This window comes from Pleurodeles waltl, chromosome 1_2 (genome assembly GCF_031143425.1).
Source record: "Pleurodeles waltl isolate 20211129_DDA chromosome 1_2, aPleWal1.hap1.20221129, whole genome shotgun sequence".
NCBI classification, from domain to species: domain Eukaryota; kingdom Metazoa; phylum Chordata; class Amphibia; order Caudata; family Salamandridae; genus Pleurodeles; species Pleurodeles waltl.
Genome location: NC_090437.1, coordinates 815,014,622 through 815,086,710, shown reverse-complemented (window position 1 = coordinate 815,086,710; position 72,089 = coordinate 815,014,622).

The window sequence follows — 72,089 nt, the reverse complement described above, 5'->3', positions numbered from 1 at the left end:
AGCATCAAAATGTGTCCCTTAGGGGCATATTCATGAAAAAGTCTAGTGCCCCTTAGTGCCTCCCGAATGCCACCATGTGTGCGCTGTATTTAATATACTGTGCACCATGGCGATAGTTAGGGAACTAGCATCAGAATTTTTGATGCTAGTTCGGAGCTTACAGGATTAGCATAAAAAAAACGTCAATCAAACAGATTTCTTTGCGCACATTTTTTGGGCACTTTTAATGCCTGTTCAGAGCAGTCGTTAAAAGGAGATGGGCCACAATGACCTTTGCAGGATTAGCATCAAAATCTTTTATGCTAATCCTGCAAAGCTCCGGACTAGTGTAAAAAACTCTGAGGCTACTTCCCTAACTACCGCCATGGTGCACAATATGTTAAATACGGCACACACATGGTGGCATCAGGGGAGCGCTAAGGAGAACAAGAAAAGTGGTGCTGCACTGTGTGCAGTGACACTTTTCTTAAACATGCCGCTTAGAATGGATACTTCAGAAAACATTCTAAAGTGACATATTGATATTTACTTATACCTTTGCTACATGTAAACATTCTCCTTTTCAACATATTACATGTTTAAAGCTGCTTTTTGTTGACCTTAAAGCATGATTATGTAAACTATTTTTAGTTGGAAATATGTCCAAATATGGGTCATTATGTGAAATGCAGTCATGTTTCACTAGCTAAAATGTACGCCCTAAAGAGAACTCACTGATAATGAAAAAAATAGTTCAACAAAAATAAAAACAATGTTATAATTACATGTAAACAAACACAACCTTTCAGATTTGTGTAGGAAAGTAAAACTAAAGATGTTTAGCTGGAGCCAGGTTAAGGATAATGGACATGCAGAGGATGTAAAATTTTACAATGATTTTTCACACGGTTATAGTTCCCTGTGACTATGTACTGGCAACATTTCCAACATTACTAGAAAGGCTACAGCTACTAATATGCTAATATTAATGCTAAAACAAATTGAGCCACAAGGATCATTTACCCTTGTGACAATTCTATCCCACGTTTGCCCTTTCTTGGTATCCTATACGAGGAGACCAAACAAATGTGGCACTACTATAATAACTGTAAATTCTGTCTCTGAAAATCTAGGGTTCCTTCTTCCAGCCAGGGTGAGGAATAAAATACAAACGTTTGAGCAAATCATACACATTTTCTAGAAGCTAGGGACTGGACTCACTGTAGATCTTGATGCTTTAAAATATGAAAGACAAATGGATTACCAATGTAAGACATGTCTGTGACATAATTACTCCATCACATAACCCCTGCGGGAAACATCCTTTTTTACGACTTTTTTATTACGAAAGTCGTGGTTAACGAAAGCGTAACAATGCTTTTTTTAACCACGACTTCGTATTTTTGTGCCTTAAATACGTATGTTCTGAACAACTAACATACGTGTTTAAGGTACAAAGAAGGGAGTTGGCGAAGGTAAGTGGTGGGTTTAGGTTTTGGGGTGGGGTTGGGGGGGTGGGGCGTTTTTGGTTTTGGGGAGGGGGTGGGGGGTCAGGGGGTTTTAGGTTTTGGGGTGGGGCGTTTTTGGTTTTGGGGAGTGGGTGGGGGTCAGGGGGTTTTAGGTTTTAGGGTGGGGTTGGGGGGGTGGTGCGTTGTTGGTTTTGGGGAGTGGGTGGGGGGTCAGGGGGCTTTAGGTTTTGGGGTGGGGTTGGGGGGTGGGGTGAGGGATGTAGGGTGAATGGTGCCTATTGCTAATGATTTTATCAGGAATGCCTTTACAACGAAATATCGTTGTTAAGGCATTCGTGGTAAAATCATTAGTAGTAAGGACGAGGTCGGTGTTCCGACCTCGTTGTTAAGGTTAGTAGTTGTTTTTAATTCGGTGTTCCGTCATATAATCAACCCCTGCAACTCTGCCTATATGACAGACACATATAAAACTGGTAATTAATCTGCCATTGCCACACAGAGGATGCGTTCTCTAATGACAGACAATTTAATGCCAACAACGGAGGAGAGTTGAAAGGCGGACTGATAAGCCTCTGTCAACATTGACAGAAGTTCTCCTGTCAAATATATAAATCGGGAAGGAAAGCCTCGGCCAGCATGACGGACGGAATGAAACCCCTGTCACAGAGGGTGGACGGCCTGGACCCCAAGATATAAATCAGGCTCTAAATCTGGTAAAATGTTAACTCCTTTAAGGTCAAGAATGAGTCTGAACTAATTGGGAATATTATTAATGAACGTGATACTTCTCTGGTATATCAGAATTGATTGTGCCTCAGCATTAGAAAAATGTTATATAAACCTCTGTTAGATGATGTTAATCCACTGTTTTAAGTCTTTGATAATTTGATCTCTGACATCCTCAAACTAGGTTTACAAAATACTGACTAAGAAGACCTGGAAAGATGCATTTCTCTACAGAAAGTTTTTTAAGTGATTAATCTCTTAAAAGAGCTAAAGTACCTGGCCCTGTTTCAATTGAATTTATTTCTAATGTCTCTCATTTTTGTCCCTATATTATTAGCTTTATGTAATACATTCATTCATAGCTTGGTGGGAGTTTCTGAGACACACATGGTAATCCCAATACAAGAAAACAACCTAAGCTAGTACAAAAACTACCCATTTCAATAATTTATTGATTGCAAAATATATGAAGAAATATTAGCCATGCATCAAGAATTAGTCATGCAACATATTACAAAAATTGATCAATCTTGGTTTATTAAGGGCAGATACATGTCAGTCAATGAAAAATATTTTTCTAATACTATTTCACTTGCCTCCAAAACTAAGACTCCATGTAGCTCCTTTATCCTTTGATGAGAATAAAGCTTTTGACCTTACTAATTGACACCATATAATTAAAACTAGGGGAATGTAAAAATCACATAATTTACATTCACATAATTAGGTGAAATGAAACATATTTATGGGAAATGCATATGTCATTTTGCGTTATATTTTAGTACACAAAGGGCCAGATGTACAAAGCATTTTTCTAGTCGCAAACGCGCCTATTCTGTGAATCAGTCCGTGTGCGACTAGAAAATTGCTTTTTAGGATGTACAAAGCCCAAACTGCAATTTGGTAACTTGTTACTGAATTGCAATATGGGTTTTGCGATTCAGTATTAGGAAGGGGCGTGTCCAGGGCGTCCCTTCCTTATACCAAATCTAAATGGTATGCATGATTGTTTTGTGACCGTGAATGTGGTCTCAAAATAATCACAGGTAGTACCAATTTGAAATTGGTTCTAACTCATTCGTTAAGAATGCATGCGAAAAGTTTTTTTAGAGCAGGCAGTGGTCCCACGGACTATTGCCTACTCTCAAAAAATGAAACTGAAACGTCTTAAAAAATGGAACTGAAACATTTCATTTTTATTTTGCAACGCAGCCTGTTTTCCTTTAAAGAAAATGGACTGCATTTAAAAAAAAAAAGATTGCGTTTTAAAAAGCAATCACTGACATAGTGGTCTGCTGACACCAGCAGGCCTCCATCCCTGTGATTTTTGTGATTCCTAGTGGGTCGCAAATTGCAACCTACGTCATTAATATTAATGAGGCAGGTCTATTTGCGAACCACCAGGAACGGCAAAAGAAACTCAATGGACTTTCTTACATTTGAATTGCGATTCCCTAATTGCGATTCGCATGGAATTGCAATTAGGGAATCGCAATTCCAAATATTTGTAAATGTGGCCCAAAGTACCCTCACATCAGTTTTTGCCACAAGGATGCAATTAAAAAAGAGCACCATGAACAATAGCTGCTTGCGTAATGGTGTAAATTCTGGAATTTCAAGTTGCAAGTATAACCTGAAATTCCACAAGTCACAATAGCGTAAATTATATTTCGTCCAGCCCTAATCAAAACTATATAATGTTTGATTTTGTTCCTCATTTAATTTACTGTGCTTAATTGCTATATTACTTTCCCAATGTTAATGTTTTTGTAAATAATTGTTTTGCCTCCTATTTTTCATTAACTTGTGGAAGTAAACAGGGATTGTCCACTTTCTACCTTACAGTAAGCTCCATGCTTACAAGTGTTCTGGGAACTTTTGTAATGCAATTGCTCTATTGGTGGTTTAAAATGATTTTGAAGTTAAGATTTCAGCCTATGCTGATGATCTTTTACTGTACATGTCCAATCACCCTACCACATTGCAATATTTATTGGATTAAGTCCAACATTATTCACGAATCTCTGATTATAAATTGCATTTAAATAAAACAGACGTTTTCCTAAAAAATGCACTATGCATAAGACACATTTAAAAAAAATGAATTATATAACTTATAATAAAGCCTAATAGGTAACTGGTTTTCACCTAATCTCATTCAAATTATTTGTTGCAATATTTCTTTCTTTAAAGTCTTATTACAAGATCTTTTATTAGTTTCATCTCCTCTTTCACGTTCATAGATGGTTAAAATGATGAATGTTTCCCAATATTATGTTTTTCAAAATTTTAGTATTAAACACTGACAGTATATGCATCAAATCCCTTTGCAACATCAAAACACTTTGAATACCTTTATCAAAGCTTAAAAAGCATTATATTGAAAACAGTTGTGCCTTACAGGCCTAGAGTGCAGAAGAAATTGTGATGCAGAAGGGTAAACTAGTGTAGACTGTAATGAGTGAAAATGCATGCAGAAAACTCTAGTACCGCGCTGAGCTTGTGATGCTTGTTTTCGACATTCCATAGTCACAACTATCTGCCAAGGTGCTTTGTTTATGGTACCAAGCTGAGGCATGTGCATTATGGGAGACATACCATTGAGGTTGTACTGACCCAGAAATGGCTTGGGAGTAGTTTGAGAACAAGCCATGAACATTGATAACAACACTAGAAGATCTGCTCTCACCTACCGGCACCACTCCTGCTGCACTGGTTCCGGAGACAGAGAGAACGAGAGAGAGTGCTTCTGGTGTTCATTACTAAGTTAGGTAACAGGGGTCGATGGGCCAGATTCATCTGTTTTTCTTGTTCTTTGACTTACTGCATTGTGACTGGTTTAAAGATTGTTGCTTTCTTACACTACTATTGAACTATTATGGTAATAGCAATATACATGTAACCATCCTGCTATTGTATAACCTTTATTGCCACAACATATTCTTACGCTGGTACTTTATTAAAAGAAATTGCATTTGCTACCTGCGTGTTGCTCCTTACTGAGTGTCCTTATTGATTTGTACCTGACTGACATTGCTTGGGTTGGTTTCCAGCAGTCAATCCAATACATCATATAGACGGACTTTAAATGATACCTTAACTCCTTCATTCACAGGCAAGCATGGGCTTTATTATCAAACTATGAAAACAACCCTGCACACTACGGATTACGCTGAAATTCATATTCTACGCTGAGTACTCCTGTTTAAGAAGGTTATTCACAGGTCCAATTAGCATACTTTACATACATTACATATATTAGAATATACACATTTTATTGTCTGTAAGTTTCTATTTATCTAAATATTCTCTTAAGTATTTAAAAATTTGTAGTGCCCATTTTTGATGGAAGCATTGGAAAGGATTAATCAAATATGGGATCGACCTTCCCTAATAACCTTTGAGAAGTTACAACCCTCTAATAATTATCTAATACATTTTCTAAGAACTATGGGCCAAATGTGTCAAACGTTTTTGCAATTTGCGTTTTGGTATGTAACAAGGCCAGTTTGCGATTCGGTAACTTGTTACCGAATCGCAAATTGGATCTGCGACTACATACTGATTCGGTATTAGCAAGGGGCGTGTCAAGGGCGTCCCTTACTAATACCGAATCTCAGAGGTATGTATCATTGTTTTGTGACCGTGAATGCGGTCGCAAATCAATCGCAGTTACCACCTTCTTCAAGTAGGTGGTAACCCATTCGCAAAGGGGATGGGGTCCCTAAGTGACCCCTTCCCCTTTGTAAATGCATGTGAACACGTTTTTTAAGAGCAGGCAGTGGTCCCACGGACCACTGCCTACTCTTAGAAAATGAAGAGAAAACTTTTCATTTTTCATTTTTAAACGCATCATGTTTTCGTTTAAGGAAAACCCGCTGCATTAAAAAAAAAAAAAAAGACTGCTTTTTTGAAAAGCAGTCACAGACATGATGGTCTGCTGAGCCCAGCATGCCACCATCCCTGTGATTGTAGCCATTTGCAATATCTTGCAAGTTGCGACCTAACTCATGAATATTGATGCGGTAGGTCCATTTGTGAGCCCTTGTAAATCGCAGTATGAAACTCCTTGAGTTTCATACATTCCAATAGCGATTACTCAATTGCAATTCACAAAAAATTGCAATTGGGTAATCGTTATTGGATACAATGATACATCTGGCCCTATGCATCAATAATGTGAGGAATTGGGTTGTTGGTTCAGATGGGTGTTGTCCCTTTGCATCCAATAGCTACAATCCCTCACTAAATTTAAACTGTGCCTATCCTCTAATAGTTTGGCATAAAAGCAGGAAATCCTAACTTAGAAGGATTGTGTAAAATATTTATGCGACAAAGAAACACAACACAAGAAAATCCCAAACTAATGTAGACAAGTAGAGGAAATTTTTATAAATTATTTGACACCAAAATCACAAAACCCAAATAATAGAACTGGGCATACACAAGAGTTTAGGTAAAAATAGTGCTTGGAAGCATAAACAGTCAACTGTGATTACCTGGTTTTGCTGGACCAGAACAAAATCATAATTTCAGGCTAACAGTGATGAGAGCAGGCCAAAAACAAGGATCAGGGTAGGCCTACTGAGAAATGTGCCTGTTTCCTAGATGTGGGACATTGGTCCTTGCATCAGCAGGTTCAGAGGAGTGATGCAGGGCCTTGTGGTGAGATGCATCATCCAGCACCAGTTCTGACAATTGGCGATGTGGGGTCCCATGTAGAGTTGCATCATGCTGTGTCTGATGAGGAGCTGCAAGGGATGTTATGTGATTTCTGTGGCAGGTTGCATTGTACAGCATTGGGTCTGATGGGGACCACATCTGAGCACTTTTATTCTACTTCCAAATTGCTGAACTGAGGACGCACCACTTGGGGGATTAGGACTCACAGTTGGCAGAGTCCAGGTGCAGGAGTAAAGGGTGTTGCAGCTTGCTGTGTCTCTGGAGCTCAGAAGAGGAGGATAGCCAACCTACACTTTTTGTAGCCACTCTGGTGTTTCTCGGTTCAAGGTGCAGGCCCAGTACTTCTTCCTCAGGTAGCAGAAGGGTAGAGCAGTCCTTCTTGTAGGCAGGGCAGCATGACAGCAGAGCAGCAGAGCAACTAGGCAGTCCTTCCTGCAGCAGAGCAGAAGAGCAGCAGAGCAGTGCCACAATTCCAAATGTAATCTGAAGAGTGGGTCTGAGGGTCCCTTTTTGATTCCGGTTGTCACCTTTGAAGGGGGAAATGCTTCTGGCTCCCTGCCCTGGTCTTATTGTCTCTGGGGGCACAATAGGCTAGTATGAAGTCCTTTGTGTATGAGTTGGGCCTTTGAAGTGTGGATGTGGTAGGTGGCAGTTCTACCCTTCCCCCACCCCGTAAGAGGAAGGCCATCCTGCCAAAACCCTGAGCCTCTAATGTGATACTGTCTGGGAGGAATGTACAAAGATCAACTGCCAACTACACCTAGTCACATGACACAGAAAAGCCTGCAGGCACCAAAAGTAAGAACAAAAAAATGCCACCCTTCTAAAAGTGGCATTTTCAGAACTGTGACTTAAAATCAGAGTCTACTATTAAAGAATGGTTCAAATTACAATTCCTCGTACACAACACATGACTTACTTACTTGCTCCCAATCACAAGTTATCCCTTAATAAATGTAATAATGTAACACAATGTAATCCTATAGGAGAGGTAGGCCCCACACTAGTGAAATATCAATTTGAGAGTGTTTTAACTACCGGACATGTAAAACCCAAAAGTACATATCCAACCTTTCATTTACAATGTGCTCTGCCACATGGGCTGTTTAGGGGCTCTATTAGGGGTGGCTTATCTACAATAAAAAGGGTGTTATTGGCTTGGGAGTGGGATATTTTGTCAAGATGAATTGCCAGTTTAAAATTGCCATCATGCTGCAATGGCAGGGCTGGGCCTTTTTTAAGGGGCTATTTAAGTGGCAGACACAATAAGTGCTGCAGTGCCACTGCTAACATTTAATTTACCAGGCTTGGATATATGTGCTATCACATTACTCGTGCCTTATAGGTAAATTAAATATGCCAGTGAAAAGTAAACAAATGTTACCATTTTGAAGAGAGTGAACATAAGCAGCTTAGCATTGGTTAACAGAGTCCTATGGTCAACAAAAACGAAGTCAGAAAAAGAGAAGTCAAAGGAAAACCTTTGGAGGAAGACCACACCAAGGATGACAGATGTAACAATTAAATGCTTTCCTTTCAACTTATTTAGCTGGTTCCTCACATATATGTCTACATAATGATAATGTTAATCCTCTGACAGGTTTTCATAAATTGATCTGAAATGGTAGCTTCCCCAAGCTGCTCTTATTTACAAATCAATTCATAAGCCAAATGGTGTTAGATGTAAATCCCCATTTGAGCTTCGATGGGAATATGGCATTCAGTATTGGATGACAAAAATTGCCTCACGTTATTGAGAACATGTATGTCATTACTAAATTATGTTTTTTTTAACACATTATGCTTTACCCCAATTACTAAATTATGCTTTTTTTAACACATCACATTTGACCCCAGATCATATTTGAAAGTTTGATAAACATATATCTAATTCATGCTAGTTCTGTAAAAGGGAAGGTGAACTGCTTTATATGTTGTATAATTTTAGATGTTAATTCTTTTTGTAAATTATTATGATCTAAATGTCGCAGAACTATGCAATTTAATGTCCTCATGATGCTTGATAATATATTTCTAGGTTTGTTATTTCCCTCTTGCTGTAAGAGTACTTGTCATGCTAAGTTACTTCCTATTTCCATTGAAATCAGGCATTTTTATTACGTATTGTGTAGCCATTTTAGCTATAGTTTTATACACGTTATTTTAACAAACTAGGCCTGCCGCTGTGCACTTTAACCTAGATATATTTTACTCTACCTTTGTTATTTTATTTTAACAGTAGCCACATTTGCGGTCTTGTTTTGTTTTCTCTATCTAGTTGTTCTTTGCCTAGGTCAGCACTGCGTTCCTAAGACATTTCTTTCACTCTGTGCTTTTCTCAAGGCTGCAGTAAGATAGGTTGCCAGCAATAGTGGTAATTTTTGTCTCTTATGTTCACAGAAACATACACACTTTTACGTGGGGATCCTTTCATGGAACATCAGCTGTTTTATTATAAAAACACTACTTTGACCCATGTATGTTAGAGGGAGATTCCAGTCAGATGACCACAACTGTCTGCTGATTGCTGAGTACTGTACTGCAGCTGCTTTTGTAGAACACAGGCATTCCCAGGGGATGTCTTCCCAGGGGAAACATGAAGGCAGAATTACAGCTTAACATGCTATGCTCTAACATAGCCTAGGTAGAAACTATCCTTCACAATCTTAGTGACACAATGGTAGAGCTATTTTTGTGTTTTACTCTCCTTGTCACAATTGTAATCTTGTTGTGCTTCATTGTCCATGTTATTGCAATACATGCCTTATTATCTAAGATGCAGTTACTTCAATAAAACCTTATTGAACTATACTCTGCCTCTGATTGTCCTTGCATATGTGAGACTAATGTAACTGAGAGAAATGGATGAGATCTGAGTAACCAAGGTTTCCCTGAGGAGTCATTTAAGTCATGCGCCAGGTTGCCCAATCATCCCTGCTCTTGGGTATAGATGAGGCACTATCTATAGCCAGAAAACCTGTATTAAGCTGACAGGTGTCACATGGTGCGGGATAAAACTCAGTCCCACGCAGTATAAGAGATTCTGCCTCCCAAATCCAGTAGTCTCATTGGGATACTGAAAACCTATGTGACATGGATCCGCCAACGTTTGGTCAGGCACTAATTTTCGGGTCCTTCTGAGTATCTCTGTCTCACTACATGCAAAGACACCTTAGTACTATTTATGGAGATGTCTGTGGTATTGAATATTTTCCTCCTCGGCTAAGTAGGGAGTACCTAACTATAAGCTTTAGGTTGTTCAAGCTTGAACTCTAAAAGGATAATCCACATTTGGTGTGCTTATCTCTGAACAAAATTCACCATTCAGCATGGCAAACCTGCAACGGGTAGCAATTGCAGTCAATATGCAACCGCCCTTTAATGCACATTTATTGGCACATGACCTAACGGCCCAGGGGAGGTGCAGTTACATTTGTTTGGCTCATCCAGCCTATAGAACAGAAACTTTCTATTCTCGGGTCACATTTCCAGCAGCTCATGGGAACACAAATACATTTCACAATTGAACACCTGCAAATATGCATGCACAATATAGAGCATATGCATATCTAGAGGTAGCTCTATCTTATCAAGACCATAATAATTGGCTTTATGGCGCTCTACCACATATCATTTAGGTCCTCTAAGTAATGCTGGTCCTATCTGGCCTTTATTGGCCACATACACACCTCACCCTGATGCAGCAACCTTGATGGTAGCTGAAGTCTGTCGCTTATATGCTGAACTTACAACAATATACAAACTGTTAGTACAGTTTGTAACACGAATATATTAAATAATAACCCAACACGTGCTGCCCCGGCGAAACCACATGCAGTGTCGCCAGGCAGTAATCCTGCGACTGTACATTTGATCATGGGTAAAGTACCCACCAAATGGGAAGAGATTCCGTTTTGGTTAGCTCCAAAAATAAATGCACTGGAAGCAGTATTTCCCCACACAGGACCTCAGGATAAGCATAGATTATTAACTATGTGCTTGCCATTTGGGATGGATCCCACAGTAGATAACAGCAATACTTGGAGCATGGTATTTGCCATGCTCTATACTACTGCAGATGGTACACCAACACTTGCCAATCTACTGGAAGTGTTAAAACAAATTCAAATTGAAGGGGCTGTCCCAGTCGTAGACTTGGGAATGCAATGTATGGGCAATTTTGCCACTGTATCTTCAATTATATTAAGTATCCTTAAAGGGGAAGCAGTTGCACTAGCAGTGGGCATGCAGCTCTGGGACGTTCCTCCACAGGATCAAGAACGTAAACTGCCAAAGATTATTGTAGAGACCTACTCTAGAATTGGTCGAGATAATCTGGGGACCAAACCCACAAAACCACAGTTTCAGGGTAAATCTAATAAAGATTCTACCACCAAGCACCTGAGGGTTCTAAAAAATGCTGCGACAAAAAACAACAAACACCTAAAAAGAAAGGGGAGAATCTCCGCACTCAGAGACCCCTTAGAATATATATAATCTCAGAAATAGAGATTATATGAAAATGCCTGACAGATATCAATATACTGATACAGGCCAATCTCGTTTCTTTCAGGACTCACTGGAAAAAAGCAGTGAGAGAGGTGGGCGGTCAGAGTGGAGAACTGAGTATGTGAAACCGAGACAGGAATCACAATGCTCAACAGAAGTTTCTGTTAAAAAAGAAGAGAATCTTTCTCAACACAAAACCCAATTTAAAAAGAAAAAAATGGAAGCAGTTATGATTCGTCATATCACTCTAGTTGAACTACAGGGAATAAAGCATTATTCATTGGTGAGACACGGGGTTCGATTATGCCCTGGTACTCCAGCCGTGTGAGGATTTCCCTCACTGGAGCTTTTACATCACGTTTTATTGGATATTGGGGTTGAAGTTGATTTTTTAATTGGAATCACATGATAGGAGGAATCTTTATCCCACCCTACATGGTTGCGATATAACGAGGGTGCCTGCGCCAATGCCCAATCAATGCTGTAGGATTCTGCAAGCTAATCTGGAACAAGAGGTGAGAAAGATGGTTTGATAACCTCTTCCCTATATGAGCAAGTATGGACAAATTCAGGTGGCCAATCACTTTCAGCCAGTAGAATATCATAAATGTTTACATCGTGGTCCCAAACAATTGCACCTATTGTACACTCAATGTCTCCTTCTAACTGTATTGTTACTTCGTACACCCTGTAAGGCATGGAAACATGCATGTCCACAGTTTCAACTTGTAAGAGGGCATCAGTGGCTTTCACCTCCAGATGCTCTTGAAGATTCCAGTGAACTATTGTGACCTCTGCTGTGCTTTGTAGCAGAGCTAGTGCCCATGTCTTGTTCTTCAATAGAGCCCTCTTCTTGCATACAGAATAGTCTTAGACTATAGACAGTTAAACAGTCATACACGCACATATGCTATACAAAACTCTCATAGCTCGGCACTTATGAACAACATAGTGGGCAAAAAATACAAAATAACATTGGATATTTCAAATGGTTTCTTCTGTCAAAATATAGCACCTGAGAGTAGAGACCTAACAAGTTTCAGCGCACTAGGCTCCCTGAAAAAATTCTGTTGTTTACCACAGGGGTATAGGAACAGTCCAGGACCATTTGCGGCTCGTGTAACTTCAATATTGCACAACATGGACCCTGAGGCATTGTCCTGTGTAGATGATATCTACCTCATGGACGATGAATTACTGCAGCGTCTAAGACGGGTACCCCGCAATGTTAATGGATTTGAAAATTCGGCTATAAATTCAACTTAAAAAAATAGAAATAGCCTTCGTTAGTGTCCTGTTTCTGGGATACGAATCATCAAGTGAAGGAAAGAGCCTAGCACCACAGTTCTTAGAAAAATGCACGCAGTTACAACCTCCAAACACTATTAAAAAACTCAAATCCCTATTGGGTTTTCAAAATTTTGGCAGAACATACATTCTATATTACACATCACGCATAAAACCCTTAAATGACTTAATACGTCCTGACTTTTCCAGTAAATTCTGGACAGTCGAGCATACACGCATTCTCAGAGCATTACAACAAGACATGCTTGCAGCACAACATTTACACACAAGGGACAATAAAAAACATCTGGTCATCAGAGTAATTGCTGGTGCCATTGGTTCCACCTATGTAACATTCAATGAAGGTGAGCCAGTCCCGATTGCATACAAATCACATCTATATTCAACAGCAAAACAAAATGTTGCGCCCACTGAGAAAATTCTCACTTTTGTGAGAAAGACCCTTGGCCCAGGGGGAACGCAAAATTGTCGTATCTTCAATTCCAGCCCCCGAGGCTGTTACCAAAGCCACCATTCCAAACACTAAAGCATTACTTCCACATTGGATTCAATGGGCAATGTCTCTGACAGCCACTGATGTAGACTATATTTTTGACCCAAAGTTACAAACTCAAGAATTTTTGCAATATGAACTAGAATACCCAGTTCCGGCAAATACATTGCCTATTGATCAATATCAAAGAGTCATGTACACCGATGGCTCAGCACAACCTGCAATAGGCACAAAGCATCAATACTCCACTGCTTGCGCAGTCGTAAGTGGCTATATGGAGGGTAGTAAATTCTATCCACAACATACCTTAATGCAAACATTAGGGGATTGCACTGCACAATTAGCAGAGCGAAAGGCTCTGGTGAGGGCACTGGAACACACGGATCCCGCACAGCTAACACTGATTGTCTGTGATTCGTACTATTGTGTCCAGTCCTTCAATGAATATCTGCATTACTGGCGCCAGAATGGGTTCAGAGATTTCATAGCTAACACCATCAAACACAGAGTTCAGTGGTGGAAAGAAGCAGATCTGAAGGAAATGCTACCAAATGTCCATGTTGTATAGACACTTGGACACCAGCGTGTTGAAATACACGTTGCTGGGAATACGCTGGCTGATGAAGCAGCCAAATCAGCAGTAGCTACAGCTTCTGTTGCTGCAGTAATTAGTTCTAGAACAAAACCGGACAATAGCATATGAGCTGCTGTGAAAGCCACAGCTGAAGGCACACCCTTACCAAAAGCATTTCCTGCTAAATATTCCTACCGGATGGGAGGCTTCCTTGACACAGAAGTAAAAATACCAGATGTGGGAATTCAAGTAATTCCCAATAAGACCTAAGACCAGAGTTGATTAAGGCAGTGCATGAGGGGGTTACCTCTGCCTATACTTGTGTGACGGCTACAATATAATTATTGCAAGCATGTTATTGGTGGCCAGGTCTATACAAACAGACCATGCAGTATGTCCTTTTTTGTGTTATCTGGCAACAAATTAAGGGGTCCACTGTCAAACGCCCACTGCAGACACCCCTCCTAATTTCAATCAAACTATTACAATGTGTGTACTTGGACCATTGTGGTCCCCTGACACCTGACAGGGCATACAAATACATCTTAGTCACTGTTGACTCCTGCTCCAGATTTCTATGTGTGTGGCCACACTGCTCGGCTGATGCTCAGACTGTTATCAAAGATTTGCAAGTTTTTATCAGCACATATGCAGTTGTAGCTTTCCACTCGGACCAGGGCCCTACTTTGGACTCAAGGGCATTCAAGGACACCATGGCTTCATTAGGGGTCTACTCGTCTTGATTTCATCCTGAGGGAAATAGTTTTGTGGAGTGGCAAAACTGAGATTTAAAGCCATCCTCAACAGCCAGAGTATTATGTTTGGGTCATAGTTGGCTTAATCACCTGTGTGGAGTCCAGAGAGCACTTAATAATCTGCTTGGAAGGTCCCTAGGGGGGCATACTTCTTACGAGTGCCTGTTTGTCACTCAAATGTATGTTCCAGATCTTGATGGTCCTGGCGTGGAGGGGGTAGAAACACCCTTTGACATAAATTAACGTGTCACTGTCTTGCAGGAATTGCAACAGTTCTGTGACGACAACGCTTCTGCCAGTGCTGCCTCCTTAGAAATTAAGGATGTACCAATAACATCTACCAGCTGGATTCCAAAGGTTGGGGATCTAGTACATGAAAAAGTTGCTGAGAAAAAGGAATTCGGTCCTTCCTATTATCCACCAGTTCCAGTCCTGGGAATACACGGTAACAGAACTGTCATTCTACCACCGCCACCTGGTTCAAAACAAAAACGCTTTGTCTCTATCGACAATATCAAGTTACAGCATGTGGCCCATCCTGCACAGCGGACCAAGAGGAACAACCAGTAGTACCCAAATGAATCCCTCTCACTACTGGTCAAGATGTCCTCTACAAGTTTTGAGCAGCAACGCTGACACCTCCCCGAGCTTGGGGAGGATGGAAAATGATATTGCATTAGTTCCAATAACATATATCGCAACAAGCAATGAAGAAATCGCTGATCGATTTGACTCGACCTCTACACAAACAGATGGCGTCATTTACAGTGAACCACCGCAGGAGACTCCTACCAGTTGTCTTCCTTCAAATATGGCTCCAGGTTTTGCATGAACTGTTTCGGGATACTTTGCTGACATTAATGATATCTTTTCTGACTCATTTGGCTCTTCTGCATCTGAACTACCAAAAAAAACATAAGCTGATAAATTGGATTAAAACAAATTACTTTATTTTCCCATGGAACTATCTGTGGCTTTCCTTGATTGTGTTAGATTTCCTTCTTTGGATTGGCTTTGTTATTACTTTCTTTCTACTAATGCATGGTCATTACCTTCCTGAAAAATCTACAGTTAAACTGGTGGAGGAGGTCCTGAAACCCAATTTTTCGTCTCACAAGGTCCGCAGAGACTTGTGTTTCATGAACATTTCCGCTATACCAATTCCTGATGGGATTTTTTTGGGATAAAGTCACATTTGATATATATGGCCCGACGGAGGTCATTCAAATACAATATGTGTTTAAATTGTCTATGAACGATGTAATAATACCCTGAGTTGTTTCTGATGACTGGGATGTGAAAACAGTTGATTCTATGATGACCGAGTTGCAGTATTTTACTATATTTGAAAGTGAGGATGTTTATCAATCCAAAGAAAATTATGGTGTTATGTTTTGCTATAATTATTATGGACACCATTTCATTCACAGAGCAAGAACCCCAAAAACTATCTTTAATTACATACAATTGGAACATTGTCCAACTCCACTACAAGGGAGTTCTAAAACAAATTCTGAAAAGTTTACATATTTTTTCGGGCACAATGTTTAAAATGCTGTCATATTATTTCAAATTGCCATTTATGAAAAATGTACATATATTATTGACAGGCACAAAATTCACATTTTTGGAATCCTTTTTTTCCCAGTTGGCTATAGAACGCTAGCAATATTGGTTAAAGTTGATTGACTTCAAAAGTATGTGGGGAACAAAAAAATGGCAAATAAGGGGAAAGAAAGCTTTGTTTAAAGCATGCCTGAAACCTGTTCAAATTATATGTTTAAATAAAACTGTACAACAGACAAGTTGGTTAGGCTTACCAAAAATTAAGGTTTTGAATACTCCCAGTATTCCTGCCCCTGCACAATTTTACAAATGTCAAAAGTATATAAATGCAACTGAAGATCAGCTCGTTGAATGGGTCCAAAATGGCACATTTAATGCTTCACTTTCACATCCTGGTGGGTGGTTACTGTGACCAATAGATATCAATGGGTGTCATAAATGTTTTATAAACTCCACTGGGTTTTTAGAACAAGTAGGCCTGACCCTCGCTAGGTGTCATCTGAACATGCGGGAATAATGATGACATACAGTGTAGGGAAACTATGCCAGCAATGATTGAAGAATTTCTCACTAGATGCTGTTAGAGAACATCTCAGTCTCCTGTCTAATAACACTGACTTACAAGATTTCCTGTTAGGCTACAGAAAACAATGCAGAAAACACTTCTTTTATGCAGTCTATAATACAATTTAGAAGTTTTGTCAACAAGAAGCTGCTGCCTGGTTAAGGCAAATAGACAAGGAAAACTTACAGAAGGCATTAGCTGTTGTAGATAATGGGAATAATACCGTGACTGACTGGATATACACCTTAAACAATATTGTTTCTTCTGCAATAGACATAGTAAAAAGCAACATGTCCTCTTTACACCACGGACAGAGTCAACTAAGGTCCATTAAGCAGTAAGGTTGAACACTACAAGCATTGAAGGCAAGTCGCGTTCCCTGGCAACACGTTAACGCAAGAGACATATTTCCTACATTTAATTTAACCTTACAACAACTACTGATGGCTAAAAAAGAAGCAACTAATGTCATGTTAAATGTTGATAAATTAGAAAAGTTGCCTTTTACTGTCGCTGAAATACCATGTGGTGAGTGGTTAATACACAGGGTCATTAATCTGCCTATTTCAACACTTCGGTGAACATCCTGCTTAAAACACATTTCACACATTTCAGTGGGCAGATATGAAAGGCTAGGATATAGATACATCCATGAGGTGTGGGAGCTGCCCTTCTCTTACAAATGTCTCAGTGGCATGGAATAGGTCTTTCTTAGCGGTAGTGAATGCAAGACTTCTGTCAGCCATTCGATGGTTTGTAAACAGCTATATTTGCCCAGGCGTGCAACGCTTCAGCAGCAAACTTGACTTGTTATCTGAAAGGAGTCCCAGTCCCCTTGATTAGACTTGCGTTCCAGGTGCTCTCGAATGGCAGCTATGTCCTCCTCAACAATGAGAGCTGTTGTGGGATGCGAGCTAGAATAGTTTATGTCATTTCGGTCTCCAAAATTGTTACATGCTGCAGGATTTTACTTTTTCCTCCTACATGACAAAGGGAAGTAGCTGAGATTCGGCCCAATATCGCCACTTCAAATGTGAATTTGACAAGTTGAGCAGACTCAAGGCTTTATTGTTTCAAAAACATGTGGCGCTTACATCTGCACGCAAGACCTATGAGCTTCAGGTTGCGAGGCTATCAGCAGAGATACAGTCCCTTTTAAGTACTAACTTTCCGAGACACTTTGGTGAACTCATGGGACGGACATTAAATGCGTCCAGTACTACTGGAACCACAAATTTCTTTAAGGCTGTTGGGTCTGGTTTCATTCACACTTTTTCCCCTATATTTGGCGTAATACCTTCAGCCATCCACTCAATATTCTCCAGTATTTTCAGGGGATTTCCAATAACGCTGGCAATAATAAGTGGCATCTTGCCATTGCTACTTTTTCTGTGCAATGGCTGTCCCTTTACAACAAGGAGGACTGAAAGCATTTCCAACAGCTCAGCTCTGTCATGAACGCAGGATGCAGTACTTTGGAGCATCACTCCTGGAGCAATTGGAGTGTGACTGGTCTCTGTCATTCAGACCGGTTTTGCATTGTGTGCATACCGTGTTTCGGTGACTCTGGTGCTCTTTTGAATGTACACTCAAAGTTTGTCTTTCTATGCAGCGCTTGCTTTCATTGGATGCTGATCTGTTGATGTTCTTGCTGAGGGCTCATTAGCAGACATGCGCATTGAGGATGCGTTTGCTACGGGAAGCAGTGTATGAGTTGCCCTTTGAGGATCATGCAGCTTTAAACTCACTGTTGGGCACACCATGGAATGCTGCTGCCATAACTGGAGCTCAGGCTTTGGAACGCGAATGCTCCTCGGTTTTCCTTGGTGATGAACTTCCTAATTTACCACCTGGCGAATTGGAAGATTCCCTGTCTTCAATTATCCCGGATTCTATTGGTGACTTTAAAACTGACTCTGACTTTTGAAATTCTGCTTTTCTTGACGCCACAATTAACATTTTAAATTGTCCTTTTGATACATGTTCAAGTGTCTTTTTAACTTGTCATTATTGACATTCTCATATATATGCCTTAGGATGAATCGTAGTAGCTTTTATATATATAATTAGGTTTTGAACCACCTTTTAGCCGGCAAGGGGAGGGTGTTGTGTAGCCATTTTAGCAAACTAGGCCTGCCGCTGTGCACTTTAACCTAGATATGATTTATTCTAGCTTCATTATATTATTTTAACAGTAGCCACATTTGTGGTCTTATTTTATTTTCTCTATCTAGCTGTTCTTTACCTAGGTCAGCACTGCGTTCTTAAACAAGACATTTCTCTCATTCTGTGCATTTCTCAAGGCTGCAGTAAGATAGGTTGCAGTCAAAAGTGGCACGCTTTGTCTCCAATGCTCACAAAAACATACACACTCTTATGTGGGGATCCTTTCTTGGAACATCAGCTGTTTTACTATAAAAATTCTACTTTGACCCATGTATGTTAGAGGGAGATACCAGCCAGATGACCTGTATGCTGATTGCTGAGTGATGCGCTGCAGATGCCTATGTAGACTACAGGCCTCTTGCTCAGGTATGAGGGATGATATCTTCCCTAGTGAAACCTGAAGGGCAGAATCAAAGCTTAACATGCTGTGCTCTAACATAGCCTAGGTAGGAACTATCCTTCACAATCTTAGTGACACAATGGTAGCGTTATTTTTGTGTTTTACTCTCCTTGTCACAATTTTAATCTTGTTGTGCTTAATCATCCTAGGTATTGCAACACATGCCTTATTATCTAAGATAAAGTTACTTCAATAAAACCTTATTGAACTATATTCTTCCTCTGATTGTCCTTGCATCTGTGAGACTAATGTAACTGAGAGAAATGGATGAGATCTGACGATTCCCCAGAGTAGTCATTTAAGTCATGTGCCTGGTTGCCCAATCATCCCTGCTCTTAGGTGTAGATGACGCACTGCTAGTTAGCCGGAACAAAACCCATCTCATGGTGCGGGATAAGACTCAGTCGCCCAAAGTACAAGTGATTCTGCTGCTCAAATCCAGTAGCCTCATTAGAATAATGAGAACCTACACAACAAGGGCAAGCTATGTGAAGCTTTTTTTAGCTTGGAAATGAACGGATTTATAGAACTGGGCTTTTGCAACTGAAAAAAGCATTTTCCTACGCACCAAACCCTATTTTGCGATACCGTAATCTATTAACGAATTGCAGAATGGGTTAACAAACTTGTATTAGGAAGGGGTGTGTTAAGGTCTTCCCTTCCTAATAGCGACTTGGAGTGGTATGTATGAATGTTGTACGACTGTAATGCAGATGCAAAACATTTGCTTTTTAACACTAAATTAAATTTGGCAGAAACCCATTCGCAAATGAATGGTCCCATTGACCACTACCTACTTTAAAAAATGAAAAGTAAACATTTATTTTTGTTTTCTAGAATGCATCCCCTTTTCCTTTAAGGAAAACTGGTTGTGTTCCAAAAAAAAGTTGCTTTACTTCAAAGCAAACACAGATATGGGGGCATGATATCCCCAACAAGTTACTATCCCTGTGTATTGAGTGATTCCCAATGGGTCACAAATTGTCACCTACCTCATGAATATTAATGAGGTAGGTCATTTGCAACCCAGTGGGAATTGCAAACACTATAAGAAACATTGTACAATGCTGTTTGGGAATTCCTAATAGTGAATCGCAAAACTTTGCTATTAGGAAACCGCAAACCCAAAGCTACGTACATCTGACCACTGATTTCTTCTTGATAATATTTCATTAAACTATCTTTCCCTCTTGACAGAATCATGAATGTGATAACCGTAGACTTGAAAGTGCTGATGCAACACCCAAAAATTTCCTTCTGCTTGTTCCTTCATATTCTTTTCTCTTTTTTATATTTTATTTTCTCCTAATTGTGTTCTATTATATTAAATTATCTTATAATATGGAAATGGGGTCTTTGTTGGCAGTCAGGTTACCCCCTGTCCAAGCAAGGACCCTCACTCTAGTCAGGGTAAGTCACACACCATCCAAATTATCCTGTGCCCACCCTCTGGCAGCTTGGCACTGAGCAGTCAGGTTTAACTCAGAAGGCAATGTGTAAAGTATTTGTGCAATAAATCATAAAATAACACAATATAGCACCACAAAAATACACCACAGTGTTTAGAAAAATATTTAATATTTATCTGGATATTTGCAGGTCAAAACGATCAAAGATGCAATAAGAAAGTGTAAAGATACCACTGTAAAGTGATATAAAGGCGGTCATCACAACATTGGCGGTAAAAGCCGTTTACCGCCGCGCAGAAGACCGCCAACACACCGCCACGGCTGCGGAAATCCGCCACAGCTATTATGACCCACATCTCGAAATCCGCCAAAAGTCAGACACCCACACAAGTCCGGCACACCAAAGGTCAGTGAAAAACTGGCGTAAACAAAACCTCCACCGTCACTCCAACAGAAATATGCCCACACTATCACGACACACGAATCCACTCGGTGGTCTTTCATCGGCGGTATTCCATTGGCGGTACACACTGCCGTGCTCAAAATACACACACTCTTACAAAACACAGCCACATTGGACAATTCAAAATATACACACCTGATACACATACACACACCACTCCCACACACCCAATACAATATAAAACACACACCCACATCACCCACAAACCCCCACGACAAAACATTCAGAGAGAGACACCACCAGCAAGAACAACAGCATCCACAGGCACACAACACCATCACCCACACAACTTCCACGCACCTCACACAACACACCACTACATATCACCACACTTATCACCAAACACTCCACCCCACACATCACCTACACCACCCCATGGCACGGCAAAGACACCCCAGGTTCTCGGAGGAGGAGCTCAGGGTCATGGTGGAGGAAATCGTCTGGGTAGAGCCGCAGCTATTCAGATCACAGGTGCAGCACACCTCCATAGCTAGGAAGATGGAGCTATGGCGAAGAATAGTGGACAGGGTCAACGCAGTTGGACAGCACCCAAGAAATCGGGAGGACATCAGGAAGAGGTGGAACGACCTACGGGGGAAGGTGTGTTCCGTGGTCTCAAGACACCACCTGGTGGTTCAGCGGACTGGCGGCGGACCCTCACCTTCTCCCCCACAACTAACAACATGGGAGGAGCAGGTCTTGGCGTTTCTGCATCCTGAGGGCCTCACAGGAGTAGGTGGAGGAATGGACTCTGGTAAGTCAAAGCTTTACTATTACATCCCCCACCCTACCTGCATGCTATCACATACCCCCACCATCCCCCTCACCCCCAGCACCCCAAATCCTCACATATGTCCCAACATCACAAACCACACATCCTAACACCAAGCCCTGCATGCAACAACATAGCATGGACACCCATCACCAAAGCATGCCCACTGCACATACCCATACACCCCCTTAAACCATCATCACACAAGTTTCCACACAGGAATGCTAGCACTGGGGTACACGCTCACCCACCCATTGCACACCATTACACACACAGATGCAATACACATCCTTTTATACCCCTGCAGGACCCCCACCCAACGTCACCGGACAGGAGGGTCCACATATGTCCACACCACCAACAGAAGAGGCCCACAGTGATGACAGCACCTCTGTCCAACTGGATCTAGATGACCAGCCCAGACCATCCGGGACATCTGGACAGTCGGTTCCCCTCACACAGGCACAGGCAACCACAGACCTTCCCCCCCTCTGTAAACACGAGCACAGCACCCACCCAGTGGGCCCATACCTCCATCCCCAGGACACGTCAATCAGCAGTGTGTCCACCACTACAGGGAACCCAGGATAACCCACCACCCCAACAACAACAGGGACCTGGGGGCAGTGGTAGTGGGCACACGGTCCAGGGGACAGAGGCCCAGGAACACAGGGGAACTGGGAATGCTGCTGTGCGACAGGGGGCGAACAGGCCAAGAGAACCCACTCTCCACGACGCCCTCTCCTCCATCAGGGGAGCCTACCACCACTCCCAGGAAACGATGGCAACGGTACTGGCCAAGTTTCAGGAGACCCAGCGCATGCAGGAGGAATAGTATGTGGGCTTTAGGGAGGAACTCAGAACCATCAGCTCCACCCTGGGCACCATCGTAGGGGTGCTGTAGGAACTACTCAACACCAAGAGGGACACTGTGGCACTACAAGGGGCCCCTGACACTGGCATGGACGATGAACTGCCCACCACCTCCGACAGCGCTAGTGGACAGGACGCCCTGCCACAGGACCACCACACCAGCACCCCACCTCCTGCAGACGGAGAACCACCCCGCAAATGGTCCCTGAGATCCAGGACAAAGACAGAGGACAATGCCAAGACCCCCGCCAAGAAATGAGACCACCCTGATTGTCATCCTACTGTCCCACTTTGTCTCCCTGTCCATAATTAAACTGCCCCAGCTCCACTTCCTATGCCCATATGGGCAATGCACCTGTGAGACTAATAGACTGGACTCTGCCACGGACACTCCTCCGCCATCACCACTCACCATTTCACTACCCCCTCCAATATTGAGCATTTAAATAAACACACCTAAAGCACAAAACGATCTGGAGTCTGTCTGTGATTACTAAATAGTGTATTAGGAATTACTGTGACAAAATGCTCTTTCAATTGTAATATCAACATACCTATGTCACACAGCTCTAGTCCATGAGAAATCTAAGCAGATGTCACACAATGGGACCCACATCTGTGAAATCGTAAGGGAAAGTGACAACTCAGTGACCATACACTGGGTGAAAACGACAGACAGGAGAGATGTAGTAGTGTCAAAGTACATGTAGTAGGCAGGTTTGGATTCCTACCTGTGTCTCACTGGAAATATTGCAGGATCACTGAGTCCCTGTTGTGCATGTCTTCTTCCTCCTCGTCACTGTCCACAGGCTCCACAGCTGCCACAACCCCGCCATCTGGACCATCCTCCTGCAGAAAAGGCACCTGGCGTCACAAAGCCAAGTTGTGAAGCATACAGCAGGCCGCAATGATCTGGCACACCTTCTTTGGTGAGTAGAATAGGGATCCACCTGTCATATGGAGGCACCTGAACCTGGCCTTCAGGAGGCAGAAGGTCTGCTCGATCACCCTCCTAGCTTGCCCATGGGCCTCATTGTAGCATTCCTCTGCCCTGGTCCTGGGATTCCTCACTGGGGTCAGTAGCCATGACAGATTGGGGTAAGCAGAGTCACCTGCAAATGGCGAGGGACAACTGTTAGACACACACTAACCTGTAGGGATAACCCCAGACCCAGACAACCATTCCCAATTACTTGCTTCCAGGTGCTCACCTAATAGCCACACACGGTGCCTCTGGAGTTGACCCATCACATAAGGGATGCTGCTATTACGCAGGATGTAGGCGTCATGCACTGAGCCAGGGAACATGGCATTCACATGGGAGATGTACTGGTCTGCTAAACATATCATCTGTACACTCATAGAATGATAACTCTTCCGGTTTCTGTACACCTGTTCACTCCTGTGGGGGGGACCAAAGCCACATGGGTCACATCAATGGCACCTATGATGTTGGGGATATGTCCCTGGGCATAGAAATCACCTTTCACTGTAGGGAAATCCTCCACCTGAGGAAAAAAGATGTAGCTCCGCATGTGTTTCAGAAGGGCAGACAACACTCTGGACAATACGTTAGAAAACATAGGCTGGGACATCCCTGGTGCCATGGTCACAGTTGTTTGAAAAGAGCCACTTGCTAGGAAATGGAGCACTGACAGCACCTGCACTTGAAGGGGGATTCCTGTGGGATGGCGGATTGCTGACATCAGGTCTGGCTCCAACTGGGTACACAGTTCCTGGATTGTGGCACGGTCAAGCATGTAGGTGATAATCAAATGTCGCTCCTCCATCGTCAACAGGTCCACCAACGGTCGGTACACCAGAGGATGCCCCCATCTCCTCACATGTCCCAGCGGACAGTGCCTATGAAGGACAACACCGAGCACAGAGTCAACCAACTCAGAGGTACGTACCCACAGTTTACACAGAACACCATCCATACACAAAAGGTGGCCTGTATGTGTGTTGAGTCTAGGCCTAGGTGTGTGTGACGCAGTTGAAAATTATGCCATGTGGGCCCCTGAAATTGCGGCTGCCTGACCTCTAAAGTGGGACAATGGGATGTGAGGTAACTGCGCTGGCGTTGTACACCGTCGCGGTAGGCGGTCGAAGACCGCGGCGCAATGCTGCATTGTTTAACATTGGACCCCATTGGTCCCAGGAGCCAATGACGATGTACGCCGGCGGTCGTGACTGCCATTTACTATCTGTTCAATCACTCGATACCTGATCTTCGACAGGAGAGGACCTACACTGCAAGTGCTGCTGTGACCTCGATCTGGAAGAGACAATGGCTCGTGCGTCTGGGGAATGGGCCCCTGCCTTCACATCGGAGGAGTTGGAGAAACTCATGGACGGGGTCCTCCCCCAGTACCAGCTACTCTACGGTCCTCCAGACAAACAGGTAAGTACACAGAGAGCATGTTGTATGGGCTATGCCTGTGTGGAGAGGGCTGGATGTAAGAAGGAAGGGGGCAGAGTGCTGCATGCATGAAAGACGGTGAATGCATGTGCCACATGGCAAGGGTAGGGATGGGGGCCAATCACTTTGACGGTGCAGTTGGTAATGACTTCTCTTTTTCCCTGTACATTTCATATAGGTCAGCGCCCACCAGAAGAAATATATTTGGCGTGCCATTGCCAAAGACGTCTGGACCCTGGGGGTCTACCACAGACGGAGCACCCACTGCCGGAAAAGATGGGAGGACATTCGCCGCTGGAGCAAGAAGACGGCAGATGCTCAGCTGGGGATGGCCTCCCAACATGGGAGGGGTGCCCGTCGCACCATGACCCCCTGATGGTCAGGATCCTGGCGGTGGCCTACCCAGAGTTGGATGGGCGCTTGAGGGCACCACAGCAGACACAAGGGGGTGAGTACACTCTCATTCTGCTGACTTTGCGCGCAGTGGAGGTGTCTGGGTGGGGGAGGAGGGCTGTGGGTTTCCCTAGGCCAGGGCGAATTCCGTAGGCAAGGCCCCTCCGTAAGGCAGGCCATTTGGCACCCCACCCCACCTCTGTAGAATGCCAAGTACAGCTATTCTTGCCCCTGTGTCATCTATGTGTGCAGATGTCGTCCATAGCCTTGTAGGCCATTTCCCAGGAATTGAACAGTGGAGCCCAAGAGCGCCGCGTAGTGCAGGGGGCTTCTGTGTCTGTCGTGTCCGCCAACATAGCAGTAATCCATGCACTCAACATGTCTTTCTTCTGTCGTCCCCCCCTTTTTGTGGTCTCCCTGTTCTTGTGTGCATTAGCATCATCAGGCGGAGGAGCAGTGGCAACGGAGCACAAGGGAGCTGCATCCCACCTGGCCCTGGAGGGTGAGACTACGGACTCGGAATTCACTAGTGTGACAGAGGGTGAGGGGAGCTCCACGGTGGGGACAGGAGCTGACACCAGCGACACGGACTCGTCCTCTGATGGGAGCTCCATTGTGGTGGCGGCAACATCTGTGCCCCCGCATCTACAGGTACAGCCGCCATCCCCCCTACCAGCACCACCCCCCAGCAGCCCCTCAGCCTTTGCCCTGTGCCCGCTCACACAGGAGGGTGGGCATCACCTTCGCCCCAGGCACCTCAGGCCCTGCCCCAGTCACCCCTGCTGCCCTCAGTGAGGAGGCTATTGACCTACTCAGGTCCCTCACTGTTGGGCAGGCAAACATAAGCACCACACATCCCACAGGCACTCACGCAAGCAACACACACATGCAGACACACCAACATCCACTGCCTCCACTGTGTCCCCCTCCTCGTCGTCTACCTCCTCCATCCCAGTCTCGTATACACTCACACCTGCATGCACTGCCTGTACAGCCACTACGTCCCTCACCAGCACACCCACCAGCACACTCCGCTCAGGTGCAGTCAACACCCCATTACCATTCGCACGTCCCCTGTGTCCTCTCCCAGTGTGTCTGTGACGCCCCCTCCCAAGATCCACAAATGCAGTCACACACCCACCCAACAGCCATCCACATCACGACAGACTCCAGCGCATGCACCTTCACCCAAAGTCACCAAACGTACACCTCCCACTACCACCACCTCTTCTGCCACTCCAAACCCCCACCAGCTACCCGTCCCAGTGTGTCCAAAAAACTTTTCCTGTCCACCCTTGACCTTTTTCCCACACCTCCCCCACCCCGTCCATCTCATAGGTCCCGAAGTTGCACCTCAGCCACAACATCTCCGGGACCAGTGGTGCTGTAGTCACCAGTATGTGGAGTGCACCGGCCACCAGGGCAACCAGTGTGGCATGGAGCCACAGCACAGACAGTCTCCCACCTGTGAAGCATCAGAAGTTGGCCAGTGTCCGGCAGGAGAGGGGGAAGACTTCTGCCACCAAAGCCGCTCCCAGGGGTCCCGTTGGAAGTGTGGAGTCAGCTGTGACACCTTCCAAGGTGGGGAAGGGCCACAAGAAACCCGGCAAGTCTGGGAAGAGCAGCACGGCGGAGAAGACCGCCATCATCCCCGCTGCCCAGGAGGCCAGCCCCAGCCCTGCTGCCCAGGAGGCCACTGCCAGCCCCAGCCCAGCTGCCCAGGAGGCCACCGCCAGCACCAGCCCAGCTGCCCAGAAGGCCACCCCCAGCACCAGCCCAACTGGGCCATGAAGGACTGCCAGCACCAGCCCCGCTGGGCCATGAAGGACCACTAGCACCAGCCCCACTCAACAGGGCACCGCCATCTCAAGCCCGCTGAACAGGGCACCACCATCTCAAGCACCGCTGAACAGGGCACCGCCATCTCAAGCACCGCTGAACAGGGCACTGCCATCTCAAGCACCGCTGAACTGGGCACCGCCATCTCAAGCACTGCTAGCCCATGAGTGGCAGGGGCACTGACGCAACTGGGTCCGTCAAGGGGTGAGTGATGCACTCTGGGCACCAGTCCCCCTCCAGAACCAGTGGAGACTGTCATCCACTACCTCTGTCCTTAACAGGATGAAGCACTCTGGGCACCAGTCCCCCTCCAGAACCAGTGGAGACTGTCATCCACTACCTCTGTCCTTAACAGGATGAAGCACGCTGGGCACCGGTCCCCCTCCAGAACCAGTGGAGAGATCCATCTACTACCTCTGTCCTTCACAGGATGAAGCACTCTGGGCACCGGTCCCCCTCCAGAACCAGTGGAGAGATCCATCCACTACCTCTGTCCTTCACAGGATGAAGCACTCTGGGCACCAGTCACCCTCCAGAACCAGTGGAGACTGTCATCCAGTTGAGAGACTGTGGGCCTGATTCTGACCCCGGCGGTTCCTTACCGCCGGGGCCAGGGTCGGCGGGAGCACCGCCAACAGGCTGGCAGTGCCCCGCAGGGCATTCTGACCGTGGCGGTTTTGCCGCGGTCAGAAGTGGAAAACCGGCGGTCTCCCGCCGGTTTTCCGCTGCCCTGGGAATCCCCCATGGCGGCGCAGCTTGCTGCGCCGCCATGGGGGATTCTGACAGCCCATACCGCCATCCTGTTCCTGGCGGTTTTCCTGCCAGGAACAGGATGGCGGTATGGGTTGTCATGGGGCCCCTGGGGGCCCCTGCAGTGCCCATGCCAATGGCATGGGCACTGCAGGGGCCCCCGTAAGAGGGCCCCACATTGTATTTCAGTGTCTGCATTGCAGACACTGAAATACGCGACGGGTGCCACTGCACCCGTCGCACCTTCCCACTCCGCCGGCTCAATTCTGAGCCGGCGTCCTCGTGGGAAGGCTCTTTTGCACTGGGCTGGCGGGCGGCCTTTTGGCGGCCGCCCGCCAGCCCAGTGCAAAAGCCAGAATCACTGCAGCGGTCTTATGACCGCGGAGCGGTGTTCTGGAGGGGGGAACTCTGGCGGGCGGCCTCCGCCGCCCGTCAGGGTTAGAATCAGGCCCTGTGTCTTTGCACTCCCCAGGATTGAACAGTGGGCAAGCCACCCACTTGTGAGACTTGAGAGACTGTGGCTTTGCACTCCCCAGGATTGAACAGTGGGCAAGCCACCCACTTGTGAGACTTGAGAGACTGTGGCTTTGCACTCCCCAGGATTGAACAGTGGGCAAGCCACCCACTTGTGAGACTTGAGAGACTGTGGCTTTGCACTCCCCAGGATGTAACAGTGGGCATGTGGCCCCCTCGTGGATTTGGCATCATGCACTCAAGCGGCTGAGGTGCCCCCCCTTTCCCTCCCCCTGAGGTGCCTGTTTTCTTGCTGTCTGATGCCCCTGCAGTGTCCTTTCCGTCATGGTCGGGGATCTTGTGTGGGCCTCGCCCATACCGTGTGGTCCCAGTGTTCCACTGACTTTCTTTGTGCAGTACCTGGCATACTATGCCTGGTATTTATTTTGTACATTGTGTATATATATATATATATATATTTCTGCCTACTTGTTTTTAATATATTCCGATGGTTACACTAATTTTCTTTGGTCTTTGCATTCTTCCGGGGGGTTTGTGGGGTGTAACTGTGATGTATTGATATGCATTAGTGTGTGTGTTGTGGTGGGTGAGGGTGGGGGTGTTGCCTGTGTGTGTCCCTGTTTTTCGCCTCCCTCTCCCCTGTGTTGTAGGTGCTGTACTCACCGTTGGCTTCGCCGCCGGCGTTCGTGCTCCTGGTAGAGGAGCAGGAAGAATATTGTAGGTAGAATTTGGAGTTCCGGTTCCATGGTGTCCTCGTTCCTCGTGGAGTGTGTAGAGGTGAGTGTTTTCCCTTCGGAATTCCTGTTTCTGCCGTGTTTTTATCCGCTGTGAATACGCCCCGGAAAAGGTGGCGGATTGGTGGGTTGTAATAGTGTGGGTGGTACATTGTCTCCCGCCTGTCTGTTGGCGGTGACCGCCGCGCTGTTTGTTTGTACCGCCGTGGCGGTCTGAGTGTTAAAGTGGCTGCCTTTGTTGGCGGTTTCCGCCACCGTCGTAATTGCAAATTTTTTACCGCCGGCCTGTTGGCGGTCTTACCGCCGCTTTAATACCAACCGCCAGGGTTGTAATGACCACCAAAGTGTCTTAAGTCTTTTAAAAGAAAACAAAGTCTCTTTCAAGCACAAAGTACCTGGTTCAAGTGAAAAATCTCCGCAAAGGGCCGCAGAGGAGGAGAAGCGTGGAAACAAAGGGGTGTGTGTCGATTTCTCAGGCCGCAACGATGCGTTGTTTAGTTTCCACGCAGGGATGGCTGGGCGTCGATTTCCAGCACTCGGTCGTGGATCCCCTTTGGGTTGCGGGGTTTTCAGACGCCCAGAGGTCTGTGCATGGAATCCTGGGCTTGTGACAAGCTCTGAGTCGTTCCGGTGGGTGGTGCGGGGAAATTTCTCCCTCACGACTTGCGCTGCGTCGATTTTCCCTCTGGAAGTCAGACGGCATCATCCCAGGTCGGCTGTGCGTCGATCTGGTGGGCCGTGCGTCGAAGTTCCGGTCGCACCGCAGGTGCCGTGTCGATCTTTTCCTTGCGAAGTCGAGCGGCGGCGTCCTGGTTTGGCGTGCAGTGAATTTTTCACCGCAGGACAGGCTGTGCTTCGTTTTTAGCAAGCTGTGCGTCGAATTTTCACCGCACAAGGAGTCCAGTTGCAATAGAGAATTCTTTTGGGCCTGAGACTTCAGGGAACAGCAGAGGAGGAGAAGCATGGAAACAAAGGGGTGTGTGTCAAGTTCTCAGGCCGCACACGGTCGATGCGTCGTTTAGTTTCCATGCAGGGACGGTTGGGTGTTGATTTCCGGCGCTCAGTCCTGGATCCTCTTTTGGTTGTGGGGTTTTCAGACGCCCGAGGTCTGTACGTGGAATCCTGGGCTTGTAGCAAGCTCTGCGTCGTTCCGGTGGGTGGTGCGGGGAAATTTCTCCCTCACGACTTGCGCTGCGTCGATTTTTCCTGTGGAAGTTGGGCGGCGTCATCCCAGGTCGGCTGTGCGTCAATCTGGTGGGCCGTGCGTCGAAGTTCCGGTTGCACCGCAGGTGCCGCGTCGATCTTTTCCTTGCGAAGTCGAGCGTCGTAGTCCCGGTTTGGCGTGCGGTGAATTTTTCACTGCAGGACAGGCTGTGCTTTGTTTTTAGCAAGCTGTGCGTCAAATTTTTACCGCACAATGAGTCCAGTTGCAAGAGAGAAGTCTTTTTGGGCCTGAGACTTCAGGGAACAGGAGGCAAGCTCTATCCAAGCCCTTGGAGAGCACTTCTTCACCACAGACAGGGAGCAGCAAGGCAGCAGGGCAACACCAATGCAGCAGTCCTTCACAGAAAGCAGTCAGGTGAGTCCTTTGGGCAGCCAGGCAGTTCTTCTTGGCAGGATGCAGGTTCTGGTTACAAGTTTCTTCTCCAGGAAGTGTCTGAGGTGGTAGGGCAGAGGCCCTGATTTTATACCCAAATGTGCCTTTGAAGTGGGGGAGACTTCAAAGAATGGCTTAGAAGTGCACCAGGTCCCCTTTCAGTTCAATCCTGTCTGCCAGGGTCCCAGTAGGGTGTGTGGCAGTCCTCTGTGTAAGAGCAGGCCCTCCACCCTCCCAGCCCAGGAAGACCCATTCAAAATGCAGATGTATGCAAGTGAGGCTGAGTATCCTGTGTTTGTGGTTTGTCTGTGTGAATGCACAAGGAGCTGTCAACTAAACCCAGCCAGACGTGGATTGTAAGGCACAGAAAGATTTAAGTGCAGAGAAATGCTCACTTTCTAAAAGTGGCATTTCTAAAATGGTAATATTAAATCCAACTTCACAAGTCAGCAGGATTTTGTATTACCATTCTGGCCGTACTAAGTATGACCTTCCTACTCCTTTCAGATCAGCAGCTACCATTCCAACAATGTATGAGGGCAGCCCCAATGTTAGCCTATGAAGGGAGCAGGCCTCACAGTAGTGTAAAAACAAATTTAGGAGTTTTACACTACCAGGACATGTAAACTACACAGGTACATGTCCTGCCTTTTACCCACTCAGCACCCTGCTCTAGGGGTTACATAGGGCACACCTTAGGGGTGACTTATATGTAGAAAAAGGGGAGTTTTAGGTTTGGCAAGTATTTTTAAATGCCAAATCGAACAGTGAAACTACACACACAGGCCTTGCAATGGCAGGCCTGAGACAAGGTTAAGGGGTTACTTAAGTGTGTGGCACAATCAGTGCTGCAGGCCCACTAGTAACATTTAATCTACAAGCCCTGAGCACATATAGGGGGTCATTCTGACCCTGGCGGTCATTGACCGCCAGGGTCAATGACCGCGGGAGCACCGCCAACAGGCTGGCGGTGCTCCCAAGGGCATTCTGACCGCGGCGGTCCTGCCGCGGTCAGAAACGGAAAACCGGCGGTCTCCCGCCGGTTTTCCGCTGCCCTGAGGAATCCTCCATGGCGGCGCAGCTTGCTGCGCCGCCATGGGGATTCCGACCCCCTCACCGCCATCCTGTTCCTGGCGGTTGTGACCGCCAGGAACAGGATGGCGGTGAGGGGTGTCGTGGGGCCCCTGGGGGCCCCTGCAGTGCCCCTAAAAGAGGGCCCCTAAAAGATTTTCAGTGTCTGCCAGGCAGACACTGAAAATCGCGACGGGTGCTACTGCACCCGTCGCACCCTTCCCACTCCGCTGGCTCCATTCGGAGCCGGCTTCCTCGTGGGAAGGGGTTTCCCGCTGGGCTGGCGGGCGGCCTTCTGGCGGTCGCCCGCCAGCCCAGCGGGAAACACAGAATAACCGCGGCAGTCTTCTGACCGCGCAGCGGTATTCTGACGGCTCCCGCCGGCACCGCGGTTACCGCGGCCGGCGGGAGTCAGAATGACCCCCATAGTGCCTTCTACTAGGGACTTATAAGTAAATTAAAGAGTCCAATTGGGTATAATCCAATGTTACCATGTTTAAAGGGACCATTTTAGCACTGGTTAGCAGTGGTAAAATGTGCAGAGTCTAAAAACCAGCAAAAACAGTGTCCAAAAAGTGGAGGGAGGCAGGCAAAAAGTTAGGGGTGACCACCCTAAGGCTGTCATGTCTAACAACATTCATACATGATGTAACGGTTGTTAAGCTATTGCAATACATCTATTTTCCACCCCTCCCCCCAAATTGTGCAGCAGATAAAACTAATTTTCCATAGGATAGCACAGATCCCTAACCTTGTGGCCAGGTACCCAGGCAGCACACATGATTCAGTCATGTTCTGCCATAATGGAATATAAAATTTGGAGACAGATATCTGCTTGGTAGGTTAACCCCTTAATCATTGTGCGCACTGGTCAGGAGTGTATGGGTCAACTGTCCCAATGTTCTCCCAACTCATGTTCTAAAAGTGACAGTGCTTACGCCCAGGGATCTTCATGCCTTACCTGACCCCCCAGACACCAAATGAGAGACGGTACAACAAGGCACACAAAGCAACATGCTCAGTTATTGAGCGAATATTTGGCATACTTAAGTGCAGCTTCAGGATCATCCACAACAAAGGAGGTGCACTCATTTACACGCCACATACTTTTTGCAAGATAATAGTGACCTGTGCCATTTTGTACAACATAGCAATGTGGAGGGGGACTGCATAATTTCATCATTGAACCAGAATCTGATGAAGACTCTGATGATAAACAACAGCCACTACAGGAACAATAGGATGACACTCCAGTGGCTAAGGGAAGGGCAAGACACACACAAATCACAAACAACTATTTCTGATGTAAGGCATGACATGTCATGGTATCAATGACACAAATTACACATGGGTTAGTGAATGGTACTCAATCCTGTGACCACCTTTTATTCAGGTGGTAAGAGACAATTAACCAAAAATAAACATGTTTGAACAAACTGGCAAATCTGCTAAATGTGTTGTAGCTGGGAACTGCCATGTGGCTTTACTTCTTCTGTCCCCTTGCTGTGCTTCCTGGTCCTGCAGCTCTATTTGATTCAAACTATATGTGAAGAGTATGCCTAGTATTACAGGTCTCCTGAGAAGACAGGCTTCTCATACATGAGTCATCCTCACTCTCAGGTGGGGGTGGGTTTGGGGCCAAGCATAGATTGTCGGTCTTATGTTGTCTAATGCCATTGTCACCTGCAACTGGCCCCTGGCAAAATCCTGGAACCAGTATGAGATTTCTGTTTGGATATTATTGGTACACCTTGCCAGACTTGAGGTGGCATTGGTCAGACGGTTTATTGGCCTGGTGTCTGCATCAATGGGACCCATGAACTGTCTATGCCACATGCACTGCACCTTGAGTTCCCTCTCCATCGGATAGTTCCAGCTCTCATGTACAGTTTCCACTGTCCTGTTAAGGTGGTGCTGCAGCTCCCTGATGACCCCACTAATATTTTGTATTTTGCAGGCACTGTGTCTGGATGATCCCCCTCTCCAAGCCACCATAAGTACATGGTGTTGCTGCAGCTGCAAGAGTTGGCACAGTGGGCATTCTGACAGGCCTGGGGTCAGCTGTGATGTGCTTCTTTGTGGAGGAGTGCTCACCTCACTGTCAAGAAGGCTTGGCAGTGCTGTTGTCCTTATTCTCCTGCCTGTTGGGGTGGTGGTACATGGGGTGGGTGATGGGGCTGTTGCTGCCATTAGCTGGTCACTGCTACCTACTGCAAATTCTGTGTCATCTGGGCTGGGATATGTGGAACTTAAAGTAATGAAAATTACTTTGCATTAAAAAAACATGGAAATTCACTGAAAAAAACAATGGATCCAGGGATATTTTAGTTAGGACATATAATAAAAAAACATTGAAATAACTTAAAAAAAACAAAGGTTACAAGGACGTTATAGTTTGGGTTACATTTTAAACATACAAAACCATAGCAATTTACCTGTTATAGTAAGGGTTATCTCAAGTGACTATAAATTGTGCCCAAAGGTACCTATAACTTGTGCCCTCACCATGCACTGCTAATTACCCCACAAACTACAGCACTCATGATATCTTTGATAACATCAATGATAATATCAATGTAATATTTGCAGTAAAACTTTAGGCCAACAAACTGTGCATGGCAGGGGCGCAGGTTATAGTTACCTTGGGGCACTAGGTATAGTTACTTGCGATAACTCTTAACAGATGAATTGCGATGGTTTTGTACGTTTAAAAAGTGAACCTAACTACAGCGTCCATGTAACCTTCGTTTTTTTCAGTGAATTTCTGTAGTTAGTTTTTTCATATTATTTCCTAACTATAACATCCCTGTAATCTTAGTTTTTTTCAGTGGATTTCTATGTTTTTTTTTTTTAAGTATACTAATTTCTTTACTAGCTGGTCACCGCTACCTTCAGCAGGTTCTGTGTCATCTGGGCTGGGATCTGTGGAACTTAAAGTAATGAAAATTACTTTACGTTAAAAAAAACATAGAAATTCACTGAAAAAATCAATGAATCCAGGGATATTTTAGTTAGGAAATAGAATTAAAAAAACATTGAAATGCACTTAAAAAAACCAAAGGTTACAGGGACGTTATAGTTAGGGTTACATTTTAAACATACAAAACCATAGAAGTTTACCTGTTATAGTAAAGGTTATCTCAAGTGACTATAAATTGTGCCCAAAGGTAACTAAAACTTGTGCCCTGACTATACACTGCTAATTACCCCACAAAAATACGGCACTCATGACATCTTTGATAGCATAATTGAGAACATCAATGTAATATTTGCAGTAAAATTTTAGGCGAAAAAACTGCATGGCAGGGCCGCAGGTTATAGTTATTTTGGGGCACGAGGTATAGTTACTTGAGGTAACTCTAACAGATGAATTACGATGGGTTTGTATGTTTAAAATGTGAACCTAACTACAACGTCCACGTAATCTTTGTTTTTTTCAGTGAATTTCTATAGTTTTTTTTAAATTCTATTTCCTAACTATAACATCCCTGTAACCTTTGTTTTTTTCAGTGAATTTCTATGTTTTTTTAAAGTATACTAATTTCATTACTATAAGTTAATCCAATCACTGTCACGCACTGCTGAAGGCCTGGCCCTGAGACCAACCATAAGTATCCAACCGTGCATGGCCTTCACCCGTGTGCAGCAGGGGTTGCCTGCAAGGCTTGGCCCTCAGTCGGTCCCTGCGGCCAACCCCCTAACCACCCAACCCTACTCTGCGTACGGCCCTTTGGCCATGTGTGGCAGGAGTCGGCCACAGCCTTGCTCTCTTGGTGTGAGAATAGGTGTAAGAGGGTGTCTCTGGGAGTGAGAGTGGGTGTGAGAGTCTCTGTCTGGGTGTGAGAGTGAGTGCATCAGGGTATTAGTGGGTATGTCAGTGCCTGTGCAGGTCTGTGAGTGGGTACAGGAGGGTGTCAGTGGGTCTCTGAGTAGGTGTGGGGGAGTTTGGGTGGGCCTGTGAGAGGGTGTGTGAGTGTCTGAGTGGTTTTGTGGGTGGGTGTGTAAGAGTCTGAGTGGGAGAAAGAGATTGAAAGAATGAGAGAGAGAAAGAGAGTGAGAGGGAGAGAGATAAAGGCCCTCATTCTGACCCTGGCGGTTTGTAACCGCCAGGGCGGAGGGCAGCGGAAGCACCGCCAACAGGCTGGCGGTGCTTCCGGAGCAATTCTGACCGCGGCGGTAAAGCCGCGGTCAGAAAAGAGGAACCAGCGGTTTCCCGCCGGTTTTCCCCTGCCCCAGGGAATCCTCCATGGCGGCGCTGCATGCGCTGCGGATTCCGACCCCCTTCCCGCCAGCCTGTTCCTGCCGGTTTACACCGCCAGGAAGAGGCTGGCGGGAACGGGTGTCGTGGGGCCCCTGGGGGCCCCTGCAGTGCCCATGCCACTGGCATGGGCACTGCAGGGGCCCCCTAACAGGGCCCCATTAAGATTTTCAGTGTCTGCAAAGCAGACACTGAAAATCGCGACGGGTGCCAATGCACCCGTCGCACCCCAGCAAATCCGCCGGCTCCATTCGGAGCCGGCTTCATCTTTGCTGGGGCTTTCCCGCTGGGCTGGCGGGCGATCTGCTTGAGATCGCCCGCCGGCCCAGCGGGAAAGTTGTGATCACCGCCGCGGTCATTTGACCGCGGTGCGGTGTTTGGGCGGTTTCCACCCGGCGGGGTCGGAATGACCCCCAAAATGTTTTTTCGGCTTTGAAGGATGATATACTTAGAATTAGATATTGGACAAAGTAAAAAGAAAAATGTATTTCTCAATTAAAATGAGAGAGATCACCCAACAGTATAAGCCTTAAACTTTTGAAATTTAAAAGAAATTAAAGGGAGAAAATGATCACGGATGTGCCTGGAGTAGAACATTAAACTTTTCGTGTGATTTTTTATTTTTATTTGCCTATTTCTTGCCCTTTATGGGCTATCTGGAACTACAGGGGTAGCCTCAAGGCCTCCCCTGTGGTCCCATCCCATTTTTTGTAATTTATTTTATTGTTTGCCTTTCCCCCCCTATCTGGGACCATAGGGGAGCTTCAAGGCCTCCCCCACTGTCCCACCTGCCTCCCACCTACTACAGGAGTCAGCATTGATCCAGCAAGCAAGGAGCTGGTTTTATTAGCAGTTTCCTGCTTGCTGGAGCAGTGTTTTCATCTGTCTTTCCTGCCTGCATATTTGCATGAAGGGAAGACAGATGAAAACTCAGTTCTCTGACCTGTTTGACAGACCCCTCTGTCAGAAAGTGGAGTTATGTTTGCTTTTGCTTAGTGGGAGCTGTCACCAACAGCTGTGTCCCGGGGGCAGGACCCCCGGGACATAGTAGGAGCCAGCCCTGGGGATGGGGGTTCCCAGGGCCATTAGTGGCTCCTCAAGGGGGGGAGGGTGCTCAGCCCCCTTCCAATGTGGATATAGCCCCAGGGAGGTGGTGGCCCTGAGGTTTGGGGGTTCAAAACAGACCCCCTTTACATTTTTTACTATTTGCCCTGGGGAGGTGGAGGTCCCTGAGGCTGCGGGGGAGGGGGCATGCACCTCTCCACACCCAATTTCCTAAATGCCCCAGGGAGGTGGTGGTCCCCAGTACTGTGGGATGGGGCCACACAGCCCCCTGCAAACACATTTCTTGAATGCCACAGAGCGGTGGTAGTCCCTGTGGCTGCAGGGGGGCGATCGACTTCCTGCATACATGGAAACAAATGCCATTAAAATGCTATTTAAAGCAGCTCCCTGCTTGCAGGAGCAATGCTGGCTCCTGCTGGAGATTGGAGCCAGTGGTATCAAGGGGGCTTTGAGGCTCCGGATGCAGTCCTACCACTTTCACTCTCTCTTTTCCATCCTATAGTGGGATGGAAGAGAGAGAGAGATTATTGGTATTACAATGGTCTTGCCCTACAATGACTTCAAAGCGTCACACTAGTAAGATGTTTGGTTCAAATGTTTGAGATACATTTGATGAACAGCTCAACACAGTCAATTGTAGCCTTCTGGTAAAGCTCTTAGCCTGTTTCTGGGTAGGTTGAAAGTTCAAATCCTCATAACTCATGGTAGTTAAACTGTATATTTACTATTGTTTTGAATGTTAAACTTTCCCCTTCATGTTAAATTTATGCCTTTTTACAAATCAAAATCTTTGAGTTGAATGTCAGTTATGTCTGGGCAGGGGAGTTTAAGAGGTCACCTGTAACCTATGTAAGATGAGGGTTCAAGTTAAGGTATGTCAGTGGTCATATCTGTTTTTATTTCAACTGCACATATTTAAGGTACAAACAAAAAGGTGATCTCACTCTATTTATTTGACAAATGCTTTTTTTCTTTTCAATTTGTCTGATAATATCTCATTCTGAGTATATAATTCATCAAAGTCTAAAAAACCCTCTCTCCCCCTTTTTCTCAATTTCTCTCTGTCAATCACTTTCTCTAAATCTCTCTTTCTATATCTCATTTTCTCTCTCACTCTCTCTCTCACCCTTTCTCTCTTTCTCTCTCTCTTTCTCTCTCTTCCATGCCACTGTGGGCTGGAAGAGAGAGAGATAGTTCAGTAGTCTCTCCATACAATAACTTTGAAGCATCACACTAGCAAGATGTTTGGTTGGAATGTTATAGTTATGTTTTGAAGTATAGTAGAACAGAGTCACCTCTGGCCTACAGGTAAAGGTCTTGGAATGTCACTCAGTAGGTTCAAATCCTACTATCCGTTGGCAGTATGTCTATTTATTTACTTGTGTTTTGAATGTTAAATATTCCTAGTGATGGAACATTCCGGTATTTTTTCACATCACTATTTTTGGATTGAATGCCACATAGATGTATAAACACTATACAGCAAAGAGTCACCTACAGCCTAGTGTTTAGGTTCTCAGTTTCTCCCACAGAAGGTCCATGGTTCCATTCTAGATGTGTCAATTGCCATTTCTCAGCTTTGAATTCTTTTCAACTTCAAATATTTTAGATACATACAGAAAGGTCATCTCAGTGTTTGTACTTGTCAAATAAATTTTATGTTCAATTTGTCATAACATTTTTCATTCTAAGTGGTGTGGCGTTGGGTGGTTGTAGGGGGTTGGCTGGAGGCCCTGCAGCCAACCTCCACTGTGCACGGCCAAAGGCTGTGTGTGGCGCAGAGTTGGGAAGTTATAGGGCATTGGCTGCTGGACCTGGTTTATTCCAGAGTTTTTTAGAGCCCTATTGTGCTTGCTTAGTACCCTCCTTAGTGGGGGTGCTCTGTAGTTGCAGTTTAGTTGGTCTGGTACCAGACTATCCTGACCTGTGCTAGTGTAAGTTTCGGAAATAATCTTTGGCACTGGGGTATTGCTAGTGCTTCTGCTCTCCCTTTAATATTGCTTAAAAATATTGAAGAGATTATGTCAAAATTGCTCACCAGTTTCTTTTCCAAGTCCAGGGCAGGGGCTGCTCTGTGTTCATTTTGAATTTATTTTAATTTTTCCGGTAAATTCACAAGTGTTGGTGTACTATGTGTGGTGGTGCATATTGCTACCCACACTTTGCCTCAAGTGGCGCAGTCCTCAAATGAGGGAACCATCCCAAATTGCAAGAATGTTGTGAGAATTCTATGTTTATCTTGGGCTCCTGTATAGGGAAACACTGGCTCCAGTTGCTTTTGTAGTGTAGCCATTTTAGCTATAATTTTACACATGTCATTTTAGCAAACTAGGCCTCCCGCTGTGCACTTTAACCTAGATATATATTGTATTCAGCTTTGTTGTATTATTTTAACATTAGCCACATTTGCAGTCTTGTTTTATTTTCTCTATCAAGCTGTTCTTTGCCTTGCACTGCGTCCTTAAACAAGACATTTCTCTCACTCTTTTTTTTTTCAAGGATGCAGTAATGACACACTCTTATATGGGGATCCTTTCTAGGAACATCAGCTGTTTTATTATACAAATACTACTTTGACCCATGTTGAGGTAGATTCCAGCCAGATGACTACGACTGTATGCTGATTGCTTCACTACAGCTGCTTATGTAGGCTACAGGCCTCTTGCTCAGGTATGAGGGATGATGTCTTCCCAAAGGGAACCTGAAAGGCAGAATTAGAGCTAAACATGCTGTGCTCTATCATAGCTTAGGTAGAAACTATCTCTATAAACTTTATTGACAGTATTGGTGGCATTATTCGAGTGTTTTACTCTCTTTGTCACAGTTTTAATCTTATTTGGCTTTATCGTCCTAGTTATTGCAATACATGTTTTATCATCTAAGATGAAGTTACTTCAATAAAACGTTATTGAACTATGCTCTGCCTCTGATTGTCCTTGCATATGTGAGACTAATGTAACTGAGAGAAGTGGATGAGATCTGAGTGACCACGATTCCCCTGAAGAGTCTTGTATGTCATATGTTGGGTTGCCCCAATCATCCCTTCTCTTGGGTGGAGATGAGGCACTGCTAGTTAGCTGGAACAAACCCGGATTAGGCTTACAGGTGTCACATGTGCGGTATCAGACTCAGGGGGTCATTCTGAGTTTGGCGGGCGGCAGTTGCCGCCCGCCAAGCGGGAACCGCCAATTGGCCGCTCCACGGTCAGAAGACCACGGAGGCCATTCTGACTTTCCCGCTGGGCTGGCGGGCGCCCGCCAAGGGAGTGCCCGCCGGCCCAGCGGGAAAGGGCCTGCAACACTGAAGCCGGCTCCGAATGGAGCCGGCGGTGTTGCAGGTGTGCGACGGGTGCAGTTGCACCGTCGCGTTTTTTACTGTCTGCTAAGCAGACAGTGAAAAGCATACTGGGGCCCTGTTAGGGGGCCCCTGCACTGCCCATGCCAGTGGCATGGCCAGTGCAGGGGCCCCCAGGGGCCCCAGGACACCCGTTCCCGCCATCCTGTTTCTGGCGGTGAAAACCACCCGAAACAGGCTGTCGGGAAGGGGGTCGGAATCCCCATGGCGGCGCTGCTTGCAGCGCCACCCTGGAGGATTCGCCCAGCTGGGGCTAATCCGGCGGGAAACCGCGGGACCCGGTTTTCCGACCACGGCTGGAATGGGCAATGAAGCACCACCAGCTTGTTGGCGGTGCTTCAGTTGTTTGTGGCCCTGGCGGTCGGAGACCGCCAGGGTCAGAATGACCCCCTCAGTCCCCCGCAGTACAGGTGATTCTGCCGGCCAAATCCAGTAGTCTCATTAGGATAATGAATACCTACACGACAATTTGTTTTTTGTGCAACCCAGAATGGAATCTTCTCCCACTCAGTGGGTGCTTTGCCCATTATTGTATAGACAGTTTTAGGATTAATCCCTGTAATGGCCAATTGCTTTATAGCTGGAGCAGACCTCTTTGGGGCAGTATTTAGAGTCTGCATCACAAATTGCATCAATTGTCCATACATCACTACTAGCTCATTGTATAGTGTGCATACTTCAGCCACTGCCAGAGCTTACACATTGGGATGTGGTGTGTATGTGGACTACGTTGGCCATGTTAAATCTTCATTGCTCAAAGGACTTAACAGGTTGAATTTCATGTGAAACTGTGCTATTAAATCAGTCTTGGTGTTCTTGATAATCTGGAGGAATTTCTAAGTATTGATCAGCTCTGTACTGTACGGGTACATTTGCTACTCTGTATGTCTGAAATGTGCTTGAGTCAGCATTTATTTCTGGAAAGGTGACCCATGAACAGAATATTTCCGTTCTGTATGCGTCTTGAGCTTCAAATACAAATGTGACATCCTCATTTGCTAAGCCATGAACTAAAAGGAACTGTGTGACATGTTGCAGACAGGTCTCTCGAATGTATATTGGTTGTGTCATTTTAAGGAATTGGTAAGTTGGCAACACTAACAGGGAAATCCTTTCAGGGCGCAAGCTTGAACAACCTACAGTGCTACCTACTAAGCTAAAGAGGATTTTCCCTAAGACTACGGACGTTTCCCTAAAATGGTACCTTATTTGGGTGAGCCGGAGATTCTCAGGGGACCTGTATAATTAGTGCCTAACCATCCTTGGCGGCACCATGTCATAGACTCCTGTTGTTATAAAAAGACTGTTGTATTAGGAGCGGCAGCACACCATTTGTGTGTGACTACATTCATCCCTACATTGTCTTGGCAGCTGTCAGCCCAACCCTTTCAGCTAGCTAGCAGCATCTCATCAAAAACCTGAAAGAAGTTCTCAGGGATAGTCATGGTCACCAACTCCCACCCCTTTGTCTTGGGGTCTTATACACATACGTAGGCAAAGAAAGAGATACAGGATGGTTTTTAATACATTTATTGAAAAGACTGCAATCTATGATAAAATATGAGTGCTGCAATTATTAGGGCAATGAGGCATAACATGGTGGAGACCATCAAGAAGAAAACAAACAGTTCCAACATATTGGAATAATATGCATGAGCAAATCCTACCTAGCCCCTCACTCCTAGGTGAGAGCATAGCAGTAAGAGCCCAATCTGTCCATACTTAGTCCATGAGAGGAATGTACACCTCCATTACCTTAAGGAAAGGGGTCTATCTGCCGTCTCCAGGGTTGGCTGTAGAGAGAGGGCTGAGGTCAGCAATGAAATTGCATGTAGTGTGGATGGTATCCTGGCTCGAATTACCTCCCTGTTGTCCCTTGGCCTAAATAGGCCCTCATTACCACCCTGGTGGTGGGTGATAAAGTGGTGGTAATACCACCAACAGGCTGGCAATAACTAAAGACAGCCAATGTACCACACCGACCACCAGAGGGGAAACAACAGTCACCCCGGCGGTAGCCGCCTACAATCAGGCGGAAGACAAAGTACGGCCCACCATATTTTGACCCTTTAATCCGCCACATTTTCTGGGGTGGTACCAACACCATTAAAAGCCTGGCGGAAACACATCACAGAAGTTAAAGGACTCACCATTGGAGACACAGGGAAGAACCACGCCGCCATGGAACCCGAACTGCATGTTTTTCCAATGACCTTCTACGTCATGCTCCACCACAAACACCAACGCCGGCGAAGATGACGACGGTGAGTACAGCTGCCTAGCACACAAGGGAAGGGGGGAGGAAAACAAGAGTGACACACACAAGCACAACACACACCCCACACACACACATAATCGGCAAAATGATGCAAGGACAACAGAATTGACTTAAGTGATTGTAATAAGATCAACATCAAAAATAATAAGTCAATGTGGCAATGCAACAGATATGTGCAAATGTACAAAAAAGGGATAGTGCCCAGTCCATAGTTCACAGGGCCCACATGGCCACAGGGCAAAGTCCAAGGCCCCACTCTATTCCTGCACCAACATGGAGAGAACACTGCAGTGGCATCAGTTGGCAAAATAGGCGGGCACCTCAGGGGAAGGTACCTTACCCGGAAGTCCAAACAAGACCACTGGTTCTGGAGGGGGCAACATGCCCTGTGCTTGGTCCTGGGGAGTGAAAAGCCACAGTCTCTCAAGTGGGTAACTTGCCCACTGGTTCTGGAGGGGGCAACATGCCCTGTGCTTGGTCCTGGGGAGTGCAAGGCCACAGTCTCTCAGGTTGGTGTCTTGCCTACTGGTTCTGGAGGGGGCAACATGCCCTGTGCTTGGACCTGGGGAGTGCAAGGCCATAGTCTCTTTAGTGGGTGAATACCCCACTGGTTCTGGTGGGGGCAGGCCGCACAGCAGCCAACGGAGGCTGAACTATATGACTTCCGCCGGCTGTGATGGCTGCACTGTGGTGGTGGTTGTGGGAGGCTTTTGCTCAGTCCCTGCACCCTCCGATGGCTGCACTGTGGTGGTGGTTGTGGGAGGCTCCTGCTCAGCCCCTGCACCCTCCGATGGCTGCACTGTGGTGGTCGTTTGTGGGAGACTTCTGCTCAGTCCCTGCACCCTCTGATGGCTGCACTGTGGTGGTGGTTGTGAGAGGCTCCTGCTCAGCCCCTGCACTCTCTGATGGCTGCACAACCACGGCTGGTGGTGAGGGCTCTGTGACAGCGGCTGGTGCAGGCTCCTTCCCCTTCTTTGTGGCTGGTTCATGTTCCTTCCTCTTCTTTGTGGCTAGTGCAGGCTCGTTCCCCTTCTTTGTGGCTGGTACAGGCTCCTTCCCCTTCAGTATCTATGGCCTGGAATACTTTCCACCATGAGTAGATGCTGCTAAAACTGGGACCGTGGACTGTTTGGCTGAGGTGCTTGGCTGGGTCCTTGATACCCTGGCCTAGGGTTCTGCAAAGTTGGTCCTGGAAAACTGGGTCCAAGCCAGATTTTTAGCATATCCACATTTAGAAAAATGTAGTTTTCTGAAACATCTTTTTTCTAAATGTGGATATGTTAAAAAATCTGGCATGGACCCGGCTCTCCAGGACCGACTTTGCAGAACCCTGCCCTGGCCATACGTGCAGGATGGGGGGGAAAGGGTAAGGAAGAGGTCAATCTGGGAAAGGAAAAGCTTTTTAGGGACATTGGGGCAGGAAGAGGGAGAAGTAATGGGAGTAGAGGAAGAGTGAGTAGTTGTTAGAGGTGTTTGCTGGATTTGGGTGCAGGTGCATGGTTTGTATGTTGTTGTGAGGTGGATGGCTGTTGGGTGTCTGAGTGCTTGCGTTTGTGTACATTATGAGGGGGGACAGACATGGTGGGCGAGGACAGAGGGAACGTGTGCATGGATGTTGTGGAGGTGTCTGCCATGGAGGTGTGTGTTTTGCTTGGTGTGGTGATGATGCTGGTAGTGGATGATGATGTAGTGCACGCAGGTGTGAGTGTGGATGTAACTGGGTGGGAGGCGGAGGAGTCTGTGGAAATAGTGGATGTTGTTGTGTTGTTGTGTCTGCAACTGGATGGTGTTTGTGTGAGTGCCTGTGCGATGAAGTGTGGTGCTTGTGTTTGCCTGTGACACTCTTGGGTGTTGTCTTGTGTGCATGCTCGTCTGGCTGTGTGCTTGGGATGGGTTGAGGTTGAGGAGAATGGGACCAGGAAGTGGAAGTTGGAGGGGGGACGGCAGAAACAGAAACAATGGCTGCCACCAGAGCCTGGATCGATCTCTGTTGGGCCACCAATCCACTGTGAATGCCCTCCAGGAATGCATTAGATTGCTGCATCAGGGCTGCCAGCCCCTGGATGGCATTCACAATGGTTGACTGCCCTCCAGAGATGGATCTCAGGAGGTCAATAGCCTCCTCACACAGGGCAGCAGGGCTTACTAGGGCAGGGCCTGAGATGCCTGGGGCGAAGGAGATGCCCACCCTCCTGGGTGTGAAGGCCCAGGCTGCTGGGAGGGCGGTGCTGGTACAGGGGCAACAGCTTTACCTGTATACCTGTAGCTGGGGTGTTCACAGAAGTGTCCACCACCACCAGGGAGCTCCCATCATGGAGGTATTACAGTCTGTGTTGTCCCCTTCAGTCTCTGCTGTGGAGCTCCCCAAGCCCACCATCCCACTGGGGCCTTCAGTGTCTGGTGGCTGTGGGGTGAAGCTCCCTCTGTCGCTGGTGCTTCTGCTCCTCTGCCAGATGATGGTTAGGCACATAAGGACAGGGTGACAAAACAAGAAAGGGGGAGAGGCAAAAGATAGACTGGGTGAATGGCTGCACCAACATCACCATTGGCGTACACAGCACCCTCACACACATGGAATAGGCCTACACACTATGCATTGCACTACCAGTGATATTGTTAGCCCCCCAGGCATGAGGAGGAACACACACTGCCAATTTCAGCACATCTGGGGCCCATGCAGCCCTGACCAGTAGTGGAAGCTAACAAGCTAGGTAGGCAGTATTTCTCCTTCAGACTCTTAGCCACCAGAGGACCTATTCTGCTATGTCTGGACTGGCCTAGGGGCACCCACTGACACACAACCACCACCCAGATACCACCCCTCCAGCCGTGAGCTTCAATGATGGCCACTGTACTCACCCCCTTGTGGCTGCTGTGATGCCGTCAAGCGCCCATCCAGCTCAGGATAGGTCATCGCCAGTATGCGGGCCATCGGGGGGTCAGGGTCCGCCGGGCACCCCTTCCTCATTGGGAAGCCATCCCCAGCTGGGCCTCTGTAGTCTTCCGTTTCCAGGGTCTCAGATCCTCCCATCATTTCTGATTGTGGGTACTCCGCCTGCCATAGACCCCCAGGGTCTGCACCTCCTTGGTGATGGTACGCCATATACGCCCTTCTTTTGATGGGTGCTGACCGGCAGGAGACCACCATTAGACAAACAATCCAGCCAGGAACACGAATGGCCCACCATTCCCGTTTTCATCACCAATGGCACACACATAGCCCAGCACACAACGTGTACACCGCCAGAAGGACATTCACCCACCCTTACATGATGCCTCACACACAACTCCATGCATTCATGCCACATGCATCGTGCCCACAGTGTACTCACCTGTTCGTCTGGAGGCACATACTGCAGTCCGTATTAGGGTACAACCCCATCAACCAGTCTCTCCAACTCCTCTGAAGTGAAGGCTGGGGCCCTTTTCCCGGTCACACGGGCCATAGTAGGTTCCAGACACAGATCACAGCAGCACATGCAGTGTAGGTCCTCTCCTATTGAAGGTCAGGAAACAAGTGATGAATATGAAAGAAAACGGTGGTCACGTCCAAGGCGGGGCACACTGTCACCATCAGCGTAGATCTCCATTGGCCACTGTACCCCATAGGGCCCAATTGTAACCAATGAGGAGTGGCACGGCGGTTCCTGACTGCCTACCACCACGGTGCACAACATCAGCGGCATTACCTCACTTCCACCTGTCCCTCCACACAGGACAGGCGGATGCCTTTTCGGGGGGGGGGCTATGGACTAATGCTGCATCACAGGATAAATAGGCACATACTTGACAAATTACACTATCCCATAACATGTTTGCAGATTGCGGACTACTGTTGTGGCTCCATTGTTCAGTTTGTGACAGCCTCCTCACGCTTTTGTCCCTTAGATACCTACCGCTGCGGATGAATAGGAGATTGAGACATACCCCCGTGTACAGACACCTGGTGGACTTGGCTACACTGGAGGACAGGCACATTATCCAACCTATAGACTGGACAGGGCCACAATCACTGAGCTGTGTGCCAAATTGGAGCCTGACCTGATATCTGCAATCCGTCAGCCCACTGGGATCCCCCCTCTTGTGCAAGTGCTATCAGTTCTCCATTTCCTGGCAATTGGTTCTTTCCAAGTGACAGTGGGCTTTGCAGCAGGAATGTCACAGCCAATGTTCGCAATAGTGCTGACAAGAGTGTTGTCTGCACTGATAAAAAACATGTGCAGCTACATTGCATTCCCCAGGTTGAGGATTTGGCCACTGTGAAGGCCGGGTTTTATGCAATAGAACATATCCCCAATATAATTGGGGCAATTGACTGATTGACACATTTGTTCCCCCCGCCAGAATGAACAGGTGTTCAGGAATCGTAAGAGTTTCCTCTCCTTGAATGTGCAGATGGTGTGCTTGGTGGACCAGTACATCTCCCACGTCAATGCTAAGTATCCTGGGTCGGTGCATGATGCCTTTGTCCTGAGGAATAGCAGCATCCCAAATGTGATGTCCCAACTACAGAAGCACAGGGTGTGGCTAATAGGAGAGCCCTGGATCCCACTGAGTATATTTTGGTGTATGCCTATGGTGTTGGCCATATAGGATAGTGTGTGGCTAAATGTTGTCCCTCAATATTTGCAGGTGACTCTGGTTACCCAAACCTATCATGGCTGCTGACCCCTGTGAGGAATGCCAGGACAGGGCAGAAGAACGTTATAATGAGGCACATGGGCTAACCAGAAGGATCATTGAAAGGACCTTTTTCCTCCTGAAGGCCAGGTTCAGGTGCCTCCATCTGGAGATGCCCCTGTGGCAGCAGTGGACCCCGTGGACAGTGAGGATGAGGAGGCAGAGGATGAGGATGTGGACAACAGAACATCTGGATTCCCTCAGTACTTCCAAGGACACACAGGTGAGACAGTGCAACTTTAAATTTCTATGACTTTGGTTGTATTCTGTGAGGCATTGGCATGCTGGTATTTACCACTTCGATGCCCACTTACTGTTACCTCTGGCTATTCATTTTGCAGATGTTGGTGACCTCACAAATACCCATGGTGTGATCACATCAGCGAGCTACAGGTCATTGATTCTATGCTCATTCAATATACAGTTCATTTGCAATGGTTGTACCTGTTTCAATCAATACATATTTGAAAGACATGACATACTCGAAATCGATTTACATCAAAGGGCATGTATTGTAGTACTAAATCATAGAGGGGAAAGTGCAATGGGATGGGGTGATGATGGAGGAAAGTCCAAGGTATTGTTCCAGTTTGTTCGTAGCACAGGCGCATTGTCCAAGGGGACATAGGAAGGGGAGCAATGGCAGTTCAAGGTGGACAGGGTGTCTGAGTGGAACACAAGGAGGACAATCAGGAGAGTCTAATTTCCTGGCAGGGTCTTAGCAAGTGTCCCTGACTTCTGTGTGGATCGCAGGGAATGTTTGCGGGTTGGTTCATCTTATGCAGGGGGAGGGGTGCTGGTGGCCTGTGGGTCCTGTGGCGGGCCTTCTGTCCACTAGCAGCAGTGGAAGTGGAAGGCTGTTCGGATGACTAGCTAGTGGCAGGGGCCCACTGGTGTGACACTGCCTCCCTCATAATGTTGGCCATGTCTGCCAGCATCCCTGCTATGGAGATCAGGGTGTTGCTGATGGCCTGCAAGTCCTCCCTGATCCGCTGATACTGTCCCTCCTGCAGCCGCCTGTTCTCCTGCATGTTGTCTAGGATCTGGCCCATTGTGTCCTGGGAATGTTGATAGGCTCCCAGGATCTCAGAGAGTGCCTCCTGGAGAGTCGGTTCCCTGCTCCTGTCCTCCCCCTGGCACACAACAATCCTCCCAGTTTCCCTGTTAGCCTGTGCCTCTGTCCTCTGAACCGTGTACCCACGGCCACTGACCCCTTTGTGTTAATTGTGTGTATTTGATTAGTATATATAAGAGCGGATAAAGAGTTACTCAGAAACACCCTATTGCCTTCATCAGTAAAGTGAATACCATCTTTTCTATATATTTCGTCCATGTCAAAGTGCAGGATATTATTGTAGATAGAGCCTAAGTTATGGTTTCTGATGAATTGTGTAACAGTTTTATTAACATTTTTCCTAGCTTTGTGTACATGTGAACAGAATTTAGTCGCCCACTTTCATTTCTGCCTCTGGCATACATTAGTGAAAACAACTGCTGTCTGAGGGAAACGTGTAATTAATTGAACAAAGGTATCCTTCATTGGGATTTCCAGTCCAAAACAAGTAACTGCGTCCAGGTCATTACCACCACAATGCATATGGGGTCAGGGTGGTGGCAGTCTCTAATGCTTTCAACCAATGGAAGCATTTGCTGTAATTTTAACCCTCTTTGGCCAATCCAAGTAATATTCACATTAAGCAAACCAGGTCTCTCTCAATGCCACTCTCTATAGCATACTCAGTATCCCAAAAACATTGCTGTGATCTACAAAACACTATAACCATTTTGAAGGGAATGAAGAGTAGCTCACATGAGAACGCTGCAGCTGAATGAGGCAGCTTGCAAAAATAATTTGAAGTAGCTTATCACTACTTCACTTGCATTTCTATATGATATATGATACGTCCAGTGTCTCACGTATACTATGGGGGTCATTCCAACCTTGGCAGTAGAAGCCGCTTACCGCTGTCAGAAGACCACCAACATACCGCCGCGGCCGAGGTAAACCGCCACGGTCATTCTGACCCACAACAGGCAAACCTCCAAAATACAGACATCCACAAAAGTCCGCCACACCAAAGGGCAGCGAGAAACTGGCGATGACCAAACCTCCACCGTCACGCCAACAGAAATACGCCCACACTATCACGACACATGAATCCACGCGGCGGTCTTTCAACCGCAGTATTCTATTGGCGGTACACACCGTTGCGCCCAAAATACACACACACTTACAAAACACAGCCACATTGGACAATTCAAAATACACACACCTGATACACATACACACACCACTCCCACACACCCAATACAATATAAAACACACACCCACATCACCCACAAACCTCCACTCCAACAGAATCGGGACCACGCACAGAGAAATAGAGATCCGAGCACCCAGACGCGCATTTTACTTTCACCCAGCAATATTACCACGCACTTCACACAACACACCAATACACATCACCACACTTAGCACCACACAATCCACCCCACACAACACCCACACCACCCCATGGCACCGCAAAGACACCCTAGGTTTTCTGAGGATGAACTCAGGGTCATGGTGGAGGAAATTGTACGGGTAGAGCCACAGCTGTTCGGGACACAGGTGCAGCACACCACCATTGCCAGGAAGATGGAGCTATGGAGCAGAATAGTCGACAGGATCAACGCTGTGGGACAGCACCCAAGAAATAGGGATGACATCAGGAAGAGGCGGAACGACCTTTGGGGGAAGGTTCGTTCAATGGTATCCAGGCACAACATCGCGGTGCAGCGGACTGGCGGCGGACCCCCACCTCCTCCCCCAGAATTTACAACATGGGAGGAGCAGGTCTTGGCGATCCTGCATCCTGAGGGCCTCGCAGGAGTATCTGGAGGAATGGACTCTGGTAAGTCTCATCTTCACTACTTCATCCCCCCCAGCATGCCAACTCATACCCCCACCCCCACCCTCACCCTCACCCCATCACACCTACCCCATTGCAAATGTCTCACCATCACAACCCACCCATCCCAACCCCAAGCCCTGCATGCGACCACAAAGCATGGACACCCATCACCAAAGCATGCCCACTGACCATACCCCCCCCAAACCACCGTCACAAAAGCCCCCAAACGGGAATGCCAGCACTGGGCTACACGGGCACCCACCCATTGCACGCTTTTATACCCCTGCAGGATCCGAACGCCATGTCACCGCGCAGGAGGGTCCACAAATGTCCACTCCACCCCCAGAAGAGGCCCACAGTGATGACAGCACCTCTGTCGACCTGGATCTAGATGACCAGCCCGGCCCATCGGGGACCTCGGGACAGTCGGTTCCCCTCAGACAGCTACAGGCCACAGCAGACCTTCCCCCCTCTGGGAACACCAACACAGCACCCACCCAGCGGGCCCATACCTCTGTCCCCAGGACACGTCAATCCGCGGCGTGTCCACCACTACAGGGCACCCAGGTTAACCCACCACCCCAACTACAACAGGGACCTGGGGGCAGTGGTAGTGGGCACACGGTCCAGGGGACAGAGGCCAAGGGAAACAGGGGAACTGGGAGGGCTGCTATGCGACGGGGGGGACAGGCCCAGGGAACCCACCCTCCACGAGGCCCTCTCCTCCATCATGGGAGCCCACCATCATTCCCAGGAGACGATGGCGACGGTACTTGCCAGGTTTCAGGAGATCCAGCTCCTGCAGGAGGAACAGTATTTGGGGTTCAGGAAGGAACTACGAAACATCAGTTCCGCCCTGGGCACCATTGTAGGGGCTCTGAATCAGGTAGTCACCACATTGCGGGACACTGTGGCACCACAAAGGGCCCCTGACACTAGCATGGAACAAGAACTGCCTACCACCTCTGCCGGCGCTAGTGGACAGGAGGCCCCGCCACAGGACCAACAGGCCACCAGCACCCCACCCCCTGCAGAAGGAGAACCACCTCACAAGCGGGCCCTGAGATCCAGGAAGAAGACAGAGTAAGATACCAAGACCCCAGCCAGGAAAGTATACCTCCCTGATTGTCATCCCACTGTCCCACATTGTCACCCTGTCCATCCTTAAACTGCCCCTGCTCCACTTTCCACAGGCATTTGGACAATGCACATGTGATACAAATAGTCTGGACTCTGCCATGGACAATCCTCCACCATCACCCCTCACCGATTTGCAACCACCCACCAATATAGAGCACTGTAATAAACACAGTTATTGCACAAACCATTCAGGAGTCTGGCTGTGATTTTGTACAAATGTATTAGACATTACCGTGCCAAAATGCTTATTTACATTGTAATGCCAACATACCACTGTCACACAGCTGTAGTCCATGTGGAAACAAAGCAGATGTCACGCAGTGGGGCCCACATCTCTGAAATCGGAAGGGAAAGTCACAACTCAGTTACCATACACTCGGGGAAAAGGTCAGGCAGTAGAGAGGTAGTAGTGTTTAAGTATATGTAAAATGCCGGTGTGTATTCTTACCTGTGTGTCATTGAAAGTACTGCTGTATTACTGTGTTCCTGTTGTCTATGTCGTCCTCTTCGGCTTCCTCGTCTTCACTCTCCACAGGCTCCACAGCTGCTACAACACCACCATCTGGACCATCCTCCTGCAGAAAAGGCACCTGCCGTCGCAAAGCCAGGTTGTGAAGCATAGGGCAGGCCACGATGATCTGGCACACCTTCTTTGGTGAGTAAAATAGGGATCCACCTGTCATATGGAGGCAGCGGAACCTGGCCTTCAGGAGGCCGAAGGTTCTCTCGATCACCCTCCTAGTTCGCCCATGGGCCTCATTGTACCGTTCCTCTGCCGTTCCTCTGCCCTTGTCCTGGGATTCCTCACTGGGGTCAGTAGCCATGACAGGTTGGGGTAACCAGAGTCACCAATTAGCCACACACGGTGCCTCTGGAGTTGAGCCATCACGTAAGGGATGCTGCTATTCCGCATGATGTAGGCATCATGCACTGAGCCAGGGAACTTGGCATTAACATGGGAGATGTACTGGTCTGCCAAACACACCATCTGTACATTCATCGAATGATAACTCTTCCTGTTTCTGTACACCTGCTCACTCCTGCTGGGGGGTACCAAAGCCACATGTGTCCCATCAATGGCACCTATGATGTTGGGGATATGTCCAAGGGCATAGAAATCACCCTTCACTGTAGGCAAATCCCCCACCTCAGGGAAAACGATGTAGCTCCGCATGTGTTTCAGCAGGGCAGACAACACTCTGGACAACACCTTGGAAAACATAGGCTGAGACATCACTGATGATATGGCCACTGTTGTTTGAAATTACCCACTTGCAAAGAAATGGAGTGCTGACAGCACCTGCACTAGAGGGGGGATCCCTGTGGGTTGGCGGATTGGTGACATCAGGTCTGGCTCCAGCTGGGCACACAGTTCATAAATAGTGGCTCGGTAAAGCCAGTATGACATGTCTTTCCTCCATTGTCTTCAGGTCCACCAGCGGTCTGTACACGGGAAGATTCCTCCATCTCCTCGCATGTCCCAGCGGACGGTGCCTATGAAGGACAACAGCGAGCACAGAGTCAATCAACCCACAGGCACGTAACCACAGCTTGCACATTACACGATTCCCAATGCATTGATTGGGTTGTATGAGTGTTGATGCAAGGCCTAGGTATGTGTGACGCAGTAGAAACTAAGCCATGTGGGCCCCTGAAATTGCAGCTGCCTGACCTGTGAAGTGCGACAATGGGATGTTAGGTAAATGCGCTGGCGTGGCACACTGTGGCGGTAGGCGGTCGAAAACCGCGGCGCAACGCAGCATTGGTTAACATTGAACCCTATGGGTCTCAGGAGCCAATGACGATGTGCGCCGGTGGTCGCTGTACGCACCGCCGCGGTCCCACCTCCGCGGGCGTGACCGCCATTTTCTATCTGCTTAATCACTCGATACCTGATCTTCGACAGGAGAGGACCTACACTGCAAGTGCTGCTGTGACCTCGGTCTGGAAGAGCCAATGGCTCATGCTACTGGGGAAAGGGCCCCTGCCTTCACTGCTCAGGAATTGGAGAAACTTGTGGATGGGGTCCTCCCCCAGTACGCGCAACTCTACGGTCCTCCAGACTAACAGGTAAGTACACTGGGACCATGCATTGTGGGCAATGCCTGTGTTGAGTGGGGTGGATGAAAGATGGTGGGGATGGGAGCAATTGAGGCATGCATCAAACGACGGATGAGAGCATGTGCCACATGGCAAGGGTAGGGATGGGGGGCCACTCACATTGAGGGTGCAGAAGGTGATGACTATTTTTCTCCCCCTGTACATTTCACATAGGTCAGCGCCCACCAGAAGATCGATATTTGGCGTGCCATCGCCAAGGACGTCCGGACCCTGGGGGTCCACCACAGACGGGGCACCCACTGCCGGAACAGATGGGAGGACATCCGCCGCTGGAGCAGGAAGACGGCGGACGCTCAGCTGGGGATGGCCTCCCAACGTGGGAGGGGTGCCAGTAGGACTTTGACCCCCCTGATGTCCCGGATCCTGGCGGTGGCCTACCCCGATTTGGATGGGCGCGTGAGGACATCACAGCAGACACAAGGGGGTGAGTACAATCTCATCCTGGTGACTTTGCGCGCAGTGGAGGTGTCTGGGTGGGGGAGGAGGGCTGTGGGTATCCCTAGGCCAGGGCGATTTCTATAGGCTAGGCCCCTCCGTAAGTCATGGCCCTGTGACGCCGCCCCCCCACCTCTGTAAGGTGCTAAGTACAGCTATTCATGGCCCTGTGTCATCTATGTGTGCAGATGTCGTCCATAGGCTTGTAGGCCATGTCCCACGGATTGAGTAGTGGACCCCAAGTGCGCAGCGTAGTGCAGGGGGCTTCTGTGTCTGTCCTGTCCGCCAACGGTGTCGCCAATGCATGCACTCAACATGTCTTTATTTCCCCCCCCCTTTTTTGTGGTCTTCCTGTTCATGTGTGCATTAGCATCATCAGGCGGAGGAGAAGTGGCATTGGAGCACGAGGGAGCTGCATCCCACATGGCCATGGAGGGCCATGCAACGGACTCCGAATTCACCAGTGGGACAGAGGGAGAGGGGAGCTCCACAGCGGGGACTCAGGCAGACATCAGTGACACGGACTCATCCTCTGAAGGGAGCTCCCTTGTGGTGGCGGCAACATCTGTGCCCCCTGCAACAACAGGTACAGCCGCCACCCACTGCACCAGCACCGCCCTCCCAGCAGCCCCTCAGCGTTTGCCCCATGCCCGCTCACCCAGGAAGGTGGGCATCTCCTTCGCCCCAGGCCCTGCCCCAGTCACCCCTGCTGCCCTCAGTGAGGAGGTCATTGACCTCCTGAGGAAGCTCACTGTTGGGCAGTCTACCATTTTGAATGCCATCCAGGGTGTCGAAAGAGAGGTGCACCAGAGTAATGCATACCTGGGGGGAATTCATTCTGGTCAGGCTGCCCTTCAGCGATCGTTCAACACTCTAGCCTCAGCACTGATGGCAGCCATTGTCCCTGTCTCTAGCCTCCCCCCTCCAACTTCCTCCACCCATACCCTATCCCCTGTACCTCTGCCTATCCCAGACACACATACAGACCAGCCTGCACACACCTCAACACCTAAGGGAAGCTCAGCCAGACATAAGCACCACACATCACACAGGCATTCACCCAAGCAACATCCACATACAGACATACCAACACCCACTGCCTCCACTGTGTCCCCCTCCTCCTCGTCTCCCTCCTCCCTCCCTGTCACGTCTCCACTCACACCTGCATGCACAACATCTTCAGCCACTACGTCCATCACCAGCACAGACACCAGAACCCCTGAACACGAGCAGTCACCACCCCCACTACCATTTACACGTCCCCTGTGTCCTCTCCCAGTATGTCTGTGACCCCCTCTTCCAAGATACACAAACGCAGGCAGCCACCCACCCAACAGCCATCCACCTCACTACAGCCTCCAGCCCAAGCACCTGCACCCAAAGACACCAGACTTACAACTCCTACAACTCCTACAACCATAACCTCTTCCTCCACTCCCATACCCATACCCACTACACCTACCCGTCCCACTGCTCCTAAAAAGCTTTTCCTGTCCAAACTTAACCTCTTTCCACCAACTCCCCCACCCGTCCATGTCATAGGACTACAGTCAGCACCTCAACCACAACAAAACCGGGCCCTGTCATGACAGTCTGCCATGGACTGTGGAGTCCCCCACCCTCCAGGGCAGCCAGTTCAGTACGGAGCCAAGGCACGGGCAGCCCACCCCCGGAGAAACATCCCAAGATAGGCAGTGGCCTGCGCAAGAGGGTGAAAACACCAGGGACTAAAACCCCTACCATGGCTCCGGCAGGAAGTGTGGAGACAGCTGGCACACCGCCCAAGGTGGGGAAGGGCCACAGGCGATCAGGGAAGGCTGGGAAGGGCAGCACGCCTGACAACACCGACATCAGCCCAGCTGGTCAGGAGGGCCCCACCAGCCCCATCCCATGTGGGCAGGAGGCCACCAACAGGCCCGGCACTGCAGCCCATGAGGGCCCCGCCAGCCACAGGACAGATGGGCAGGAAGGCCCTGCCAGCCACAGGACAGGTGGCAAATGACCTCCACGCCATGGCCGGATCCGCAGAACTGGGCACCGCCGTCTCAAGCACCGCTGAACTGGGCACCGCCGTCTCAAGCACCGCTGAACTGGGCACTGCCGTCTCAAGCACCGCTGAACTGGGCCCTTCATCTCAAGCACCGCTGAACTGGGCACCGCCGTCTCAAGCATCGCTGCTCTGGGCACCGCCGTCTCAAGCACAGCTGAACTGGGCACCGCCGTCTCAAGCACCGCTGCACTGGGCACCGCTGTCTCAAGCACCGCTGCACTGGGCACCGCCGTCTCAAGCACCGCTGAACTGGGCCCTTCATCTCAAGCACCGCTGAACTGGGCCCTTCATCTCAAGCACCACTGAACTGGGCACCGCCGTCTCAAGCACCACTGCACTGGGCACCGCCGTCTCAAGCACCGCTGAACTGGGCCCTTCATCTCAAGCACCGCTGAACTGGGCACCGCCGTCTCAAGCATCGCTGCTCTGGGCACCGCCGTCTCAAGCACCGCTGAACTGGGCACCGCCGTCTCAAGCACCGCTGCACTGGGCACCGCCGTCTCAAGCACCGCTGCACTGGGCACCGCCGTCTCAAGCACCGTTGAACTGGGCCCTTCATCTCAAGCACCATTGAACTGGGCCCTTCATCTCAAGCACCGCTGAACTGGGCCCTACATCTCAAGTACCGCTGAACTGGGCCCTTCATCTCAAGTACCGCTGAACTGGGCCCTTCATCTCAAGTACCGCTTCCCCATGAGCGGCAGGGGCTGGCCCGCATCTGTGTCGGGCAGGGCTGCACGAAGCACTCTGGGCACCAGTCCCCCTCCAGAACCAGTGGAGACTGTTATCGACTTGTGAGACTGTGGCTTTGCACTCCCCAGGATGGAACAGTGGGCAACCCACCCACTGTAGAGACTTGAGAGACTGTGGCTTTGCACTCCCCAGGATGGTACAGTGGGCAAACCACCCACTGTAGAGACTTGAGCGACTGTGGCTTTGCACTCCCCAGGATGGTACAGTGGGCAAACCACCCACTGTAGAGACTTGAGAGACTGTGGCTTTGCACTCCCCAGGATTGAACAGTGGGCAAACCACCCACTGTAGAGACTTGAGAGACTGTGGCTTTGCCCTCCCCAGGATGGTACAGTGGGCATGGAGGCCCCTCGTGGATCTGGCGACGTACACTCATCTGGCTGAGGTGCCCCCCCTTCCCTTCCCCCTGAGGTGCTGTAAAAATGTTGTTGCTATGTTATGCCCCTGCAGTGTTCTCTCCGTTGGAGTCAAGTATCCTGTGTGGGCTTTGCCCATGTGATTTGGGCCCAGTGGTCCACGGACAATGCCTGCTACTATGCTCGGACTTGTACATTTATGTATATAAGAGTTTTTGATGTGTATATATATTTTTTGGGCAGTAATACAATATATTCCAATGTTTAGAATCATTTCCTTTTGTATTTGCATTCTTCCGGGGGGTTTGCGGGGTGTCACTCTGATGTGTTGCTATGCATTGATGTGTGTGTTGTAGTGGGTGAGGGTGTGGGTGGGTGTGTCGCGTATGTGTGTACCCGTAATATGTTCTCCTCCCCCCTCCCCTGTGTCGTAGGTGCAGTACTCACCGTTGTCTTCTGCGCCGGCGTTCGTGCTCCTGGAAGAGGAGTAGGAACACTATCGCTGGGAGTATGTGGAGTTCGGGTTCCATGCTGTCCTGATTCCTCGTGGGCTGTATGGAGGTGAGTGTTTTACCTTCGAAATGGCTGTTTCCGCCGTGTTTTTATCGGCAGGGCTACCACCCCGGAAAAGGTGGCGGATTGGTAGGTTGTGATACAGTGGGCGGTACATTGTCTCCCGCCTGTCTGTTGGCGGTGACCGCGGCGCTGTTTGTTTGTGCCGCTGTGGCGGGCGGTATGGTAATGTGGCGGTCTCTGTTGGCGGTTTCCGCCAGGATCGGAATTCCATTTTTTTTCCCACCAGCCTGTTTGCGGTTTGGCCGCTGGTTTAACACCGACCGCCAGGGTTGGAATGACCATCTATGTGTCATAAACCTACTCATACTCACACACCCAGTCGAGAAGATATCCAGAAAATTATGTATTTGCAAACATATTCACAGAGTACATTCAGGCATACACTTGTGTGTACAGTAAAACTGTCAGGCACACACTCATGCATACACTAAGACACTCAGGCGTATATTTGAGCATACATTAAAATTCTCTGTCACTCACCGATATTTAGGCTGAGACACCCACATACACAATGATACATACAGATACACCCTTATATATACACTGATGTATTCAATCACACTCAGAGGTACATACTGATGTGTAGAGTAACACAAAGAGACACACACGCTCATGCATACACTGACACACCAAAGTACCCACTCATTTATACACTGTTACAGCCAAGCACACACTGATATATGTTATGGTGCAACCAAGCATTCACTAATGCATACACTGAAACATCCAGGTACACACTGATGCATACAGCGACACAACCAGGCACACACTGATAAATACACAAATACAGTTAGGAACACACTCACACATTCAATTGAAATCCCTGGTACACAGTAATAGGTAGACTGTAACACCCAGATACACACTGATGCATATGCTGAGACTGATAGAAACACAATGATAGATACACCAAGCCAGTCAGGTACTGTTGGAAAGTGGATTATTGGTAGGGCCTTTATTCACCAATAGGCCACTAACCCCCACTAGGTTCAGTCAGGTCTCAATAAATGAATCCCAGCTCAACCCTTGATAGCTTGGCAATGAGTGGCAAGACTTAACTTAGAAGGCAGATGTGTAAAGCATTTAAAAATCACAAAACAGTAAATAGGTAAAACGCAAAATACAATAAAAATGGAACATCAATTTATAAAAATTGGATTATATTTATATCTTTAAAATTATACTAAAATGACAAAAATCCAATGAAGGGAACCAGAGATATGTATTTGTAAAGATTAAATGTAATTCTAGCGCTTAGAAGCAAATAGGGCTCAGAGGGTTTAAAAAGGTCACACTGGACAGAGACAGAGTTCAGGCCACCCACAATGCAGCACTGTTACACTTACTTTCAGAAGTGTTTCTTGATACAGGAAAGGGGTCCACAGCATCAGCCAAGGGTTCAGAGGCTCTGGGTTGCCTCTTGAGGTATGGGACTACAACTTCCACAATGCACCACTTCATCTTATGGAGCTGTTTACAACAGTTGCCCCAAATGTCTCCAAATGTCTGAATGTTCTTCCAGATTCTCTTTTTGGGACCTTGAAGTGTCCAAAAATTGATTGAAGGTTCCAGAAGCTCTGAGTTGCTCCTTGGGAGTGGGGACTACAATTCCCAGAATGCACCTGTTCAGAATTCTCAAATGGCCACTGGACGCTGGTCAGCTGGGCTCTTCTTGCAGGACTTGATGCAGGGAACTCTGGGCAGCTGCTTTGTATCTGTAGCTTACGGAAGTCCACTAATTGGAGTTGCAGAGGCAAGGCAAAGTCCTTTTCTTGTTGAAGCCCATAGTGTGTAGATGGTGCCATCCTTGTGGGTGCAGTGTCCAGGTGCAAGCCAATGGTCCAGGAGGGCCGTCCTTCTTCTCTAGTATCTCCTTCCAGCAGGGATCTGTGGTCTGGGTGCAGCTCTGCCATATTTATCCTTGCTCCTGGGGTGAAAATCAGGGGGCTCTACTGTCCACTCACAGGTAAGCAACTTCCCCATTGGATGGCCACTTCCTGTAAGTGTGGCAAAAATCAATCCCAGGGAACAATATTATTCAAAAATCCAACATAGCTGAGACTGATTTTTTGAAGTTAGATCTGGCTGAGCCCACCTACTGGTGTAGATTAAAATCCTAAACACACCCCTCTTCTGCCCTCTCCTAATCTAATCAAGAGGGTACCTACTTGTCAAGGGTTACAAGAAATGGGAGAGTCCTGAGCTGCTCCAAATGCCCTTCCTGCCTTTGAAGACCAGTTTGGCTGCTCTTCTCCCATCCTGTTTCACCATCTGCTGAGGCACATCATTTGTATTCAGCCCAGGTCACATCACACCTCATCCATGCAGCCTGGCCAGGCTGCCAGAGGCTGGCCAATCAGAGAAGAGCATTACAGAGCTGAAGTTGCAACTTTCAGGTAGAGTTTTAAAACTCTTTACCTGAAGTAGTTATATTAAATCCAACAATGCCAAGTTGTGGGATTTATCATAATAATTAATTTGACACCAAACTCAAGGTATCTGTCTCTTATAGGGACTTTGTTAACTAAAATAAAGTATACCCATTTTACCCTATGGAGGCCATTCACTACAATGGCTTTTTGAGAGAGGTGGACTCAAACCTAAAGGACATTCATGCAAAGACAGCTGGAGAACGCTGCTCATTAGATCCTGCTAATATCTGTAGATATTTCAACCACAGGTTCCAAGCTATGCTGGCTTTCATCTGCAAAAAAAGCAATCCTCCTCTTGGAGAAGTAACTGATTTATTTGAACAGACAGAGCAACCAGCAAAAGGTTCTCCTCATATTCACATGCTGCTGTGGATAAAGGATGCATTCAAATTTGGAGTAGACACTGATGAGTCTGTACTGTGACTATGTTTCAAAGAACAGCATGTAACATGCACCATACTGAAAGACACTGGTGAAAGAGGTCTCAGACAACAGGTTTTGTGTTTACAAACACATAGATGTGAGAAGTACTGCCATCGAAAATACAGATCCAAAGAATTTTTTTACACAAGATGATGATTTGGATTTCCGGGCCCTGTCATTTCCAAAGGAAGTGTGAATAGCTTCTTGTCGTCAGTCAGACATACACTGACACAGATATTCATCAAAAACACATATAACCTAAGAAGAACAGAGGCTTCCAAATATATTTATGATTGTAACCCTGTAATTCTGAAAATGTCGAATGCTAATATGGATATACAATTTGTTGCAGACAACTCCATCGCTGTGGCTTGGTACGTCCATTCATACATTACAAAATCAGAAAAGACAGAGATGAAGATGTGGGAGGAGATTTCTGCAGAGAAGACACTTTACAAGAAATTGGATTCCTTCAGCTTGAAAATGCTTTCCCATATGGAAATGGGATCCTATGAAGCCTGTACAGTTTTAGTTCATCAAGTTTGCTAGTGCACAAAACTGAGTGTAAGTCTTTTCTAGAAATTCAGTACCTAGCAGAGTTTGACCCACAAAATACAGATATTGTGAAATCACATATGTTGGATAAATACTATCCAAGAAGGAATCAACATCTAGAAGACAAGTACCTTTATGAAATTCTTCAACACTACAGATATAGAAGAAATGTAAGTGAAAACATAGATGAAGGGAAATATGCAGTAGTTGGATGTGGCAGTTGTTATTCAGGCATGCAAAAGAAAATTTAATTAACCACTGAAAACTTAGTTGCCAAACTTCTAACAAAAGAGAGTTTTTCTATTTAGCTCTTCTTCAACTGTTCAAGCCCTGGTGTAATGAATTGGAATTATTTGGAGACTAGGACTACTATGGATATTATTTTAATGTGTCAAAGATACTATTGAGTGTTCCATTTTCACAAACTATTTACAAATGTTAAATGATGAGATACAACAAGAAGAAATTATTGCTGCTGAGGTGTCTAAGGATACCTAAGGATTGCTCTCAAAGCAGCCAAAGCTCGGCACCACTGAGTCAGGGTCATTTTGGACAACCTATTATTGAAAATGAAGCTGCAATAGCTATGAATGAAGTGGAAACTGCAATGGAGCAAGCAAGGCAGGTATCTGTAGATCTAAAATAGTTAATTGAACAACTAAACAATGAACAAAAAGTAGTTTATATTGCAGTAAAAGACAAAATGGAACATAGATGTCTACATGAGAATAAAGAATGCAATTGCTCATCATTCAAGCCAATACTTTGATATGTCAGTGGCCAAGCTGGTTCCGGGAAAATCTTTTTAATTAAAGTTCTTTCCACTTGCCTACACAAGACTACAAAATCAAAATTATTGTGCATAGTAACAGTACCAACTGGATTAGCTGCCACAATAGAAAAGGAATAACTTTACAAAAATGACTTATGCTACTGGTAGAACATGACAATAAACTAGAATACCTGACATTATTTGGTGAAGCTTGTCATGAGGTGGCAATAGTTTTAAAGAAATTGAAGCTTTTAATAATTGAGGAGGCAAGCATGGTTTCAAATGTAATGTTTGCCTTTGTTAAACGGAGAGTGCAACATATTTTAAATACTGAATACGAAGTCTTGTTTGGAGGAAATCACTTGATTGTTTTTGGTGACCTACTACAACTGACCCAGGTGAAAGGACAGCCTTAGACATGGAATATGGAAACATTCTAAAGTAGATCTTGTGGCAGAAGAAGGAAAACATACCTTGGAAAGTCGACTCATTAAGGAACTGTTTTCCTCTGACACCACAGCAGCAGAACTAATGTTTATTTTTAGTGTTTGTAAAGAAGAGAAATCCATAGTTTCTTTAATGCCTACACTTCAAGAATTGCAACTGAATTTAATGAACATTTACTAAAACTAGAGAATGAAGACATTTCGGAGATTATTGCTATAGACAAAACAGAACACCAGGGAGTAACTGTGCTACGCAGTGGACAATTACAAGAAAAATTGAACTCTTTTGAGAAATCTGAATCCAGGACTGCTGGACCACAGAAGTGTTTACGTGTCAGCAAAAATTGTAGAGTAATTTTAAGACGTAATATTAAGTGTTGAAGAAGGACTAGCAATTGATGCGATGGATAAGGTTATTGATTTCATTAAATTCCCTAACCGTGATGAGGTTGAATTCTTAACTATAACGTTTGATAAGGCTGATGACGTGAAGGAAATTGGATGAAGTTTTGTATAGTTTTTGCTTGTAAAAGACTTACATGTCTGGTGAAACCAGTTCACACTCTGTCTTGCGTATGCTGTAACTATCCACAAGACACAAGGTTTAAGTGTGAATGCTGCATTTATTAATAATGGAAGTACAGTATTAAAAGAACTAATGTTGTATGCAGCATTGTCATGAGTCTGAACATTGTCTGGTTTGTTTCTAGTTTATTTCGACAAGAAGAAGCTAGTGCAGATGCAAATTGTGTGAGAGAGTACAACAGATTAAGGAGTAAATGTGCTCCTCATTTAGGATATTGTCCTGTTTATGAAAGACAGGTATTATGTGCAGGAGGCTGGCTCTCTATATAGTTTATAAAAATTATGTGCACTGTGCAGAGAGTGCAAGCAACCCCACTTTGGTATCCAGAGATAAAAGGAGAGTGCCTAATGCTCTGTTTTTGTGGTAGTGTGGGCAAGAAGTTAGGCTTATCTTGGAGATGTGCTAAGCATTTGTTGTATTCACAGTATCAATAAATGTGGACACATACTCAGAAGAATAACTCAAGACCAATATACAACCATATTCAGATTTTTATAACATTTTTAAGACCAAGATCCTCAATATGTTGTAAGTACTTCTTTTGTTATGATTTTTCAAAGTTTAGAAAATATATGCTTTTTCTGCACAATTATGTACCACAGGAATGAATCAGAAAATCTTTTGAAATGCATATAAAATCAAGTCCCCTTGAAGGGTAGAGGTCGCAAGGGGTTAGGGACACCTAGAGCATGGCTGATTTGGCATTGCACGAACCAGGGAGGTCGGGTGCAGTGCAGATAGGTCAGCTAAGAGTCATGCATCAGGGAGTCCTTGGAGCCAGGAGCAGATCACTTGGAGGGTAGATTGCAGGTCAGTAGGGCCACTCTGAGAGGAGGTTATTGAGTGTCCTGATGTTCCTTGACTGGTGTTTGTTTCTGGGCTTTTGAGAGTCTAGAGTGGACTTTGCTTCTGGGTGTCTGATTTTGAGGGTCCAGTACCCAGGGCAATAGCACGTCTCTGGCCCTGAAATTTGCAGTGCCACCAAACTTGGCAAACTGGTAGGTTTTGTCCTTCAAGCCTGTTGTGTGGATTTTGGTTGTACTGCTGAGCCCAGGTCATTGGTCAGCAACTGGTCAGTTTAACAGACTTCAGGGATTCCTTGCCTGCAGGGTGCAAGGAGTGATACCTTCACTCAAAGGGAGTTTTTTGGCACGTTTTAGAAGGCTAGAGGTGCTCTGGGGTTTTGTAGAGTCCTTCAGGTTCCCAGCCCATACCTCAGCTGCACTTGTCGAGTCCTTGGAGTAGCAGGCAGGGTTTGGTGCCTTTTTCTTTCTGCAGCAGGGCTTCAGTTCTCATGCCTTGAGTCTTCCTGGTCTGGGTCTTCTTTGTGTTTGAAAACTCTAATCTCTTGGTCTGGGATGCCTTCTAAATACTGCATTTAGGGGGTGCTAGAGGGGTCACCAGTTAGTGGACAATGGACCATCTTCCTTTTTGTGGCTACACCCATTAGGTGACCACTTCCTGTGGGGAAGGGGTCAAACCTCTAACCCTGATTGGCTGTGTTCCTGCCATTGCCAATGGAGGAAAATGAAATGGAGTGGTCACCTCACCAGCCACACCTGAGGGGTGCCATGTTGAGCTTGCAACTTCGGATAAAACTTGTCATGCACTTGCAATGGGAGTCTGAGGCTGGTGTGGGGCTTCTCAGAGTGGCACAATTGGTGCTGCAGCTGTGAGGGGCCATCTTCAGTACCCATGCACTAGGTACCAAGGGTACAATTTACTAGGGACTTACAAAGGTGGCTTAAGTGCCAAACATAGTACAGTTTTTGGGAAAGAGATCTGGCCCTAGGAACCTGTTTAGCAGGGGTGCAGGTCACTTACAGCGTGAAGCCACATCATTTTGCAGGCAAAAACTGGGAGTCTAATCATCTCAAAAGAGGCCCTTTCTCACTCTAACCCACCCTCAAACAAAAGGGGATGACACTACCCTTATTTGTGGAATCTTCATTCTCTAAGTGGTAGAACCTGGAAAGGCCATCTACATTGGCATGCACAGTCCCAAGTCTGTGTTCTACTTTAAAATGCATTCCCTGTAGAGATATGGATCATCTAAGTAGTTTGGGGTTTTCACCTTTTATTTGCTGAAGCCACCTGGGGCTCCTGAGGTCTGTTTGAACTATAAAGTGAGAGCCAAATAAGTATGTCAACAGCTTCTTCAAGGCCCAGACCACAGCAAAGGCTTCCCGCTCTATGGCACTCCATTTTTGCTCCCTGGGGAGTAGTCTTCTGCTTATAAAAGCAACAGACTGGTCATGTCCCTCATTATTTGTCTGGGCTAGGACTGCTCCTATCACAAGTTCAGAAGCATCTGTTTGGACCATAAACTGCCTCAAGTAATCTGGGGCTTTCAGGACTGAGGAAGAGCACATTGCATCCTTAAGAGTGTCAAAAGATTTTTGACAACTCACTGTCCCTTTGAAACTTTCTGGGCATTTTATTAGAGGTAAATTCTGTGGTCGTGGGCACTGTGGTGCCATAATCCTTCACAAATGTCCTATAGTACGCAGTCAAGCCAAGGAATTACCTGACTTTAGTCTGAGTGATTGGAGCTTCCTGAGTCAGAATTGTCTGTATATTGGGATGTAGGGGCTGACCTTGGCCTCCACCTACCAAGTAGCCCAAATATACAACCTTTCCCTGCTCTATCCAGCACTAACTGGCCTTGATATTGAGAACTGCCTTTTGCAGGACCTCAAGGGCCCTTCCCTGGTGGATCAGTGTTCCTGCCAGATAGAGCTGTAGACAGCAATATCATCTAGATAAGCTGCACTAAAGGATTCCAACCCAGCTAGGACTTGGTTCACCAACCTCTGGAAGGTGGCATGGGCATTCTTTAAACCAAAGGGCTTTACAATGAACTAAGGGGCATATTTATACTCTGTTTGCACCGGAATTGCGTCATTTTTTTTTACGCAATTCCGACGCAAAACTAACTCCATATTTATACTTTGGCGTTAGACACGTCTAGCGCCAATGTCCATGGAGTTTGCGTCATTTTTTAGCGTGGACACCTACTTTGCGTTAATGATATGCAAGGTAGGCGTTCCCGTCTAAAAAATTGACTCCGAGGCATGTGCGCTGTATTTACACTCCCGGGCAAAATTCACGCCCGGGAGTGGGCGGGTCAAAAAAAATGACGTACGGCCGCTTTTGCGCCGTTTTTTAGCGCCTGGTCAGGGCAGGCGTTAAGGGACCTGTGGGCTAGGAAGGAGCCCAGAGGTGCCCTCTCATGCCCCCAGGGACCCCCCCTGTCACCCTTGCCCACCCCAGGAGGACACCCAAGGCTGGAGGGACCCATCCCAGGGACATTAAGGTAAGTTCAGGTAAGTGTTTTTAAAAAATATTTTTGTGGCATAGGGGGGCCTGATTTGTGCCCCCCTACATGCCACTATGCCCAATGACCATGCCCAGGGGACAGAAGTCCCCTGGGCATGGCCATTGGGCAAGGGGGCATGACTCCTGTCTTTGCTAAGACAGGAGTCATTTCTATGGGGGTTGGGAGTCGAAAAAAATGGCTTAAATCGGGTTGAGGCGAAAAATGTGCCTCAGCCTGACTTGCCCCATTTTTTGGCGCCCAAGCGCCATATCCCCCTACGCCGGCGCTGCCTGGTGTACGTCGTTTTTTTTCACGCACACCAGGCAGCGCCGGCGGCTAACGCCGGCTAACGTCATTGAATAAATACGGCGCCCGCATGGCGCTTCAGAATGGCGTTAGCCGGCGCAAATTTTTTTGACGCAAAACTGCGTTAGTGCAGTTTTGAGTCAAAAAGTATAAATATGGCCCTAAGAGTGCCCACTTGAGGTGGAAAACGCTGATCTGTTCTTTACTCTAGGAGTCAGACCAATTTGCCAGTATCCAGATGTAAGATCAAAGGTACTCAGATGTTTGCCTGCCCTTAATCTGTCTATGAGCTCATCAGCTATTGGAATTAGATGTTCTCCGATTTTTGTTACAACATTGAGGCCTCTAAATTCCAAACAGAACCTCATTTCCTTTTTCTCTCCTTTGGAATGAGGTGTGGGAACTAAAACTACTGGGCTAGCCCAGGGACTCTCAGAGGGTTCATTGACAGCCAAATACAGACTCTTGTTTACTTCAACTTGGATGTTTTCTCTGAAATGGTCTGTCCATAACTGTTGTTTTTGACAGGCAAGCTGTCTCCAATGTACACAACATGGGTACACCAGTTAGTCCTAACAGGCGTCAGATAGAATAGTTCAGCATACTGGTTGAGTACTTGCCTGCAATCAACCTGCTGTTGTTCTGTAAGGGTGTCTCACAATATCACTCCATCAACAGAGCCATGTTTTGGGTTCCTGGAGAGGAGATCAGGGAGAAGTTTACTCTCTTCTTCCTGTCCCTCATCTCTAACCATGAGCATGGTCACATCAGCTGTCAAAATAGGGTTTCAGGCAGTTGACATGCATTATCCTTTTGGGATTCTTGCAACTGACAAGGTTAACTAAGTAGGTGACCTCCCCTTTTCTTTCAGGTATGAGTTTGTTGTGGGGAGCCCTAGGAGGCACAGGCTCCACCACCCAAACTTTCTATCCTGGTTAGAACTCCACCATAGCAGCTGTTTGGTCATGCCAGTGCCTGTGGAGCTCCTGGCTGGTCTATAGGTCTTTGCTTGTTTATCCATATATTCAACCATCCTGGAATGAAGGCCAAGACCATAATCCACAATGTCCAGCTTGGGCACCTTGAGAGGCCTCTCCTAGCCTTCACTCACAAGACTCAATGTACCACTAACAGGATGCCCAAACAAAGTTCAAAATGGGAATGGGAAAACCATACTCTCATTTGTGAAACCTCCCTGTAGGCAAAAAAGCAGAAACAGAATTAAAACATTCCATCTCTTCCTGAATTTTTCAGGGAGTTCTCCAATCATGCCTTTCAGTGTTTGTTTAAATCTTTGATCCAACCCAATGTTCTGTAGGTGGTATGGGGTATTGAACTTATAAGTCACCCCACACCTCTGCCACATGTGTTTTAAGTATGCAGACATGAAGTTTGAACCCCCTGTCTGAAACTACCTCGGTAGGAAAGCCAACTCTAGTAAAAATACCCAGGAGGGCCTTGGCCACTGTAGAAGCAGTGATGTTCCTAAGAGGAATAGCTTTAGTATACCTATTTCTTGAAGCTGTATTAAGGTCAAGGGGACCAACAATATCAACCCTTAGCCTTTCAAAGGGCGCCAAAACCAAAAGTAGTGGGATTAAGGGGGTCTTCAGGTGGCCTCCTGCCCTACCACTGGCTTGACAGTAGACACAGGACTGATAAATGTACTTCGCATTCTGGGACATTCCAGACCAGTAAAAGTGATTCACTAACTTACTCCAGGTTTTGGTTTGGCCCAGCTACCCAGCCTGGGGTATGTCATGGACTAAAGAGGGACAAAACTCTCTGTACTGCTGGGTACTACCACCCTCCTGGTTTCACCGGCTTGAGGCTCAGTGTATATGAGTCCCTCCTCCCAGTAGGCCCTGAGGGTACCACCGACATTACCCTGTTCTTCCTGTGCAGCTTTGTTACTACCATAGATCCTCCTTAGACGGTCCCCCTAGGACACAAGAGCTCTGGGTGGTAAGGCCCAAGCCCTTCAGGCTCCGTTCTCTCTGAGGTTACCAGGTCCTCTTCCTGGGAAGAGGGGTTCTGACTTGTGTTCTGTTTAGAAGCTGGCCCCCTAGTCTTCTTGTCTTTTCTTTTGGAGGGTTTGTCAGTTCTTCCAGGATCCAACACCTCTTGTTCCTTCTGGAGTTTACTCTGTGCCCTTTTTTGACACAACCACAATCTAGGATCCCAAGCATAGCTGCATGAGTCCTCAGTTCATCTTCAGTCCAGGGAGAATTCTCCAGGTCATTGTTAAGCAGACAGTCTACAGGTGTGGATGAGGACACAGCCCCTTTTTTCTGTCCAACTACCACCCCCCAGTCAAAGGATATCATTGCCATGGGATGGATCTTTGTGACATTGCCATCATTGGTGACAGGATACGTTTTCCTTATTAGGTACTGATCTGAGTGGACCAGGTGCTGGTTTACCATGGTAACACTAGTCCTAGTGTCACTCAAAGTCCCATTAATCAAAGGGTGCTGCCTGTATTTGTGCATGCTAGTAGGCCAGGAAGCACAGGATATGTTTATCCCTCCCTCTGAGACTAATGTTTCTTCATTGGGTTCACTGACATGGTTAGGCCACATCTGTGATCCCATCTGGAGATTTGCAACTGCAGTTACTGCAGGTGGACTAGAGGCATTCTTTTTGTTTTTATAGCTATGGTCTCCATTTTGGTGGCCTTTATTTTTACAATGATGGCACCAAGCCTTGTTGAGATCAAAGTATTTTCCTTTGTACCCACCCTAAGACTGTGGGGGTCTTGGTCCCACCCTGCTAAGTAGGGGGCCTGATGAAGACTCTTTGTTTTTGTTTTGGTTTGCATTCTTCCCTTGAGGGGGCTTTTTGGCTTCTTTCTTTTGATCTCTATTAGACTTGTTAGATCTTTGCGTGGTTTCCCCAGACTTTGTAGCTTCTGACCTCCTGTCTTTTGATCCTTTGCTGAATTTTGTTTTTGCTGGCTTTAGGACTCTAGGCACTTTGCCACTGCTGACCAGTGCTAAAGTGCAAGTACTGTGTCTAAATTGGGTTGGTGATTGTTTTTCTCCATGATTGCATATTTGATTCACTATTAAGTCCCGAGTAAAGTGCACCATAGGTGCCCAGGGCCTGTAATTCAAATGTTACTAGTGGGCCTGCAGCACTGTTTATGCCACCCACATGAGTAGACCTGTAGACATGCCTAAGACCTACCACTGCAGTGTCTGTGCATGCAGTTTTAAACTGCCAATTCGACCTGGCAAACCTTTCGTTTTACTACATATAAGTCACCCCTCAAGTAGGACCAAGGCAGCCCCATGGGCAGGGTGCAGTGTATTGAAACAGTAGGACATGTACTAGGGTGTTTTGCATGTCCTGATAGTGAAATACTGCTAAATTCAGTGTTCATTATTGCAGGGCCTATCTCTCCTATGGGGTAGTATGGGGTTCATTTGAAATTTCTTTTAAGTGCAGTTTCCAATTGTGAGCAGCTACAAATGTGGAGTTTGGGGTCCCTGAACTCACAAGTTAAAAATATATATTTTTGTGAAGTTGGTTTTTAGATTGTAAGTTTGAAAATGCCACTATTAGAAAGTAGGCATTTTCTTGCTTAGCCATTCTGTGTCTCTGCCTGGCTGTGGAAAGCATATGTGGGTCAGACTGATAGTGGGCTGTTTGTGAATTCACACTAGAAAGTCACATAAAGGGAGCTGAGGTGTGTCCTGCAAATTCGGATGGTTTGTCCTTCACTAGAGTGAAGCGAGGTGCAGACATTTGCACCTGACTAGGGCTGTGCAAAGAAGTCTCTAACCCCCTGGAGTGTGTCTGGCTCCAGGAAGGGAGAGGCAGGGTCTTGTGCATTACAAAGGCTTTCCTTTGAAATTTGTCTACTTCAAAGACAGAAATAAGTACAAGTTTTGACCTGTTTCTCGACAACCTCAGAACCCTTAAGGAATGAGGACATTCTGAAAGGAAGGAGAGCTGAATGCTGTAAGAGGAACTGTCACTCTACCTGTTGCTTTGCTGTGCTGGCCTGCTGCTTTCCTGGGATTGAAAGGATTGGACTTTGCTTTCTACACCCTGCTTTCCAAGATTCCCCAATAACTTGAACTGAGCTTGCCTCCTGTTGTGAAGTCCCAGGGATATCAAAGCCATCATCTTTTAATGCCTGGGCTCTTCTGCTGGGAGTCCTGACTTGCCAAGTGGTGCCAAATCCAGTCCCTGGGCCCTTGGAAGTGGCAGCTGGTAACCTGAGTGAAAGACCATGCACCAAGGCCATTGCAGAAGACATATCGATACAGAGCCTGTCTCGCACATGTAAAATCAACACATTGCCTACTTCAGCACAGATCCATCGTTGTCGTGAGTCTAGATTATCCAGGTATCATCCCTCTGAGTCATTTTTCTTCATCCACGTTGCTCTGCAGCCAGGAATCAATGTATTGCTATTCCAGCTGAAAAAGAATCCATCACCATCCAGGTGGAAAAAGTATTGACGCATCGCCAGCCGGGTAGGTAAAGAATCCACACATCGGCCTGTCCAGCATGAAAATAATTGATGCACTGCTTACTTTTCTAACACATCACCTCCTTTGCAGCCCACAACCTTTTTTTTTTGGGTGCATCCAAGTTACTGTGTGTTATAAGGATACAACCACTGATGTTTCAGGATTAAGAATCTTTTAAATCCTGAGAAAGTAGTATCTTTGCTTGTGTATGTTGGATTTTGTCATTTTGGTCTTGTTTTACTCATATAAATATAGATTATTTTTTGCAACTGGTGTTCAGTACTTTTGTGGCATTTCCACTGTGTTACTGTGTGTGTGTGGGCAGATAATTTATACATTGCCTCTGAGAAAAGCCTGGCTGCTTGTGCCAGGTTTCCAATGGGTGACCAGGGTTTATCTTAGGTGTGTGACTCCCTTACCCTGACTAGAGTGAGGGTCCCTACTTGTACAGGGTGTAAACTAACTGTCAACTACAGCCTCCATTTCTAACAGTCTTATGCACCAGTGGTAGTTTTGGTTACCCTTGTTTTGACCCAGTGGTCTGCCTATTTCCCCAACTCTAGATGAGAGAGTGGACCTTGGTCTCCCAAGAACTGATGTAGTTTCTCATTGTAACAATTATTCAAAATATGCTTTTTCACAATTAAATTGTAAAGCCCATCAAAATCTTATACCTTGTTAATTTCCAACCAGACACCCAGCATTTATACTCAAGAATCCACAAATGCTACCCAGGACAGTCTCTGGGATTTTTGAGACTCCCTGAATTTTATTCTGTATTCCTCAGTGGAAGTCTAAAGCCCTCAATCTGGGTAG